The following is a 72,089-nucleotide window of genomic DNA, read 5'->3' on the forward strand; positions in this document are numbered from 1 at the left end:
GCAACTGCACATTCCCACTTGCTGTGAAGTAAACCCAACCTTCCTGCCAGGCTCTGTTGATTCAGCTTTGCCTTCTGGAGCAATCTAGCATTAACAGCCTGAATGAAATAATGCTGCTTCAGTCAGGGGCGCTGATGGTAGCAAGGTTTGTGGTATATGGTGTTAACTACATTCTTTCCATAAAATAGCAGCGCTCCAAGTACGGAGCTGGGTGGAAATGGACGAACATGTGTGGTAGCCAAGATTCAGGATAAAGGTAAATTCCCTTGGATTTCATCTGTTATCTCTCATGGGAGAGGAGAGAATCCGGATTCAGGTCAGGAGGTGAAAGGTTTGTGGGTGAGGGAGAACACCAGGCAGGCAAGGCCGTCAAGTCTGAGAAGTGACTGTCTCATTATTCATGAGGCTGCAGGTTCTGAGAACATTCTGTACCATGTGCACAGTTGGCTTAGTACAAATTCCAAAGCCATTTTTTATTATCGTTTCGAATCTCTTTTTTAGAGGAGGTAGATAAGTAAGCTGATAGTTAAACATTTGTAAACCAATACATTCCAAGGAAAGCCAGCCATGGACCACGTGGCCAAAGGCCTTACAGTACTTTCGAGTCGGTGCTGAAAGCAGCATTCTCCAGTCTCCTGGAAAAGAATATCCATTCACTTATTCATTCATTTCTTCATTTGTTCAAGAAATGACTCATTGTGTTCCTCCTACGTGCCAAGCACTGTGCCTGGAATATGGACTGATGAAAACACATGGAGAACCCCTGCTCTTGTAGAGTTTACATTCTGGAGGAGTTGACAGATAATGAACAAACAAAACAGAAATAATTACGGATTATGGCAATGCTATGAAGGGCATGACCAGGGTGACATGACAGAGAGTTGGGGGAGTGGAAGTGAGGGGCATATCCTCACATAGTTCGGGGTGCCAGCCAGGCCTCTCTGGGGAGGCATTGTTGGATCTTATTGCTGAAGGGGGACAGGCAGCAGTGGGAGCTGAGGGAAGAACCCTTCCCCGAGGGGCAGGAGACCTGGGTCAGGTGCGCTCTGCCCTCTCTGGCCTGGAGCCTCTGTTTCTGGAAGCCTCCCACCCTCTCCGGTCAGTCTTTTCATTTGCAAAAAGAGCAACCTGTTCCTCAAGGAGGAAGCCTTTGGTCTGGAAATCCAAATAATTATGAATCTGTTAACTGAAGAATAATAACTTGTATGTCAAAGTACTTTGCAAACTGTAAAGAATTTTCGAGTATTACCTCCATTTGATCTTCGTAATAACTCTGCTAAGTAGGTCAGATAAGGATTAAAATTCGCTGGATACTGGTAAGTCTGGCTACATAATTTGCACTGCCTGGTGCAAATTGAAAAAAGCAGGGCCCCTTGTTCAGAAATGATTAAGAATTTTAAAAGGGTAACAGCAGAGGATTAAACCATTAAACCTCTGAGCGCAGGGCCCTGCGTGACTGGACGGGTTGTATGCTCATAAAGGCCCCAGATAAGACATTATCATCAGCTGTGGTGGCGGCAGGGTGGGGAGGACCTGGCATGTCATTTTTTTGTTGCTTTTATATCCAGGGTCACTGTTTATGCAAAATAGTAAATTGTCAAATTCTGGTTTTTCTTCATGTAACTATACCACTGAGCTTATTCCAAGGATTCTGGTCTGTTTCTTCATTCGGTGTTTTCGACCCTCTTTCAATAATTCAAAAATCTGGGAGACCACCTAAAGGGCCAGTATCTCCTCCAAAAATCTGTAGCAGTCGAGCTGTCTTGATGCAAGTTGTCTTGAGAAAAACGACTTATGTGCAGTCAGAAGATCATGGTTTGAAAATAAGAACGCCTACATGTGAGTCCTGACCCTGCCATTTAATATTTGTGTGACCTTGAGTAAGTGACTTAGTCTCTCTGAACTGTAGTTCCTCCTGCAAAATTGAAATATCCCTTTATAAATGTGTTCTGGTTGTTGGGAAGGATTCAGTGATCATGCCTGGTGGTCTGCAAGATGTGGCAAATGTAGAAAATGGTTCTTTGGGGGTTTTCTGTCTGAAGGCTGACAGGATTGACATCTCGCTGGCTGGCTCCAATTGTTAATGGGAGATGTCATTTTTGGCAGGAGGCATGTGTTCTTGCTAGTTATTAAATATTTTGAACATCACCGTTCACCCTTGAATGGTGGGAAGTGTACTATACTGGTTTGCAAAAGAATGGCAAGTTTGTAATTTTATTTAGTATATTGATAACATCTCAGTGGGAAGACATGATTTATTTCATTTCATTTCATTTCATTTCATTTCATTTCATTTCATTTCATGAGAACACAAGTGCAATCTCACGACCCTGAGACCATGACCTGAGCTGAAATCAAGAGCTGGATGCTTAACCCACTGAGCCATCCAGGTGTCCCCAACATGATTTTTTTTTTAGGTGAGATTCATGTAACATAAAATTAGCCATTTTAAAGTGAACACTTCAGTGGCATGTAGTACATTCACAGTGTCTGTACAACCTTTATCTGTTTTAAAATGTTTTCATTACTCGAAAAGGAAACCCACGCCCAGTAAGCAGTCACTTCTGCATTTCTCCTTCCCCTCAGCCTCTGGCTACCATTAATATGCTCTCTGTCTCTCTTTACCTATTCTAGTTATTTCATATAAATGGAACCTATAATATGTGACCTTTTATGTCTGGCTTTTCTCACAGCCTGATGTTCTCACGGTTCATTGTGTTACAAGCATATGGATCAGTATTCATTTCTTCTTGTGGCTGAATAATAGTGCACTCTATGTCCATGCCACAATTTGTTTATCCATTTATCTGTTGATGGCCATTTTTAAAAAATCTTTTGGCTATCATGAATAATGCCATGAATGTGCACATGCACGTATTTATTTCAATACCTGTTTCAAATCTTTTGGGTATATACCCAGGAGTAAAATTGCTGGCTCATTTAGTAATTTTATGTTTCACTTTTGAGGAAGAAGACATGCAATTTTAAGCCAAATATTTAATCACAAAGGCTATTTTTCTTAAATAAAATAAATAATAGCAAGAAAACACTTCCAGTCATTATTTTCACCCTTCTATTCCAACTGTTAGTTATTGAGCTGCTGTTACCTTTGGGTTGACTGATCAAAATTGAGGACTTGGACTCCAGAGCCCCTGCTTTTGATGGAGAACCTGCCTAGCAGAGAGCTTGAATAAAATAAGAAAATGTTAGCTGTCAATACCAGAATATATAAGCCAAATTGCCTGTTGTGCCTCCATCTTTGACTGTTATGTGAACTTACTGCTTTTAATAATCCCTCGGTCAGTCTAGAGAAGAGAACTATTAGCCAAGGTTGATTATCATCACTGAAATGGGAGTCAATGAAAGAAAGTGAGTCATGCACTAAGGTGATTTTATAATGCTTATGAGGAGGGGTAAATCAAATGTACAAATCTAAACTACAGGGAACATTTGAGTGGCTGAATCATACATCTAAGTGGAATATATTTTATAGCATGTGCCTGTAGATCCTTAACATAATTGTCCCACTGCTTTGGTCAGAGTGTTCTCTTCCTGGAGGCCCGGGAGTGACCTCTCCAAACACATCGAAGGAAACCCAGCGCACTTCAAATGGAGGCCACCCATGTTGGGAAAAAAGACAACAGGAAGGGAAGAGAGAGCAGTAAAGTCACATTTCTACTTGAGTTTCATCAAGAGCTAGCTCACATCCTGCAGTTGGTGATTTTTCCCTACAATTCATCCACATTAACAAACTTGAGCACAGAAGCCTCAGGGAAGCAGCATACAGAGAGTTCTTGGGAATGAAATGACCAAAGAGAAAGGACCGTGCTTCTCCTGCCCCATCGCCACCAACCTGTGTTTATCCTGCGTGGGTTTTCACTGTTGAATCCTAGATGTCCTTATGCCTTCTTCACTTATTTGTTTATTCATTGATTGAATTAATGATATGATTTGTAACTCTGCCCCAGGTACTATTTCTAATGTTATGTGGAATACAGACATGAATCAGAATGAACTCTGTTCTCAAGAAGCTTGCAGGATCGGGGGAGAGATTAGGCGTGGAGGATGCCTACAACCTTACTATGCTGAAGGAGGTGTAGGGTAGGGGTCAGAGTACAGACTGTGAGTCTAGACTGCCTTGGCTGGAAACCTGCTCCACCTTGGCAGACTTACCTACTATTTGTATCTTAGGTCCTCATCTATAAAATGCGGAGAATAATAGTAGCTACCACATAGGACTGTTTTGAGGAAAGCCCCAGGATTAGTGTTGGTGCTACGGAAGTGCTACACAGGAGTTTCCTAAACAAATAAGAGACAAAGATCCTAACTGAGAAATAACCGAAGTGCTCTGGGAGTTCAGAGGCAGATGTGTGTACTGGGAGCCTCGAAGTCTCGTGGCAGAGATGACTGTGAGGTAGTCTTTGAAAGCTCGACTGAGCTCTCTGTAGCATGGTCTTTGTTCATCTGTTCATCTGAATCAGTGCTCCGGCAGTAGATAAGCAGGACTTCGCCCAGATTCCTCTGTCCATAGCTATTAGAATTTAATATACAACCGACTCCTAAAACACGCTTTCTCTGAGCATTTGTTTCAGAGTGGAGGAGGGACAGAGGGAGAGGGAAAGAGAATCTCAAGCAGACTCCCTGCTGAGCGCAGAGCCTGATGCAGTGCTCGATCTTATGACCCTAAGATCATGACCTGAGCCAAAACCAAGAGTTGGAGGCTTAACCGACTAAGTGAAATAAGTCAGTCGATGAAAGACAATCATCATATGGTTTCACTCATATGTGGAATGTAAGAAATGGTGCAGAGGACCATAAGGGAAGGGAGGGAAAACTGAACGGGAAGAAATCAGAGAGGGAGACAAACCATGAGAGACTTTTAACTATGGGAAAGAAAGTGGAAAAGAGTTGCTGGAGGGGATGTGCGTGGAGGGATGGGGTAACTGGGTGATGGGCATTAAGGAGGGAGCGTGATGCGATGAGCACTGGGTGTTATATGCAACTGATGAATTGTTGAACACTATATCTGAAACTAATGATGTACTTTGTGTTGGCTAATTTAATTTAAATTAAAAAATGCTTTCTGAGGACACTGAGAAAAAGAATTATTTCTTACATAAGGGTTAGTTACTTGTCTTTCAAATAATCAAGCCACTGTTTGCTTGACTTTGAGTAAGTCACTTGACCTCTTTGAGATTTGGTTTATCCATTTGGAGTAGAAAAGATCTAGACTCAGTAAGTGTTATGACTTTTTCAAAACTAACTCTAAATTATTGTGATTATTAGCGGTATTGTTATGAGTTTTAGACTTGTAAACATCATTCACAGTATTTATAAAGAGTTGACTACAAGTCATATAGGACTTGGGCCTGAGTTTTAGCGATTGATTTCTCTCTGAAGTTTTATGTTATAGAGTCTTTTTTTCTTTTTTAAAGATTTTATTTATTTATTTGACAGAGAGAGATATAGCAAGAGAGGGAACACAAGCAGGGGGAGTGGGAGAGGGAGAAGCAGGCTCCCTGCTGAGCAGGGAGCCCAATGCGGGGCTTGATCCCAGGACCCTGGGACCGTGACCTGAGTCGAAGGCAGATGCTTAACGACTGAGCCACCCAGGCGCCCCTATGTTATAGAGTCTTGAAAGGAGCTTTTCAAAACCATAAGACTGCCAAAAATTCTATTTGACCGACCGTGTTTATAGTATCTATGCCCATATTTATAAATTCCCTCCTTATCCACCCACCCACCCTTTTGCCTATCTGCTTTTCCCCATTTTACTAGTTCTGGAAAAACAGCTAGCTGACTGCTGCAGAAAAGCCACATTTCTTTCTACAAATACCCAAATCTCTAAAGGGATTAGACTTTTATTCACTGTACTTTGATCTTCCATACTTCTTATGGATCCATATGCTATATGGCTCAAGGAAAATAATAGAACTTTTGTTGGTTTTCATAGGCTTAGAAACCATCATTGCATTTTGTAGTATCAGTGTGTCCTTTAGTCACGATACAAGACACATGTTGTAGTTAACAATCCACTGGACCTAGTTTAAGAGAAAGGGACTTAATTCAAGGAATGAGAAGAGTGGAAGTAGATTCTAGATTGAGTTTTCAGGCACCACCGCTGAATTGGCCTCCCCAGGTAGTTTCTGCCTTTAAGAGAATAAGGAAGCTAGGACACAACAAACAAACAAACAGACATCCTGAAACTATAACTGCCAGCTCAAGGAATATGCCACTATGCTGTAATGGGCATTGTCAAAATGGATGCTGCCCTCTCCCTACTCCCTGCCTCTCAACACCTACAGAGGGACCAGACATTGGGACCTGTACTTATTTGCCAGGGTGCTCTAACAAGGTGCCAAGAACTGGGTGGCTTACACAAGAGAAATTTATTGTCTCACAGTTCTCGGGGCTAGAAGTCTGAGAGCAAGGTGTTGGCAGGGTTAGTTCCTCCTGAGTGTTGGGAAGGAGAATCTGTTTTCTGTCTCTCTCCTAACTTCTGTGGTTCATCAGCAATCTTTGCCTTCCTTGGCTTGTAGATGCAGTCCTCTGATCTCTACTTTCATGTTTACCTGGTCTTCTTCCTGTATGTGCATCTGTCTCTGTGCCAAATTTTCCCCTTATAATCATATTGGATTGGACCCACCTTAATGACCTCATCTTAACTTGATGCTCTGCAAAGATCCTATCTCCAAATAAAGTCATCCACAAGTACTGGGGGTTAGGATTTCAACATTTTTGGGGGGGGCACAATTCAGCCCATAACAAGACCTCTGCAACAGTTGCTGTAGAAAAGACCTCAAATCCAAATGCCACCACTGCAAGGATGCTACTAGAAATAGCAGAGGTGGCGAATGGCCTCAAAGTGGTGAGGCTCACCTCTGCCTTCCAACTCTTGCATGTTTAGGTCTGATTGGTGGAAGCTAGGCTTTGGAAAGAACTAGAGCTGTAAAAAAAAAAAAAAATCTGGCAAATGACAAGTGTCTTTAGCTTTTCGGTTTCTGGGATGTTAAGGGTAGTGGAAAGGAGATGGATAGGCTAAAATGGGGCTGGATGAGTCATTCTGTATTATCTTTCAGTCAGTGAAGTGGAGACTGTAAGAGATGTTATGAAGACTGATGGAATCACGAGCAATGGAGTTAAACAACAGAATCATTAGTTGGTAGTGAATTACTACTTTCTGTCCCAGGATGGGATTTATGAAACTTCCTTTTCAACTACCATGAGCAATTTATTTGTGGACTAGGAATTGTAGGTATTTAAAAAGGCAAGTGGTTTATTCTCTTCTTTCTAGCAAGATTATATTTAGACCCAATATCTTTGAAATCTTTCAGAGCCCAGGGGGGAATCTCGTATTTAAGTATAAAGGGAAGAAAAAGGAATAAAGGGAAACCTGACATATGCTGGGCTGGTTCATCGTGTCTACCCACCTGGTCTTCTCAGTGACAAATCTTAGGAACATCTTCATGCTTCCCTTTTCCTCACTTTCTAGCCCAATTTTTTTCATCACTAAATCCTAGAAATTTTGCCCTAAAATGAATCTCAAATTTGGCCACCCTGCTTCATCCCATGGCCACTCTCTGAATTTAGTCCCTCGCCACCTCTGGACGCTGTTTGTAATCACCTGGCATTCCCCACTCTGGATTCTCTCCCATTCTTTCTTTCATGCTGTTGCCAGAGTTCTTCTTCCTACAAATTGGATTTGGCTATGTCCTACCCACTTCCTATGCCGCTGCTATCCTAATTGTTGTTATTAACCATTGTAGAAGCAAACCCTTGTTCTTTTGATTTTATAATTTTCTTGAACTTTTCCCTCAGGTCCTGTTATATTTTTAAATGTTTGCTGTATATCCTTTTGTATCTCAAGTCCTGAAGTGACCTGCTTCAAATTGAATTGTCATCTACTAATCTCCTCTCTGAAGATCAGCGAGGCAGCCTGGTCAAGCCCTGCTGAAGGTCCTCTTCTGGATTGCAGACTGCTGGCTTCTCTCTGTGTCCTTACATGGTGGAAGGGGCTAGGGAGCTCTGTGGAGTCTCTTTGGTAAGACCCATAATCCCATTCATGATGCTCTATCCTCATGACGTAATCACCTCCCAAAGGCCCCAAATACCATCACACTGGGCATAGGATGTCAACATGTGACTCTTGGGGGGGTGGATACAAACATTCTGACCATAGCAATGGCACTATCAATCTATTCCAGTGACAGGAGTCTTCAGGAGACCACAGGAGAACTCCACTTCACCTTAGGCTGGCATCTTGTGGTCCACAGCTCTTCTACACTCTGTATTCTTGTGTGAATCTCAGTATAACTTGGCCAAGTACACATTCCCTTATACTATCGGGTCTAAATCTTCACTTTTCCTGTCTTCCAAAGCCCATACCATCCTTCCCTCTTCCAGGCATCATTGTGAGCATTATTCTTTCAGTCTAGACCAGCCTCTTTGCATTCTGCAGGTTTCACTTTAGAATAACGGATGACATTGGCCTTGTGTTGATTCTAAAAAGATACAGGCAGCAGATGTAGAGCCTTCAACTTCAATCTTACTTAGCCCTAAAGACCAAGAGGAGGATTCAAAATCTGCTTGTGCGTGTGTCCATGAGTATGCACATAACCTTGAGAGAGCTTGAAAAACAAGCCTAATTGCTACATGTTGCCCCTGGTTCAGTTTTTAGGTTTGTTTGGACGAGGCTCTATGTAATCATTCATAACGAAAATATATAAATTATATTTTATTTCCTGATTGCATAGCATGCAGTAAATTAAGAAAAAATAATTACAGGCTAGTACTTCTTTTCTTTACTTGAAAGTCTTTGTTTTAGGTTCAAGGACTGAGTCCTAGAAAGGTCTTTATTCTGATCTGCTCACAGACAGCATAGGTTTAAAAAGAAACAGCTGAATGAAATTCTCCAGTTACTGAAATTCCTCCTTTTTTTTTTTTTTGGTTTGCTCGTGGCAGTGTCCAAACCATTCTTAAATTATAAGGCATATGATAGGAACTTAAAACCTTCCTTGCAATTCTAGTTCATTTTATTTCTATGGTTATCAGTTAAGATGAAAAGGCTTTCCAGACTCTTCTAGGATAACACCTCATCAGCCTGAGGAATACTACTAATTTTTATCTACCTAAAGTTAGAGGGAAGAATGTAATTGATGGCCCAAAGTGCATTTGAGGCCATGGTTTAGAGGGTTTTTATCATGCTTACCCATCTCTACTTGCTGACATTCTACTTTTTCAGCCTCTTTCAAATGTCTCATTCTTCACAAGGGCTTTCCTGGTCCCAAAAAGCCAACCAGTGGGTTTCTTTCTCCTCCTCCCCTTTTTAGGTCTTCATTCCTACTTTTATCATACGTTCGTGTTTTAGTCTGTACTGTAGTTACTGGGCGCACACAGGGCGTAGAAAGGAAAGCATGGACTCTGAAGGTTGGCAGGTGGGAGCTCAATTGGGATCATGTCACTTGGATTGTATGGCTTAGATATATTGCCTCCTCCACTAAACCTTAGTCTCCGCATCTTTAAAGTGGGGATAATAGTACCTGTTTTGCAGGGCCGCCGTGAGAATGAAAAAGAATATTGTGTGTCTAGCACGTGGAGTCACTCCAGAGGTGCACCTGTTATCAGTGGTGGGAGGAGTCACAGCTTTACCTGCTTTAGTGTATTTTCATTTCTTGTAGGGCACACAATCTGTCCTCTGTTTCCCTGAAGGTTTCACAGAGGCTGGAAGCACCTTGAACACGGGTGCTGGAGAAACTTCTGTCGAATTGGAAGAAATTGGTCTTTCCTCCCAAACATTATTCCATATCTTCTATAGCTTCTTTTTTTTTTTTTTGTAACTACACATTTATTTGTGTTATGGCTGTGTATAGGGAGCAGCATCACTAATTATATCCTGAAATTTGAATATTTGGGATTGTGAATTTAGATTACTGTAAAATACTTAAAAGTAAATCATATCTGTAGATGGTTAGAAGCAGAATATGCGTGGTATGTATGCATAAGTGTGGGCATTTCTGTGGGTATGTAAGTTCCAAGCATTGGAAGTTTGCTGTCACTCAGTCTTCACGGCCTGTGTGGGCAGCCCCCGATCTCTGAAAACAGCCATACAGAGAAGTCTTGCAAGCAAACTGTGCAAACACTTGTCAGTTTTCATCCTTTATGAAGACGAAATCTCATCTACAAAAAATATGGGTTTCCCTGACTGTGTTTTCCCTGCAGATCTTTTGGTCAAATTTCTCTATTGGGGGAAAACACACAGTTGCCACTATAGATTGAAATAAAATATATTTGCCCTTTGTAAATGGAAGGTCATGAATTCCAAACATTTCTCATCCATGCGTTTACTTTCCTTGGGGAGTGGGGGGACTGGAGGCTCCCTCACACTTCGCTGCTGTGTGTATCACAGAACCAACATCAGCTTCCTTCCCACCCAGCCTGCCTGAGCCTCCCGCAGTAGCATCATTGCTCCATTGGCTGCCCTTTCCTCCCACAAATGTGTCAACAGAGAATACATACCAGCAGCAAAGACTTTTAGGAGGATACTGAATGCTATAGTTAGGAATTCTAATTTACATTGAATTTCTCAAAAACAGAGCAAGTAGCAATAAAAACAAAGACAATGGGTCAAGGTTCTGAGGCCCAGAGTGCCAAAGGGCAACAATCACAGAGTCCAGAAATGAGGGGACCAAACTTCTGAGTAAAATCTAGGTTTCTGGAAGAGGTCTGGTAATTACTAACACATCTTGGGAAAGGGGAAAAGGCTGGAAACCTGTATTTGGTCCTCAGCTGTTGATTCGTTCGTTTGTTCATGCATTCATTCATTCATTCATTCATTTAAAAAATCTTCCTCTTTCTCTGTTAGGAATGTGCCATATTCTCTAATAAAGGCCACAGACAATCATAAAAGGCTCATCATGTGACAAAGACCTATTCAACTCTCACAAGCTTCCTCCTTACATTTCACCATCAAATCCACATGCTGATTCTTTCCCTAATCCTCTGTTTTAGGAGTACACTATCTGATTTTGGCAATCCTCCATAGGAGGTGGAACCTGTAGCTCTCAGCACTGGTACCCTTTTATACATATGTATGCAATTATGTTTCATATAATCAAAGAATTTAAGACTGAAGGTCTTGAGGTTTTCACCACACAAGAACTTTTGAAATTTCTCAAAGCAACCTCAGCAGGTCCTCTCTAGATTCTTTTCCATAACCGAAATGCTTCTTTTCATTGATTCTTATTAACATTTAAGCCTATAGTTTTAGCATTTCAAGATCTTGTTAAATCTGGCCTGCCCCTTGACATGTAGGCTATTCTTCTCAGTTTTGAATCACGTGCAAATTTGCTCAATGGGTATTTATAGTTCTCTTTGAATTATCCAATTTATTATGAATCAACTAATTGTACTATAATGTAGCTGGTTCTGTGAAGATATTATGGAAAAAGTGGCCAAATTCCTTTAAAAATTTATGCCACATTTATAGCATTTTTAAACTGATACTCTAATAATTTTACCAACCATGAGACTGGTTGGCCATGACTTACTCTTGGTCAACCTGTGGGAGATCTCTTTGGTTGGCACTTCCTTTTCCAAGTTCTACACATCACCTGTTTAATCAACCTACATTTCTAGAACTTTGTTGAAGATTGATGTCAAAATCATTCATCTGTAATTCCTCGAAGCTGCCTTTTTAAAAAGTTAGGACATTTGTCCATCTCTAGGTTTCCAACATTTCTTTTATTTCTGTAAATGCAGAAATTACTAAAATTGGCCTTTCAATCAAAATGTGGATCCTCTCAGAAGCTTGAGGTAGTTCTTCTGAGCCTGGGAACTAGATCTTGGATAAATAGGGCAGATTTTAAAATGCATTCATTATTTCCTCCACTATTTTGATTCCAAATCCTTGCTATGTTTATTCTACACTTTCCAGTTTGAAAATACCCCCTAAGGCAGAAACGAAATAGGAGAGACATATTTCGCCATTGCTTGTCCGTTAATTTTACACCATCTGCCAAACAATGGGCCCATCTCTTTTGTTTTTAAAAAAGGTTTTCCTTGCCCTTGGCAATTTGCACAAAAGCTTCTGACCTTTAGACTTTTATCTCAAACTGTGCTGTATTTTCACCCCAACCCACCTTCCTTATGGGCACTTTTTTCTTCTATATTAGGTACTGGTACTTTTAATACTAAACTCTTCGGGAAGCTTCTTGCGAGAGGCCTGAGTGTTTGCGCAGTTCCATCACTAGCCACTCTTGTGCCTTTGGCTGACTTGCTTGATCTCTCGGAAATTTAGTTTCCTCATCTGTAAAATGGGGAAGGAATGTGTTACTTACAAAGTAGTTGTGAAGGTCAAATAGAATGGTAACTGCAAAAGCTTTTGGTAAGCTCTTAAAGCACTGTCAAAAATGTAAAGTGGGGAGCTGAATAGTACTTTATAGAAGCAATTGAGCATGACCTATTAATACTGGAAAGGAGCTGGGGGTTCATCTAGTCCAATCCTCTCCATTAATAGATAAACCAATACTGATTTGGTGAAGGAACTTACCAAAGCCCCCAGTCAGAGGCAGCATGGGAGAGTACTGTACAAATCTACGACCTTGGTTCTAGTCCTGGCTCTGCCACTAAATAATTATGACTTCCTTAGAGTGGAGCTTGGAATTATCCTACCTCATCCACCACTGCCCATTGCAGATGTAGCCATTCACTGTGACTTCCTCCTGTTACCTCACGTTCCTTCTTAACGAAGTGTCACAGATAGCATGACCAACCTTCCTGACATGGCTTTGCCTGCTTTTAGGTTCTTCTTTTATATTCTGTTGAGGCTCGTTTGTTGTTCTATGGTCCGAAGGTTTTGTTGTTGTTGTCATTGGTCTGCTGTCTGCCATGAAGTGGCAGACTAGTTCAAAAGCTTTCAGTGACATTAATAAACAAAGTACGGGAAATGTAAGCCGTAAGGGAAGGCTGGTAAAACTTATTTTGAACAAAAGTCAAATTCACAAATATTTATTTAGTGCCGACTAGACAGGAGGTCTGACAGCTTCTGTGAGGGGTACGCAAAGCTGTATAATAGGATCTAAGCTCAAGGAATTTCAAATATTCTAAGGGATATCTTATAAATCCATTGTATAAATTAGGCTGCTTTTCCCTATGACTCATAATAAAAGCTGCAACTTTTGGAGTGTCTACAGATTGTGGACTTGATGATATATTTCATCTTATTTAGCATTACAAAGAAGTACTATTGTTCCCATTTTATGGTTGAGGAGACCAGGGCTCAGAAAGTTGAAGTTCCTTGCCCTAGGGCACACAGACCAAGGGACATAACCAAAATTTGAACTTACATTGGCCTGACTAAAGTTTGCTCTTTTTTTGAAAGTTTAAGAGATGTACTTCCTGTTGTAAATTACATGTCTGACTATACCCGGTATTATGAAGTCTGAGATGACATGCTTGTTTCCCCCCAAATTTGATTCATCCAAATAATTAGGGATAGAAGCAAGAACACTTAATTTTAGAAAATCAGTTGATGGCCAGATGGAATTCTGCCAAGAACCGTTTCTAGCCTGGAAGTTTCCAGTTCCCTGCTCTGGGTCTTTCTGTCCTCAAAATATGCAGATCAGACACTTGTTTGAAATTTACCTTTTAAGGTTCTGAAGAGCAATAGAATAACTCACTAATCCAGAATCCATATATCTTTATTGAAAATTTATATATACAACTTATTACATTTTTTTTTTCTTGGCATGCAACAGATATAATTGATTTCATGGGGAATGCACTGAATTGGCCAGATTTTCTGAGCTGGGCACTCTTCATTCTGTCCTGCTTTAGCTATCCATTCTCTTTTGGAACAAAAGCTTCTTCCCTTAGGCCTTTTCCAAAAAATATTAAGATTGCAAGGCTATTGTAATTCTTTTAATGGGAACAGGGAGCAACAGCATGAGCATTCATCCCAAATCTTAGCCTTGAAGTTGTGTTGTCCTGACCTGTGTCCTAGAGATGAAACTCGGCTGGAAAACACTACAGAACATCCACTGTATTCCTGGGGACCAATAATGAAAGAAGATGTTAGCCTGTGTGGGTGACTTGGGTTTAGTCCGAAAGGTTTGTTTATTTACTTGTAGACAGTAGCACACCACGGATACTTTTTTACTGTTAGGAGAACTAGCGGATTTTTCTTCTTTAAAGAACTAATATCCGCTTGCTGTTTATAAAGATAAAATTATTTATGGAGCTGTTAAATCTAAACAGCTGTTATGTAGGATCTCCTCCAGGATCACTGCCGATTGAATCCAATATGTGTTCATTCATATACCTCTCTTCAAACAAGTCAGGGGTTTTGGTTGAATATGTCAAATTGGGCAAGTGGTGATAAAACAAGATTGGGCATCTATTAGCTTCATTCTGTTTGTGGTTCTTTCATAGGCTAACTATGAGAACTTGACCTTTGGGTCTATTTACCTGTCTGAAAAATAACAGTAATAGGCACTTTGGTACTACCTACTTATCTCCTTTTTTGGGGTACTGAGGATTTAAGAGTTAAGCTCTCTTAGTTATCCAAATGAACGGTTTGGCAAAAGCACCAACTATGATTAAGGACACGACTACAGTGACAGGCATTCTACCACCAGAATGTATTTCTGGAGTGAACTAATTTTACCTCTCGATTCTCTGTCATCAAATCCATACTAAAATATGGTTTAGTATTAAGTAAATTGCCTTTACTGTTCAGGCACTGAGGAGCTTTACTTAATTAGGATTTGGTTTCGGCAAAGGGGTAAAGAGGTATTATCAATGATTACTCCTGACACTTTTAAATAGTTTTTAAGTTCTTAAAATGCACCTAATCCTGAATTTCAAGGAATAGAAAGAATTACGGGGTGAGGATAAATCAGAAAGGATCATAAAAATTGCAGCATATGGTGTTTTAACAGACCTCTTTACTCTCTCACTGGCTCTCAGGTTCACTTTTGATCTTTTTACCAGAAAAAATTGTGCAAGTAAGATTTGTTTAACTTTTTCCTACTTGTCTATGGTTTGTCGGCAGAGGGGCAATCCTAGGACATTTGCACTAAAGTAAAACACTGTGGGAGGTAAGGGGAGAGGACCGGGAACGCGTGTTAAGTATGTGTTCCTTTGCAACTTTTCCTGTGGAAGAATTTTGTACAGGGATATACGTTAATGAGAAGAAGTGGTAATTGGTTCCTTGGCTTTAGTCCTCTGTGACTTTGATTCAAGAAACATCAAACACATGCGTAAACATTGGTCTTGGTACTCAGGAAACACTGAAATGAGTAAGCCATGGCCACTGCCTTCAATGTTCCTTCTGTCTAAGGGAGGAGACAACGGGATAAACACTAAACAGAAGATGGCTTTAAGAGTCTGAAAAGAAGTAGGACAGATAATGTGCATGGGGATAATAGAGGAAGAAAAGATTCCATGTGACCTGGGTGGTCAGGGAGAGATTTGGAGAAGACTTTGCACTTGGTCCGAGCTTTGGGCGGATTTGGGGAGAGAACATTTCATGTTGACATCGACGGAGAAATGGGGGCACAGGTGGACCTGTTTGGGAAGTGATGAAGAGACTGACAGGGCTAGAAGGGAGAGGCAGTGAGAGAGGAAGTCAGAATGGAAATTTGGGGTCATATTATGGAGGAAGATTAAGCTCTTCTCTGGCTACGAATTCTTTTTGGAGCAAAACCTCAGACGAAACTGCAGAAAATCTTCAGTTGCACTTGCCCTTTAGAGCAAGCGATTTTTTTTTGAACTGTCTTATCAAACAACGTTCCTTTAACAAGATCCATTAAGACCCCCATGTATTGCAAAGTCTGGGCCATTTAAGAGCAGGTTATAGCTGAGAAGCAGCCACAGAAGTCACCTAGTACAACTTCATATTAGTTTCTTCTTGCTGTTGCAACAAATTGCCACAAACTTAGCTTAAAACAACACACGTGTATTCTCTTATAGTTCTATAGGTTAGAAATCTGAAATCAGTGTCACTGGGCTAATGTCAAGATGCCATAGGGTTCGTTCCCTCTGGGGATGTGAGAGGAGACCCGGTCTCTTTGCCTTTTCCAACTTCTAGTGGAGGCCTCTATTCATGAGCTTATGGACACTTCTTCCATCTTCAGATGACCTCACTCCAACATGTGCTTCCTTTGTCACCTGGCCTTCTCCTCTGACTGACTCCTGGGTCCTTTTCATAAAGACGGTTGGGATTACCTCAGGTGTACCAAGATCATCAAGATAATCTCCCCATCACAAATTCATTAACCTAATCACATCTGTAAAGTCCCTTTTGCCATATAAGGTAACAGTCATCTGTTTCAGAGATTAGGGTGTGGACAATTGGAGGGGCATCATTTAGTCTGCCACAAATCTCCACATTTTACAGATAGGAGAGTTCAGGCCCAGCTTGGTCGAAGACCACACAAATAGCTAGTGACAGAGTCCTGTTTCTGCCTCCCAGTTTTCTGCACCCTGATGCCAATCTTTCCTACTTTCCATGAGGAATCAGGGGTGCTTTCTGAAGGCAGAGAGCCCAGCCAGCTAAGACCAGGACTGACTGGAGTAACGTTTAGGAGCGGATGAGGCTCTTCCTCCTTGGCGTCACTGGGCAAGGACCAGTTTGAGAGAAGAAGAAATGCTCTTTTTAGGACCAAAAAAGGCTGAGGAACTGCTCTCTCATTCGGTGGAGAAGAGACAGGGGAAGAGGAAAGGAGAAGTGTTCAAGAAAGGAGAAGAAAAGAGAGGGTAGAATGAAGAGAAGGAGATGCTGTAGTTGAAGTGGAGTGGAAAAGAAAGAAGATAATCATGTATATCCCATAATGATGCCACTTTCTTCTAAGTACATGGTTTCTGAAACTAAGTCTCTCCTGCAACAGTTTCTCTTCATTAATGCCTAGAGTCTAACTTCTATAATAACTACATTATCCGTTTCTTTATGCATTTGTTGCTCACAATTTATATCCTTTACAGGTTCATCTTCCTCACGATTAGATTCCCCACTGAGTAGCAATAATTTCTATCTCTTTGTTATACCACAGAACACAAATAGCTGTGTTATAACAGTTTTAATCATTTTAATGATGATATACAGAGTGTATCACAGTAATATCATTAGCATTTTTCTTTGAAAAAGTTCTGGAAAAATTCCAACCTAATTTTGTCCTTTCACTGAAGGAAGAGCTTGAGGCTAATATAGAGGGCATATTGTTCTTGAAACTAATAAAGAAAGTGAAGATCACCAAGAAATAGCAAAGATGTATTGACATTAAGTTGGGAAAGCCATGCAAGAGATGAAATAAAACATTTGAGAGGAAAGAGAGAGTTTTAAAATTATTTTTAACTATAAACTGAATAGGGAAAGGAGAATATAAAATGTTTACATTATTACTGGAGGAGGCCTTGTTGACTGATGATACAAAAATAGAAGCTGAAAAGAAGTTTTCATCTTTACCCAAAAAGTGATCTATAAGAAAATTTAAACTAAATACTAATTAGAAGAGAGATAAACCAAGTTAAAAAAATGTGGGACATTATCAACATATTTATTGAGAAATACTGTTTTTTGTTTTGTTTTGTTTTGTTTTGAGAGAGAGACTGCGAGAGAGAGTATGAGAGGGCAGAGCAAGAGGAGAGAAAGAATCTTAGGCAGGCTCCACTCTCAGTGCAAAGCCTGACTCAGGGCTCGATCTCAGGACCCTGAGAGCATGACCTGAGCCGAAATCAAGAGTCAAATGTTTCATCGACTGTGCCACCCAGGCACCCCTTGGGTATTTTTAAAGCTAATGTTTCCATGTCTCATAATTTCCCAGCTTATCCAAGGTAGGCAAGTTTTATGCTATTGTTGTAATTTGCCCAATATCTGTTAACAGATTTCAGTGCACAATGGATACTTAATAAACATGAGATAATAATTATTGATATTAATTAAGGCTATTGAAAGTGTTTTGGTGTGCCCTTATCAAGGCACTGAGATATTTAACTTAGAGTATTTATTTTTACTCATCAACACAGAATATATCAAAATTGAAGTCAATGTAGGATAACCCAGTTTTTACTTTGAGTACTTTATTTCAGGAAAATGCCTGAAAAATCTACTCAAATGCTCTCCATTCCTGCCCATGCAAATCTTACCTATTCTTAAAGGCCCAACTTAGTGACTACCTCCTCACAAGACCTTCCCTGATCCTCTAAGTTATTTCTGACTCTTCCAAGTTTCTACAACATTTTAGGTAATTCACATTATCTCATAATTACACATAGACTTTAATTAAAATTATTTCTGTTAAGTCTATATCATCTAATATATAATAATTCTTCAAAGGCTAAGACTATTCATCTTTGCATCCCTGGATGCCTAGCATAGTCATTATCTACAAGTGAGCAATCGAGGTACAAACACATATAGACAGATATAGTTAAGTATGAATACAGCAATACAATGACTGTTCTGTAGTAGTAACTCTGAATTACCTTTATGAAATCCTACTTGCTTCACTTGTTGAGTAAATTCTTCTAGACATGGGGTGGGTCTACAAATCTGTTATTTTTAACAGACTTCCCAAGTTATTCACACATAGCCAGTCCGGCGCTGGCACCAGCAACACTGGGGAGTCACTCATCAATAAGTCAATCAGATATCAAGTTCATCTTATTGTGTGCCTGTGAGGAATGCTCAGCATAAATATAGGTAATTAGCAGAGAATGGGTAAACTGCTTTGGAAGGGAGGGAATACATGATTCCAAAAGCAAGAAATGGAGTGTATCAATGAAGGGTGAGATGGTTTGGTAATTCAGATAAAGTTAATCTTCTGAGGAAAACCTGGGTCAGTTCTGCCTAGCAAGCCTAGCCTGATTCCTACCCAATGGAGAGTTAATTAAGACCAACCACTAACTAGGCTCTAGAGTACTCTTTCCTCTTCTCCATGAATAATCAGAATAATTGAGTCATCCTCCTTCCCTTCTGTCAAGACTTGTTGTAATAACTTTATCTATATGTCCACTCATTTACTTCTAGAGTAAATATGAAGACTACCCTTGAAATTCTTTTTTTTAAGATTTTAAGATTTTATTTATTTAATTATTTATTTATTTATTTATTTATTTATTTATTTATTTATTTATCAGAGAGAGAGAGAGAAAGAGAGCACAAGCAGTGGAAGTGGCAGGCAGAGGGAGAAGCAGGAACCTGGAATCATGACCCGAGTTGAAGGCAGATCCTTAAGCAATGGAGCGACCCAGGCGTCCCTACCCTTGAAATTCTAAGTACCAAATCTTCTCCCTAGTTTTTCATGTTGTCAGTAGTTCCTAGAAGGAAGTTTCATTAAAGATGGATCCCTCTTAGGGCACCTTGGTGGCTTAGTCATTTAAGAGTCCAACTCTTGATTTCAGCTCAGGTCATGATCTCAGAGTCCTGGAATTGAGCCCCAACATCAGGCTCTATGCTCAGCATGGAGTTTGCTTGTCCCTCTCCCTCTGACCCTCCCCCCTTGCTCTCTCTCTCAAATAAACAAATAAAATCTTAAAAAAAAAAAAGCTGAATCCTTCTCAGCAACATAATAATATTCCAGTAAAGAAAAAACCGAAAGCCTCAAAGACAAAGAGAACAGAAGCAAAACCAAGAGATTAGAGATCTCAAACTTCCTGTGAGATCGAAAGAGGAGGAAGGGGTAAGTGACTCAAAAGAGAGGAGGAAGCTGTCAGTCATCGGCCTTCAAAGTAAAGTACGAATGAAATGCGAGCCCATCCCCATCACAAGATCCCTAAGAGACCTGAAACTAGACACGCCAGGTTCTGCTGAGGATGGGAATTTAAAACATAAAAATTGGTTGGAAGTCATGCTGTTGAATGACTGGACCCTTAGATTTCTTTCTGTACTACAGGTAGCCTGTAATTAAGGTTAGGGGATGAGGTGATTTCTTAGGCAGCATTGAATGCGGGTGGTTTCGGACATGGCGGCAAGATGATGGGTGACACATGGGCTGATCGTAGAGGCACTGAAAGAGTCTGCATATTGAAGATAGAAGCCTCCCTTTCTACTCTGTAGTTATCTTCCAGATCTTTACTTCTCAGGCAGAAAACAGAGGACTCCTCCTTGAAGAAACTGAATGTCACCTGGGAAGAGATTGCCTCACCCTGATGTTTGGGGGTCTCACCCAAAATATGTGACTCCTATCCTGATTGTTCTATGAGTCTCATCAATCGATAAGCAATGTGCTTACACGTGTAGAGCTTTTCAGTGCCTTGCTCTTAAATGTTCATCAGTGGCCAAGAAACATCAAATGTTCCAGAAGAGCCTTTAACACAAAAAAGAGAGACCAGATATTAAAAAAGAAAGAAAGAAAAAAAACAGCCTTAGAAATTCAGATCATTTAGAGATCATTTGTATTTTCTGAATTCCTCTAATTGCTAGCCCTGTCTCAGTTCTAATAAATGGATTTTTGCCTTTTCTGCTCCTTTTTTTTTTTAAGGACCAAACTCCCATCTTGTACCTCTCTGGGGGCCCCTGTCTTGTTCTGCCCAAGACTGTGTTTTGATACCTTACCCAGAACTCACTCCTTCCCAGCCCTGAGCTCTTCCTTGCTCTTACTCCTAGCCACACACAGGTCACTTCTCAGTGTGCTCAACTTCCGCCCCCAGAATCTCAGCCCTGTAGCTTTAGCCTTGCTCCCTGCCCACAGTCTTCTCTGACCTACTCACCTGCCCACTTGGCCTGTGAGAGCTTCGACTTTCTATTGCGTTACTCCACCCACCTGCTATGGTAACTCAAGTTTCACTGGCCCTGCTGTTGTCTGCTGGCTGTCATGCTTTCCCCTCTTGCCAATATCCAACCTTTAGGACACCATCTAGTCTTATCCCATTGCCTACAGCTTTATCTGTGCCCTAACAACTTAACCCACATAGATGGACTCTTTTCAATTCTTCATCCCTCTATGGCTGAGCCATCCTCCTGAATCCTTAACTGAGTACTAAGTACCAAAATGGGTCAGGCACTTAAAAGTCTTCTACTATCCTGTAGCCCAGGGAGTAGGTTGGTTCAAAGTTGTCTATCAAAAGAACATTGTACTTCGTGTTGAAGGAAGGAGAAAAAACTTCTGCCATTCTTAATTCTCTTACTAGGAGCTAAAATCCTGATTGCCTGAGTCATTCTGTGACTTAAGTGAGCAGTAGTTAAGAGCTGACCTTACTATCTGCCTCTACCAGTAAACGATGCTCTGCTACCCCAGCTTCCACAGCTGTGAGGTTCTGATCACGTGGGCCTGAGTACCCAGTGCTGCCTTCTTCCAACCCACCTGGATGCTGAGCAAAATCTCTGATGATGTCTCTGTTCCCAGAATTCCATAGTTGAATTGCTGTGGCTCTGAATATCCTCTAAACAAAGAACTTTCTTTGGAGGTGAATTTTTGAACTTTTTGAATTCTTAAAATGAAGGCTGATGTATGAATATACACTCCCAAGAGACATCTTCAAGTAAGTCTTTAATTTTTTTTTTTTTTAGTTTCTGTAGGCAATAAAGGAGATAAAAAACATTATTTAATTTTTTCATACTTATCTTTCAGAAGTAAGCATTCTACTTGGTGAGCCATTAAGTACCCAATAATAAGTGAAATGCTCTTAAGGTGTAAAATGAAATGAGGAAAGCTTCTAAATCCACCTACGTTTTTTCATTGTTCTTTCTTCAAAAGTCTTATTTAAGTGTAACTTGTTTTCCCATAAAATCAACTTCATATTTTAGCTTCTGAATATTGCCTACTTAGTCAAATATTATAAATCCTTAAAAATGGTGAATCATTGTCTTTGGCAAGACACATTGTCACGATGCAAAACACATGATCATAAATGAGAATACTGATTTAAAAATCCATCAGTTTATTTTTAACCCACCAGTTTTGGTTATGGTTGTATTTCCCAAATGCAAGCTGGTGCCCCTCATGACATGGATGTGACTTTCAGAGGAACATAGTAACAAGGGTTAATATGAAATTATTTACATAGAGAGAAAGCTGTGTTCTTCTCAAATTCTTTTCAATTCCTTTTCTTATTGCTAACATTTTTTTCCAACTCTTTAACTTTTGTTAATTTCCCTTTTTTAATAAAGAAATCACAACTCTGGCACCGAGGTTTTCCTATATCCCAGCTAGAATTACAATCACATTGTTATGTTTTATTGTCTTTTTTTAAAAAATAATTGCCTCTTATTTATGAAAAATGATGTTGGTATTTGATTTATTATTGTCTTACTCCAAGAATTAAGTTAACTACAATGTAGGCAGTACATAGATATGATCATGTTGGGCATCTGGTATGTGAACCATAGAAACTTAGAAAACATTGGTTTGAGTGTTTCTCAAGCTTGACTTTTTTCACTGAATCAACCAAATCAATTGGTTATTTGATGTAAAATAGATATAATCACTGGTGATTACAAATGCCACATATTAATAAAATGCATCCAGTCTTGAGTCATTTAAATCTAATGGTGTTTTTTTAAAGGAGATAAAGTCTTTTAACCTCCTTGAAATAAACATTCACTGGCACTGGTAGATTCTATCTACTGTTAAACTTGTTGGAAGTCCCTGATAGTTGGTCTCTTGACATCAACAAAATTACAAACACAGTGCCATCGAGAGCAAGGAATCTTGTGATAGGACTTGGTAAAAAATAATCATAAACACCAAGACTTTTTGTATATTTAAAAAAATTATTTTTTTCATCTATTATTTGTCAAATTTTTGTCTTGATGAAAATATTAAACTAAAAAGATTCTTATAGAACTTCCAGAGCTCATCACGAAATACATACACCTGAAATGTTTGAGAAACATTTGGCTTCTCAAACATATTCTTTAAAACTAAGAATCCCCAAGTAGTACTGACCATAAAGCTGACCTGAAAGAGAAGCAACTGTTCTCTCCTGACTAGATCTACACATGACCTAACAAATCATCCTGTGAATTTGTACCACTCTGAGTGGTGCCTCTACCACTGGGCTCAGTGGGACAGAGCCACAGAATAGTGCAACACAGGCCTCACTGAGGGCGCTCCCAGGCTAGTGGGCCAGACAGAGCTGAGAGTAGGGCAATTATAAGACAAGACAGCATATGATTGAAAGCCTTCATGGCACAAATCAAAGTTGCTAGGATTTGAATGAGGAAAGCTTCTTATCAGTAGGGGAGTAACAAGTCCTAGAAGAGATGGCATTTGAAATGGAAGAATGAATAGAATTGAGATAGAGTGGGTGTTTGAGGGTCAGTCACGCTCAAACTTTTACTGAGAATATGCTCTATACCAGAGGCTGAGGGCACAAAGATTAATATAATAATAATAATAATAGTTTGTTATGGAAAACCACTTTCGTGGAAGACATGGATGCAAACTAATTGTTACTATACAACAATGTATTAACTGGTGTCATAGAACTCTGGAAGCAACAAGGGGGGAAGAAATTAGTCCTGCCTGGGGAATTGAGAAAGCATTTATGAAGGAAATGAACTTTGATCTGGGCTTTGAATGATGAGTGGAACTTTACCAGTTGGAAAAAGATGAGAAATATATTCCAGGCAGTGAACACAACATATGACAAGACATGAAGACATGAAAGAGCATACTGTGTTTGGGAAGGGTGAGAACCTTCCATGCGGTTGGAGTGTGGGGGAGGGAAGTGAGGATGGAAATGGGGATTGACAGAGAAACTGTCTGGAAAGACACACAGTGACTCATTTGTGAAAGGCCGTGTGTGCCATGCTATGGAATTCAGACTTCATCCTATAAGAAAGTGTTTTAAGTAAAACAGTACAGTTTAGGTCTTTGTTTTCAGGAGTAGCACTGTGGTGACAGGATAGAGGCAATGCATGAGATATGGTGCACGGGAGGTAAAGAGAAGTCACCCTGAACAGAAGGGCTTGCGCGGAAATATGGTCTAGGTCTAGGAAGTTTGGAGTGAATTGTAGAGAGCCCAGGAGGCTAGATTGACAAGTGGGTTGCGCACTGCTGGTCATCCACCCACCATCTGTTCTGTCCCCGCTTCTTCCTTCCAAACTGAGCCCTGGTTTTGTTCCATCTATCCTTCCTACCCCTCCCAACCATGACCATCAGAAGAGGAGGCCCATGCCCTGCCCAGAGGATGAATTTGCTCTAGGATGGGTCCATACGGTCCATTTCTAGCCAAGGAGATGTGAAGAAAATCCTATAGGGACCTTCTAGGAAATGTCTTCCTTTTTTGAAAAAGGGAAACACAGAAAGAGACAATCTCTTCTGCTGAAAACTGTCTCCACATGATACTTGGAACTGCCATGCCATTACTTGGTTATGATAAAAGGGGCAAGTCTGTGGACAAAGAAAATGTTTAAGTGACTTGATTTCTTGATGTTGTTATTGAGCCACTGATTTAAACAAACCTGGAAGTGACTTCCCTTCCGACATCCTGAAGATGAGCCCGTACGGGAAAGAAGTGAATAAACCAGACTTTATACATTCATATTGAGAATAGGGTGAAGATGGTTACAGATAAAGTGCAGGGTTGGTATGCCGAGAAATGAGACCAAAAGCCAAACACAGTTCAGTTCTTTGTTTCTTGCTTTGGGCCTGGAGGAATTCTTGCATTATAAATGCTTGCTCCTTACTACATTTTCTATTGTTAATTATTCATGTCTTCATAAATATAATTAATGCAATTTATATCAATAAGAATAATGACTAACACATAACCTAACAAACAAACAATTTCTTATTTGGGAAATTTCATTAATGCTTTCACAATATTAATGTTGGTGAAAGGATTCTGCTGCTACTTCAAGTCACAGAAATGCGTCCCTGTGCACAATGGCAGCAAAGCACAGACCTGGGCTCAAATACCTGCTCCTCCACTAGGCGACCACGTGGCCCTGGCACATAGCTTCATTACCACAAACCTCAATTTGATGAGATTTTAAATGAGTTTCATAAAACTTGCTCTGTAGGGTTTCTGCTTAGTTATAGTAATTACTACATGCATCCACATTTTCAGAGTTGTATTGACCTTTGTTCTTGAAGTTCACAAAATCGTCAGTTACACATTATGGCTACCAATCTTTGATTTCCAATTTAATCTTCCTTCTACCAAGGTCACTGCTATCTTGAGAACGCTTGGGTTCCAGGTGGAGGAGTTGCGAATCTGTTGAGTTCAAGGACGCGGACAAGGCCATTCAGTTGTCTGACAGGGTCACTGCTTCAAAAGTGCAGACCTAGCCATCTTACTTTCTCTCTCTCTTATTGCAGAATGAGCTTTCTGAGCACTGGACAATTCATTTTTTTCAGGCTCTGCAGCCAGCCTGTGGAAAGGCTGGGACAGAGAAGTGTAATTAGACCCATGGAAGACTTGAGCCTACAACAAGGGTTCCAGTTCATTCAGCCTGCCAGAGAGTCCACTATTGGGATACTGAAATGTCTGCAACTCATATTAGATATATATTTTTATTTCCACTTGCCATCGTTCCTTATTGCATAGCTTGCCCAAGAAGCGCACTAGAAGAAGCTGATCAGGCCGACATAGGATTTGGGCATTTCCTTGCTGTGGTATTAATTAGTCTCATATTAAGGTTCCCCAAAATCATAATTAACATTCATGCATTCTAACATTCAACAAATATTTATCAAGTACCTACTATGTGCCAAGCCCTGATATATGCTATAACAAATCTTTTCAGTTTTGTTTAAATAGAGGCTTTTATTTTAAGAGAGGTACATCAGTGATGCTCTCAGGATCCATTTAATCTGTCACCATTCAGAAGTTTTCACTTATTGGACCATCAACAAAGCTAAAACGAAGTTCTAGGTCTACAAATTTATGAAGGAAAAATCTCAGTAGTGAGTAGTAGACTGGGAAGAAGCACTGTGACCCTATCCATGCAATATGTCAGAGATTAAGAACTCTTAAATAAAAGGACCACACCTTGCTGACTCAGCTGGGCAGCTGTCTCTCCCACACACTGGTTTCCTTGACCAGGTACAAGAGCTCTGCTCTGCTTCTCATGAGCATGGCCCCAGTGACTGACAAGGTTCAGTGTGTTTTGACTAGACACCAGTCTTGTCCCTGGATAATCTGAACACTCGGGCTCATTCCTTTTTAATTTAGTGACCATGGATTTCTAGTTAGGGCATGTTCTGCTTTGCCTTTTATTGTCCGTGTGAGAGTAGCTTGATAATTATGGATGTTAGTTTCCATTTGACATTTGGGAACAAAAAATGTTTCTTCTTGTGAAACTCAACATTTTGCTTTTATGGCAATAAATTCAATATGTAAACTCTAAAATACATCAGAAATATTTGGTCATGAAGTGAGTCACTTTTTTTTTTTTTTTTAAATAACCCCTCCCCACCGGGGATGTAGCGGTTAGAATAGATTGTTTATTTTCCTCTTCCTGGGAGTAGCCCAGTTAAAAAGAGAGAGAGAGAGATACAGTGAATACACTCATGTGTGGAAAAATTCAATATTTATCTCTCAACCCACACTACGTACTTTCTGGGTGGACTTGGGTTTGCCTGCCTTCCACTATTATACACACACACAGAGAGTTTGAGCTTGGGATGAGTAAAGTAGAGAAAGATAAGACTGAGATATTTGATTTATTTCAGTACATTCTTTTTCCAGCTGTGCTCTTCTTCCTCATAAAAAAAAAGCACCTACATATGAACATTGTAACCCCTATATGAAAATAAATTTAATAAATGCATATCTCAAAGTAAACCTCCATTAGCATGGACATATTCTGAGCTAAGTGGGATTCTTTGCATTTTTTGGCCAGAGTTTCATACCGAATATCGGTATTTTGGAACAGTTCTTGGAAAATTGTACAGAAGCAAATCTGCTCTAGTAATTTATAGAAAATTTGTATCTCTATAAAATTTTAACTTCTTACTCTGGTTTCCCAGGCCCTGTATGAGCAAGCCGTGGTCTCAGGGGCCTGGTTCACCCCCACCACTCCCTCTCCCGGCTTTCTCTGTAGGCACCCTGGCTTTCTAAATTTCTAACTCACCAAGCTGGCCCCCACCCCACGTTCTCTGCAACCACTGTCCCCCTTGTCTGCACCTCTTTGCCCTCAGACCTTCACATGGCCAGTCCCTCCTCCGTGTGTCATCACCTCCTCGGCAGCCTTCCCTGCACACACTTTCTAAGACGGTGCTGCCCAGCAGACATACTAAGGGAGACAAATGTGAGCCATACATATAACTGTAAATACTCTTTTTTTAAAAAAAATTTATTTATTGAGAGAGAGAGGGCGAGCGAGGAGGGGCCGGGTAGAGGCAGAGGGAGAATCTTAAGCAAGCTGCATGCTCAGCGCCGAGGCTGACGCAGGGCTCGATCCCATGACCCTGAGATCATGACCTGAGCCGAAATCAAGAGTCAGTCGTTAACTGACTGAGCCACCCAGGTGCCCCAATAACTGTAAACATTCTCATAGCCACATAAAATTTTTAAAAGGGAAATTAATTGTAATATTTTGATTTAATCCAATATATCTAAAATATCATTTCAACATACAATTAGTATACAAAATTTAGTGAGATATTTTACATTTTTTTCTTATACTAAGTCTTTGAAATTGCCATCTCTCTCATCTCATGGCATTTTAATTTGGACTAGCTGAATTCTCAGGAGCCCCATGTGACTAGTGGCTGCTATACTGGACAGCATAGACCCAAAGTAAACCCCCACCTCCACTCGCGGTGCTCATATTACCCCTGGTGGATCATCATCATAACACTTATTGGTGTTTGAAATTATCTTGTTTATTTACTTGCGTATCATCTTTCCTCCCATCCTCTATCTGCCCCCTGTCCTGAAATGAAAAGCCTAAAGACCAGGAGCTTCAATTTGTTTTTGTTGTATCCACAGAGCTTGATGTATGGCCAGTTTTCAATAAACGTTTACTGAAAAATGAATAAGAAACCAATGTTTTGTTAAAACAATGCATCTACATGTGGCTTTTGCCCCTAAAAAGTCTTCCCTCTCTCTTGCTGTGTTTCAGATAGATGGATTCCTGTCCTTCCACGTCTTCATCCACGTCCTGCTATAACTGTCCTGCGTGGTCTGTATCCCACTATTTTTCTAATATAGGGCTTCATCATAAAGAGAAAGCACTTCCACTCCACTTTTAAAGCTACTTTCAAGTTAGCATTCAATTCACAGTAAGCAGAGAAAAGAAGGCCAACATCTGGACTTTGTCTTCTTTCCCTTACTAACCATTACAGGATTATTTCAGAAGGTAGTCAGGCTGTAACTTGTATTTATTATACTTATAGCCGATGGAAGGGAAACAGGATCTGCGATCAGTTGCAGGCCTTGGAAGCTGCCTGGAGGCCTGGGATTTCCCTCCAGGTGCTCTAGAGGTGACCCAGTCTTGCCTGCTCCTGGACCTCTGTGTGACAGTGGTCACAGGTTCCAGATTTACCTGTGCTCATTTCCTCTACCCGTAAACGGAAACTGACAACTATTACTTATTTCCAGAAGAAGACACAGAGGAAATAACCACAGAGTATCTTATGCCCAGTGAGAAGCATTGCTGCTGGTCATACAAAGCAATGGGCATTGACTCAGTACGTAACATTCTGTCCTAAATGCAGGTGTCACAATAGACAAATGTTAGTCTTGGAGGGTGGGTCAGTATTACTGGCAAACTGTAAAAAGTAGGCGGGGCTTGAAAAGAGCTCCCACTCTTTCTACAGTTAGGGAAGTTTGTAGAAAGAGAAACGTTTCTGCAGGCTTGCTTTGGCATTTAATTACATTAGCATACAGCTGCTCCTGGATGAAGCAGAGTGAAGAGAAAGCTGACCTGATTTGGCCATCCCTTCCCTGCATTCTCTGCTTTCCCTCCCCGGGGTATCTTTGGAATTAAACTCCATAATAAACCTGGTTCTGGTTTAGCTGCAAAAACAGCAGAAGGGTTGTAAAATTAAAGAATGCTGAGTTTTCAATTCAGGGTTCGTCCATTCATTAAAAAAAATAAAAATGTATTGTGCACCTGCCATGTATACAAAAAATTGAAATGCAAACGTAAATTAGGCCCCTCAGGGGTGGGGGACTACCATTTTAGCGATGACACACTCATTAAGCAACAATTTCTGTGATTAAATTTTCAATTACAATTGTAATAAGAGCCTTGAAGGAGAAGAACCAGGTGGTGTGAGAAGATTGGAGTCCTGACTTAGTCTGTCCCATCAAGGTGACCTTTCAGCTCAGTTCTGAAAGACAGGCCTGCCTGTCTTTTAGTGCGTGAGGGGGGTTGGGGAGCATTTTAGGCAGAAGGAGCAGCAGGGTGTCCCTGTGCTGAGGCAGGAGGAACCTGGTGTAGTCAAGACAAAGAGCAATGGCCGGGGTGCCCCAGAAGCCACCCCAGTGAGCAACAAGACCCATGGTCCAGGGTGTCCTCTGTTTTCCCCAGCAGGGCTGACTATTACTGACTGAGTGTTCCTCTCCATTCATTTACCGGATCCTTCCATACTTAGTGCCAACCTGATATGTGAGTCCCACAAAATCTGTGGCTTTCTCAGGGGCCATTAGCAGATACACCCATTTCTCTATTCCTGTCTGGAAGGTCCCTGTGCTGAGTCATCTGCTGCAGTAGCAGGCAAGGAGCAGCAGGGGACAGAAAGCATTCCCTTGTGTTTGCTTTGGGAGATTGCAAGCATCACGGTGAAAACCTACCCTCATTGTGACCTAAAGTGTTGAAAGAGGGATTAGCAAATGTGGCTACTACCTGGGTCGGAGGCCACTGCCTCTCTCATCTTCACTGAGCATTACAAAAGCAAACAACACTTAGTTTATTAGGTGTGATTTAATTCACTCTGAATTAAACCAGGAAGCATTACTAATCTGTCTTAATGAAGCTGTGACAGTCACATGATGATGTTTGACAAAAAGAAAAAGGCCATTTGAGGGGACACTTCTCTAAACCTGGTACCAGGAAGCAAGAAAGGTCATTTTCCACTCTCCTTCAGAATGGTTTAAACTGGAATGACAGTTGAGAGGAGACCCTAAGAGAGATGTAGAAGGCTTTAAACATGCAGTTGTATGGACCATTGCAGTTTGAGAGTTGTTATGCTATTAATAGGAAGACAAGGCACCTTCCTCCTGAGTGAAGTTAGACGCAGTCTCGTCAGGTTTATGCTAAACTTCTGACAGCTAGGTTTCCAACACATGATAAATAATGATACCTCTGGGGAACACAGGAAACTAGAAAAGGCTACTCATTACTACAAATTGGTCACGGACTGGGTAGTATTAACCTCACACTGCTCATGTCTTTCTGATTGCTGCCAGTGGAAGTCTCATGCTTGCCACGAGTCAGACCAAATAATTAGCAGATGTCACCAATGCCAATCTGCTGATGTTTAAAAATGGAATGAGTGAATCAGCAAATGCTTTAGGAAGGCAAGGCTGTGCCAATCATTCTGTCATCAAAAGCCTTGTATGGACAATGTGGTCTATGTGTCATCAGAGTTCCTCAGCATGACCGCGGGAAAGAAAATGGAAGCCTACAGCTCAAGCATAACTATGACCATTCACTACGTTTATAAATACCATATTATGGAGGTATAAACAAATTTCAAAAAACAATATTTGAAATTAATCACCTGGGCAATGCCTCCCTCTTACTATCATCGTCAGTTATTCAGCAAATGGCACTGTTGAAAGTGAGGCATGATCTCTTTTCTCTGGAAGCACACACTTAAAATAGAATATGAATATGCATGAGTGTATGAAACATGCAACAAATAAATACACATGAAACTAAGAGAGAAAAGGCAAACAATTAAAACAAGAAAGGACGGTGTGATTTAGGGGAAGCTAATGGACATACTCTTTATGTGACAGGTGCCGTGCTGGGTACTTTGAAGCACTACTACACTTATTCCTCAAAGCAACCTTGGAGAGCTGTCCGATCACCTCCATCTTAGGACAGACTTGGGGGAGTGGAGCAGTTTGTGTAGCAAGCAGCAGGCTTGGATGTGGAGACAGGTCTGTCTGACTCTGCAGTGGACCCTTGTTGATGTTGATCCCCCAGCATCCCTCTTTCCTTTGGGGGATTTGCTTCTCCCCCATTGTGGGTAGTTCCAGAAGTAGCTTTTGGCCAGAATCTTCCTGTGGCAAGGATCTGAAGGGAAGGCCTTCTAGGATCTAAGCCTGGGCAACTGGCCTTTCTTTCTTCAATACCGATGTAAGGAGGGAAGAAACTGCCTCAGCCAGGAGTCCCTGTCCTGGTTCCTGTCCCACCTCTAAACCTGTTTCTCCAGTCTTCCATCAGTTTGATGTGTTGTGCTCACCAGTATCCTTAAAATAAGTTGAACCAGAGTTGTATTTGTGGCTCCTCACCAAAGAACCTAATGCCTCAAAATAAGTGTGCTTTTAATTCCTCTGACCCCCAACTGTGTCAAGAAAATACCATCGTTGTATTTTTATTTCAAAAACTGAAATAACTTCACAAATAAAAGATTAGGTAGAAGTCCTTTTCATAAACAGAACAACATGCAAATCAAAACAACGTTGACGTTTACTTTCATTGGGGTCCTTATTAATACGTAAATTCAACATAATGGACTTTGTAACATCTATGTAACAGTAGCTCATCTTCTAGGGAGATTAGAATTGCTTTCTTACACTACCATTTGCACTGTTTTCTTACAAACCCCTTCCATTTGTAACTCGAGCTACTGTGTCCAGATTAGGCCAATTCAGAATTTGTGGTTAATGCACAGTAATTGCTCTTACCAAGTCCTTACCAAGTGCCATGAACTATGCTACACTCTTAACAAACAGTAATTGTGTGTATTAAATGTTATTATTCCCATCCCACACAGGAAGAAGCCAAGGCTTGGAGAAACGAAGTGACTTTCAAACAGGAGCATATCTAAGAAACCATGAAACAAACCCTTGAACCTGGCCTGTCGAAGCCCAATGCTTCACATACTCCTACTAGGTTAGTCTGCTCCACTGCTCTGTGGAAAGCTGGGGTTCCTGCTCCTTACCCTAACCCTTCAACGTGGCCTTCATTGTCTCCTAGTTACAGACAAGAAAATTAGGAGTAAGAGTAGTTAAGTGCCTCGCCACAGTTCACAAAGGTAAGAACTGATTCAGTTTGCATTGGAGAGGTCTCTGTCCTTCTAAGGCCACCACTACACTGAGCTGCCCCCCTGGGACGTTTCATGGTATGTAGATTAAGTAAAAAGCACAGTAATAGCATGTTTATAAAATGATTCCAATTCTCCATGTGCATTGCATGCTTCCAAGAACCAACGCACTTTTACTAACCAGCCGGATTCTTTTAAACCAGTAGGGCTCAATAGTGGATAGCTTAATACATTTGTGCTGAATCAGTGGAGCCAACCCATTAAAACATTAATCTTCGTCTAGTGATGTTTGCCAAAATACAGAATTCTGGAGTGAAAAAGGTATTGAGAGATGACTTAGTCTGTTTTTTTTTTAAATCCCAATAGGGAATTAAAGGACCAAACAAGTTGGGAGACTTGCCCCAGGGCCCAGAGTTTCTGACTTGCAAACTGGGAAAAGGAGGGTGCCTGTCCCTAGATTCTCAGGTGAGTGCTCTTTCCACAACAATAGATTTCCTCCTCTGGGTACTATTTAAAGGTACAGCACAAACTAATTTAAGAACAAGTCAGTAGTCTGATCGGATGATCAAGTTTCCTCAAGTTTTAATTCTTTAAAAACCATTTTTTATGCAAGGGCAGTTGTCTCCGGAGCAGATCCCAAGTCTACAGATCAGATGCTTTTTAGGGATGCCTCATTTGGAACGTGACTGCCTCACAGTTAATGGGGGTTTAGCAGATGATAAGCTAGCATCATGGGGGTGGTGGTGACAGAAGACATGCAGCTGCCCACTCATGCTTCTACCTCTCAGCATTCTCTCATTTACAAGGTATTCCCCTGGTGCTCAACTCACGAAATGATCCATCGCCCCCTCTTCTCTCCCTCCTCCTGCTAAATAACCTTGAGGAGATTTTGATTGGCAGCTTGCTTCAGTCTTCCCACACAGTACATGGAGCTCCCATCTCCACCCCTAAAATACACGTCCTCAGCCGCTGTGTTCCACAGATCTTACTTCCCATTGCTTGCTTGCATTGAGATGGGAGTTTTGTCAGTCCCTAAAGGACCTCATCTTTGTTCTTTTCCTTGTATAACAGCTGGCACTGTGACGATCAAAAGCTGAGGATGAAGGGAAAGTACCATGACACAAGGCCAGAAGACAGTGTCAGCGTCAAAAGTCAGTCTTTATATTTAAAAAGAAAAATGCAGTACTGTTAAATATATCGGGTGAAAGGAAAGACCGCACACCATTTTCTTTCTCCCGAGCATTTCTTCCAAAGTGGGAGCCCTGTGAAGTGCAGCATGAATGGGGATGGATAGATGGGGACTTGGACTGAGCAGTAAGGTTGTGTGTGCTCCTTAGACCGGTGACACAGGTACAGCAGCTGGGTGGGGAGCTCCCTGGGTGAGGGCCCGCTGGCGAGATTTTGCTGATGCCGTAACGTAGATAATTGCAAGTGCCTCGCCTGGTATTCTCCCTTCTTCCCTGCCCAGTTCCGATGAACATCCAGTCCTTTGACTGTTCCGGCTCTTGCTCCCCACTTTTCTCAGCCACCACACAGGAAATACTGTGGTCTGATGGCACTGGCCTGCCACCTGGGTAGAACTGGCCCAGGCTTTAAGCCCAGCCGGAGAGAAGCTTAGAATTGGAATTTGGGGATGATGACTTTTGTCCTGAGGCTTTCCACTAGCACTCACTAGGGACTGGACACCAATGATTTGCAACTTAGCGCCCTGAGCAAAGGTTACCTGGTTTTGCATATTGACCATTGGATCCCAGGGCCTGTGTTGAGCCAAGGATTCTGAAACTGGGTGTGGGGGCTGATTTGGTTCCCAGAGATCTTCTAATGACCTTGGAGCTAGGGGCTCAACTTCAAAGAGTAGCCCCTGGAGGAGCCCAAGTTCAGTGGTGAGAGAGGGGGCCATGCTTGTCAGGCCAGTCGATGCAGCGCTAATTGCTTTGCATCCAGATGCTTTCTTCCTCAACGCCAGTAGTGAAGTGCCTAAGAGATCGTGTTACAGATGAGATGTGAAGGAACTCGTCCAAGTTCATATAGCAAGTGAGTGGCAGAGGTGAAGATGATGCCACATCCAAACTTCACTCATTACAGCACTTTCGTTCCACTCGTTTCCAAAAATAAGTATAAATAAGCCAACTCTGTTCTCAACATGAAAATATGAACCTTTTCATATGAATAGGCCTTATATCCCCAATTAGATTACTGTCAGGTAGTAAATCTAATATTGTGTTCTATTGTTGCAAACAAGAAGTACTTTCTGAATAAATGCTGATTATTATAACAGCAAAGTGGTTTCAAGGATATGTTTTCAGTGCTGGCCACCTTCTAACTTTTTCTCCATTTTTCTACTTGAAAAAAATTACGATGCCAGTACGTGCTCATTGTAACAGGACACGGTCTGTGAAATAATTGTCTCCCTGTCTCAGCTCTGCTCCATTTATTCAAAATAATCAGTATTGTTAGTTAAGTAGTCTTCCACACCTATTTCCATGTTTACCCAAGCATATTCAATTGTATGGACAGATGCACCATCTTCTGCTTTCTTATTTTTAAAGCAAGAAAAATAGCATTGTTATCCCATATGCAGTACTTTGTGGCTTTGTTTACTCCCTGGGGTGTGTATCACACATATCTTCCCAAGTCAGTAAATACGAGCTTATCCGTTTATGCTAATAGAATTCTATTAGCTACTGGCTGCATAATAGTTTCCCTAATGAGTGAATCATAATTTACTCAATTATTCCCATATTCATAGGTGTTCCAATTCCCACTGTCTTCTCAGTAGCTTCCACATGATCAGCATGATGCGTGGCCTCTTCACACCTCCACGCCTGCTTTTACACCTGGGGTCAATTCGTGTCTAAAATGTTGCCATTTACCCTTTGGGCAAATGCCTCCTGAGCTCTAGGGAATTTGTTTTCTATGAATTAAAATAACTATATTAAGGTATCTCTTCTATTCCATAACTAAGGTTAGAGAATGTCTTTTCTGTACACTCTGATCTTTTAGGTAATGTTTAGTATACAGAGTATGTGATCTTTAGAAAATGGAAAATTTTGAGTTTACAAAGGAATCTTACGTCCTGTGTGATCGTTTCATGTATTTGTAGTGTGTGATTTCCATCCCACTTGACTTGCAACAACAACAAGGATTTGAGGCTGCCTTTTGCTTTTCTTGGCTTTTCAAAATTGTTAAACTGTCAAAAAATGTAAGCTCCGTGAGAAAGAGACTAAGCTCAAGTTCGTCTAGTTCTCTAATGTATCCCTAGCATGGAGCATGATGCCTCGTGTACATAGTGGACTGTACCAATATTAGTTGAGTGAGTGAAAATCCACTCAGAAACTTCACATACTATGAAACTCACTGTATTGGGTCAGTAACAAGTCATGCCCTAATTCATGTTGTAGTTCTCCTCTTCCGAATGACAACAGGGGACTTGCTTAGTTGCCTGAGCTCAATTAACCGCTGACTCAACTGAAGTCTCCTCCTGGGGACTGACCACGAGTGAGTTGGGAGTGGAGGCACACATTCAGATACCAGCTGAGAATACAACTTCCAGAATAAACTAGAGGGACAGGTGGTTTAAAAGCTGAAGCTCTCAAGGCATCATTTATCTCAAGGCCACAAACTTATGCTTCTATTGGTTAAATTAAGCATAATATAGTGAAATACTATGCCACCATTAAAAATGATGATGCGGGAGAACATTGAGTGGCATGGGCAAACGGGATATGTAACATCATGGAGACTGTGATCCCGTTTTGGTTACAGGAAATAAGTAGGTGTCTAGTGTATATGTATAAAACCAGAGGATAGACACTGAAATGTTAACGGTATTTCCAGGTGGAAGTGATTGTAAGTTTTAAAAAGTTTTGCTTCTCTTTGCTTCTCTTTCTGTCAAAAAATTTCTGAAAGAAAAGCAAGCTCTGGAAAAAATTGTTTCTGTGAATACTACATCACTCTTATTTGCCGTCTTATGAAATCATAGCAGTTTTTTCTTTTACCTAAAACTCTTTCAACAAAATAATGCTTTGAAAAGAAAGAGGGAGGGGTGATATATGTCCCCAAAGCCGGAGAACTAGCGAGCAAGATTCTAATTACTAAAGGAACTGGTAAACAGGCCAGGTAAAAGTTCCCTCCACAAAAGTGTTGATAACTGTGATCTACCTGGTTATTATGCTGACAAGTTCTAGTTGCAGAAAAATAGGTGCAATTATAATAATTTTTGACAATTGTAAAGTAGTTTCCTTCACAAATCTGACAAGTCTTGGGGAGAAATATCTTACTTGCTTAGAAGTCCCCCACTGGCACAAAGGAGCTGCCGTGCACTGTAGGAGTGTTCAGATCAGGGCTCAGCAGCCTGGAAACGTACTTTGCAGTGATTTGAGATTACACATGTCTCAAATGGGACGAGTATACTTGATGCCAAGTGGCTTTCCCGGGACCAGCCTCCAGGTCGTTGTGTTGCTGCAGGAGCCACAGTCCTCACCGTTTGCACAAGTAACCAAACCTTGAGTTGTTCCTTCCTTCGTGATCCTTACAAGCTGGGAAACGTTATATTCTGGAACGTCTGGTTTGGCGTCAAGTGTCAGATTAGCCCCAGATGGTGACACTTCATTGGAGAGGGCAGGAAAGCAGCTGGGAAAATGGCTTTGTGCTTTTACAGCTCTTGCTTAGGAGACCAGCTGCCGTTAATGGCTTGGTGATGATCCACGCCTCTGGTCTAGTCCTGGCACACAGGCATAGCTCAGTTCCGGCATGGGAAAGCTGCCCAATCAATATTTGTTAAATGAATAAATTCGCTGTATAGATGTCCACATATAAGTCACACTGCGAATTCAGACTTTCAATCTCCCTGAGCCCATTTGCTTTGTGCAAATGCACTAAAATTGAGCCACCTGTTTGGGTGGTTCCTATAGAGTTCTGCCTAGAAGGTCTCAAGTTGTTCTTGATCTCTAGAAAAATGCCCATGGATTTTGTCTCTGGGTTTTATTTCCTTAATTCTATTAACAAAATAAAAATGAATTAACACAACTCAACACAACACACATGCGCACAAACTCGTGCAGTTAAACAACCTGCCAACATTATAATCCTCGTAGAAAGGCACACACATACACATTAACTGGCAACTAGACATAAATAGCAAACCTCTAGAGTCTGTAATAATCTGTCAGTTCATTGGGAGATTTTTATAATGTCTGAACTCACTAAAATAATTCTCTTTGTTCTCTTCCTCCTTCTCCTCTACTTTCTCACTCTTTCAAAGCAACTAATAAATAGAACTAAGAGAAGGTGGTAAAAGAAGACAAGTGGAAAGGTTCTATTATTAAGCAACTATTGTATGCCAGGCATCATGCCAGGCATTTTACATATAATGTTTCTTTTAATCCTCACCAACCCCTTACCAAGTAGATATTATTAACACTATTTTATGCCTCAGGAAACAGAATCAGAGAGGAGAGGAGACTTGCATAAACTCAGACAACTAATAAATGAGCTGGACAGGGACCCAAGTCTTTTTGTCTTAAAAGCATGAAGTCTTCGCTGCCCACTGCCAACAATGTAGAAATCTTCCTGCTCCCTAAGTGTGGTCTCCTTGGAAGATTATTGGAGACTCAAAAGGCTCAGTGTAAGAGTCATTTAACCAGTGCTGTCTTTCCTTAGCCTCCTCCTCTCTGACCGTGGCATCTAATTTTGAGCAAGTGGCCCCGGAGCTTGAGCACTAAAATCCTGTGGTATGGGAGGCCCACACGGGTTGACTCAACCCTCGTCTGGGTCCGTGTCTCACTCAGTTCCCTTCCTCTTTTCACTTTCAGGCCCCAGCCCGTGTCTGTGTCCTTTGCATAAGGAACAGGTGGCCTTCCATGCTTCCACGGGATGACAGCGCACGGTGTTTACGGTGATTTGGCTCACGATGTACAGTACATTTTTTATGGCACCAAAGATTAGCAGGAACTTGAGTTTTGTACATAGAGGTGAAAGATTGCTCCCACAAGAACTGGCACACTCTGGGCATTTCCTTTAGCCTGGTTGCATTTTTATGTGTGTTCCTAACAGATGTCCTAGATTTAAATAACTGGTTTATTTTTCAGTTAGACTTCGTAATTGTTCTTCTGGTACAAATTAATTTGGATGAGGTGATGATGTCAGGAGTACATTGGGCTATTCTTTTATGTCCCCCTTTTTGCAAATATTTTATGAACTTTTACTCATCTATGTACTTGGGAGCTAAGAAGGTGGTACTTACTGATATATTCATTTGGTATCTGCAAAAATATATAGTCTTTCAAGTCTTTTTTTTTTTTTTATGTTTTGTATGTTTTTTTATTTGCTCCAGGTGGGGTTTTAACGGTCACTTGCCCACACTCTGGATTATTTCTGATCCCACCACAAGGAGCCCTTGAATCGGCTAATGTGAGAAATTGGGAAGGAAGACCCCCTTATCCTGTCATCTGGCCGAGGGAGTCTCCTTTTTGAAAAAAAAATCAAAAGGTTATTGCGTGAGCCTGGATGAATCCCACTCTCAGCTCTCCACGGTCCGACCCACCTCCCCTCACCCCTGTTTTTGGCAGGGAGAAGCAGGAGAATGCGGGTCCCGGATTTTCCCCTTCACCTTGTTCAATACCGGGGGAGAAAGCCTACCATGGCAACGATTCACCTTCAAGCTGCCTCCCTTCTCCATCCTCGGTTTAACCCTTTGCACATAAGGCAACGTGGAAGCTGGTGTTTTTACTCATCTCGCTGTTTAAAGCACCAGTATGAAGTCGGGTTGTACAGTAGTTAAAAGTACCTTTTACATATAGATCTCATATCTATCATATATATATATAAACTGTAAACAAGAGGTAACAGCGGCTTCTAGAAACTGATTTTCTTCAAGGTTTCCTGTGTGGTAGGCCCCTGAAATACTGTATAAAAGGGTCTTGTTCCTGGTGTTCAGGGACCCCACAGTATGAAAAGGGAAATGGGACCTCTTTAATGGCTCATGACCATCCTCAGCTTCATCTTGTTTTAGTCGAACAAACTGTGGACCTCAGGGCCCATCTTTCAGGGGTATGGAGGGTGTAGTCCTAATTTTTCTATCATATCCATATTTACATGTGGATGTTACAAAATTAATATCATACAGCATATGCTCTTCTGCATCTTACATTATTCCCTTAAATACATTTCATAGCTATTTCCCCCAACTCATTGAATATTTTCCGAAAGCATAATTTTTCTGGGTTGTTTACTATTCCTTTTCAGGGTATGACAATTTGTTTAACGAATCCCCTATCCTTAGAAATTCTGTTTGTCTCCAATTTCTCCTCATTATAAAAAATGTTTCCAATTTCTCCTCATTATAAAAAATGCTAGAACTATATTTTTGTGTGTGGATTGGTTTACATAGCCATTCTGATTATAAATTTTTATAAGTATGGAATTGCTGAGTAAGGGGTCCACACTTTTAAGATTCTGAGATATTGGGAAAAACTGTGATCTTTGTCAGTTTTTACTCTCCCCACCAGTTTTATTTCCCCTCCATCTATGTTGACCTCATATCCTAGCACATGATTTGGGCTCATTTCGAAGCTGGGAACATTTTGTGTTCATTTTCTCCATTCTGCTGAACACCTACTTCTGTATCTTCCCCAAAATAAGCATTTGTGGAGTTGTAATGACTATGTGTCTTTCATTTAACTTACTAAAATCTGTACTGAAAGTTAGATGATCCCACATGTGTCAAATTAATTGTTTACAGCTCTTTGCGAAGCCCAGTAACATGCCAGAGAGATTCTGTGGTTGACCGTAGATAAGTTTTCTCCTCCAGGGAATTTCTTATTCTTCTGTAGCATGGATGCTGCACTTTTCTTCAGATAAAATGGATTAAATAAGGCATATAGAATTATGTTTTTGGGTATATATATTCAGGATTCATCAGTAATGGTTTTAGACTTATTTTTTTTTTACCTGGAAATATATCATATCGTTCTTACACCCATCTATCAGTCGGGATGCCTCTGCATTTAAGTATAATATCAATTCATTTCTTTGTACTGGAATTCTTGTGTCTTCTTTATTTCTTGGCCAGGTTAAAGAAATTCCAATAATGTTGGTGTTGGGAATACAGTGAGACAAGTTTGGCATCCCACTAAGAAAATAAGTCTTCTCATTTGGTGCATACACAATGTTCTGAATGGCTATTATGATTAATTAACTTTTCCGTGTTGATGTAGGAAGTTTTACTAGCTCTGAGAAAACTAGCTCCAACTAGCTTTTAGTCTGATCACATACAGAGAACAAGTCAAGTGAAAATGGAAAAAGCCAAGCAACTAATCTTTTAAGGAGCAATAGTGATTTTTTTTTTAAAGTCGTCTCAGTCTAGTTAATAAATTGTTACCTCTCTTCCTGAACAGGATGTTATTCTATATGGGAATCACAAATATACATTTGAATATTAACTTTTCGCCTGCCAGATTTGCTACTGTTTGTTCATCTGGTTCAATCTCTGCTACAAATAATCCTTTTTTGAGCTCTTTCTGGAGGTGTGGGAGCTCTTGGGAGTTGTTCACTTTTAGCTATGCCATTGTGTTAGGACAGAATGTAACCACACAGAACTTGATTTTTTACTCAGTTAAAATCTCAGTTCTATCTGTGCAAGGCGGCTTAATGCTAGTGGACGGAGGTGGAGTTTCACAACGATAAACACTTCAATTTTGCAAGCATCTACTATGTACCAATACTTCACGTTTGTTATCCAATTCTCACGACGCTGCTGCAGCTATTTGACAGATGGTAAAATAGGCTTAACAAGGCTAAGTCTCTAACTCAAGGTCACACAGCTAGTAAGTGGCAGTTGGGATATTCCAACCCAGCTCCTTTTAATTCCAAAGCTATGTCCTTTCCTCAGTAGGACACTTCTGAATCTTTTCTTACATCTGTTTATGCTGTTGTTCTGTGAGATGCAATGGAAGAAATCTCAGGTAAAAAGAGAATGGAGAGCTCATGTAGCATAGTCATTTCACACCGTGCTTCTGGAAACACTCCCTTGCCAACAAGTGGCAGCCTTGGGTAGCACACCTGATTCTCCCCCTTTCAAACCAAATCTGAAGAAGGAGCAGAGCCCGAATGTGGGGTAATTTTGCTTTTCATTCCACACAGGTAGCTTTTTCAGTATTCCTGAGGTACAAGGCATAGAAAACTGGGAAACTACAGGGAAATTAAAAATAGCACAAACATTAGTACTCACATATATGTGCCTCAGCAGCACACATGGAAAATACATTTGTCTTGTGTGGCACAGTTAATGGTAGCAAGGACGATGAATAAAAATGGTCTGTTTTAAAATTCAGACACTCTAAAATCTACCCGTGGTTTGTTAAGAATGTTGGAAATGTGATGTGTCCTTGTAGGATGAACAATGGCAAAAACATATGGGCATTCAAAAGAACATTTCTTAGCCACTGACTCTTTAAAATTCTGGGCAAATTGCTCATTTTTCTGTATTTTAGAATAGTTTGGCGAAGCACTACAAAGACTATTTTTAAGTTAAATATTTACTATCAGTAATAACATTTCTTGTAACTGCTGGTTCTCGGTTGCCTGTCCCTAGCAAGAGATATTTCAGATACAGTATTTCCTAAGGGAATCATGATGGGCTAAAATACTCCAAGTTTCCCTGAGATAATAGTGCTCACTCTGTGCTAAGCAGAGGGCAAAACACTTTCATTTTCACACAACACCCCTTTGAGGCAGTTAATATTATTGCACTCGAGTTTCAGATGAGGCAACTGAGACCCAAAGGAGATTAAGTAACTTGCCCAATAATGTGGTAGGGAAATAGTGGAATCAGGATTCAAACTCTGGTGGTTGGTTGTCAGCATCCGGGGACTTAAACGTCAGGCTATACAACTCAGAGAGAGCCAGGCTACTGGTTAGGAAGTTGATTTTTCAGTGAATACTGCTTTGTGTTCAAAGTGACAGGAAGGGTTCTAACCAGGGCTTTATAGATCACCTTCAGCAATACGCTGAGAGCATAATGACCAAAGGGAAAAAGGGAAGGATCCTGCTTAGGATCCAGGCCTGAGGACGGCCAAACTCTTGAAGACCTACTGGACTGAGAGGCCCTCTTAGGGATCATTTCTTGCACAGAGTCAAGGGAGAAGAAGGGGAAAAAAAAGGTCCCTAGCTGGAAAATTACTTTAGGCTTCCTGAAAGGTTCACATTGTGAGAAGGATGACTATTGAACACCATTCTGTCTTTGGAGTTCACACCTAGGGTTTCAAAGATTTTTTTTTTTTTTAATTTATCTGACAGAGAGAGACACAGTGAGAGAGGGAACACAAGCAGGGGCAGCGGGAGAGGGAGAAGCAGGCTTCCCGCGGAGCAGGGAGCCTGATGTGGGGCTCGATCCCAGGACCCTGGGACCATGACCTGAGCTGCAGGCAGACGCTTAACGACTGAGCCACCCAGGCACCCTATGCCTAGGGTTTCAAATGATTCTTGACTTTGGCTTCTGGCAGAGGCAGAGCCAAGCAGCAAACTCTCTTTACCCCCAGCAGGGATCTTTCCCACACACTGTACTGCCATATGGGGCCACACCCACATGGTGCTCCAGTGCTTTTCCCTTTAAAAACATGTAGGGGTTCACAGTTCCTTGGTCTTGCTTGGCCTATCCCCTGGGTGGGGCTGTTTGCTTCTCAAAGCAAAATGGCTTCTATCTTTAGGAAGCTCATCTAATGCAGGCAAAGCTGCTTTATTTAGAGGCTGATCATTAAGGCCATAATTGGATCAGGTCTATGTGCCAGTCACCCTGACATATTTATGGCATGTACTTTCTCCAGATCTGTCCCCTTCCATTGTTCAGGTCACAGGGAAAGTAAGAGAAAAGGAGATTAAGTTTCAGGGTATTGCGTAGAGGTGATTTGCCCACAGGTACATTTTAGCATTGGCTAGGATACAAAGAGTCTTTATAAGAATAAAAAAAAAGAAAAGAAAAAAAGTAGAATTTGTGCTGGGAATCAAGTACAATCCATCCTTTCTGGTTTGCTATTGCTTCTGATCTAATTTAAGGATTTTCTGGATTATGTATGTGCTTTTTTTTCCTTTTCATTTTGTCTTAATTCAGCATTTATTTGTTTCAGTTTATGGTTATTTTTTGTTTTATCGTTTTTTTCATAGGATTATTTTTACTAAGGGGAACCACCTTGGACAAAGATTCTTTAGAAAGCTTGACCTAGATCCTAGTCTTTGCTGTCGAGCAGAGTGACCCTGGATGAGTCACATAACTTTTGCATTTGTAAAATGTATTGTGTCATGTCAGTGATTCCCAAGCATGGTTCTCTATCACAATTACCTGGGGAGTGTTTTAAAATGAGATGCCTGGGGTCGCCTGGGTGATTCAGTCAGTGAAGTGTCTGCCTCCAACTCAGGTCATGATCCCAGGGTCCTGGGATCGAGCCCCACATCGGCTCCCTGCTCGGTGGGAAGCCTGCTTTTCCCTCTCCCACTCCCCCTGCGTGTGCTCCCTCTCTCGCTGTGTCTCTGTCTGTCAAATAAATAAAATCTTAAAAAAAAAAATAAAATGAGATGCCTGGTATAAAGCGGGGGGTGGGGGCACAGATTTTGGGAGATGATGGAATTTTTCTATATCTCAATTATGATGATTGTTGCATGGCTACATATGTTTATCAAATTCTGAGAATGGCACACTAAGAAGGGTGAATTTTACACTCTGCGGGTTATTTTCATTTTTAAGTTTAAAAATGATTTTTAAGTCCCCTGAGTATTGACATATTTGAAAACAATGCTTAGGCCCCACCCTGAACCAATTGCTTACTGAAGGTTATCTCTTCTTCTAAGCAGCTCTGTACTTGTGAGTCTAATGGGAACCAACCCAAATGTACTGTTGTAATGATCCCAGGTTCAGGTGTTTGTCAGCTGTAGACGTGACGTCAAGAGTAACCTGGGTGACCGAGCAACGTGGGTGCCTACAGTCATAGCATGTCTGGACAGGCCACTTAAATCACATGGGTAATGGAGGAAAAACATGTGGTTAAGCTCTGTGTTTAATACTCAATTAGAGCATCCTTTATGATCACTGATAACGTGAGAGCAGCCAACTTCCGATCCCATATTAGAAATCAGTGAAAAAAAAAATCAGTGTAAAGATAGAGGATCTCAAACTTAGAACTGTGTATTAATGAAAACTATTGATTTTTTTCTTAGCATTAAAAGAAACAATGCTCTGGAATGAATCTGACACCAATCATGTAACTGTAGGTAAGTGTCCAGCAGAAAAAGGCTCACTGAGTTGAACTATGTGGATTTTAAGAGAGAAGAGAACGTATCATTAGGGCCAACCGATATTTTAAGCTCAGTGTCAACCTCTGAGAGGCTTCCGCCCTAATATTAAGAAAATAGATATATGAAACCCTCAGAATTAAAAGTGTTTACTGACAGCATTGGGAATACGTATGCTAGACTCCTAATAGGAAAACGAAATGTTGAACATATTTTGCCTTGTTTAAAAGTCATGGAAGAATGCAGTAGGTTATGTTTTAGGATGTGTCTCATCCAAAATACACTTCCTTAGGACCATACCTCACCAACAGGCCCTTCTGAAGCTGAGGGCTTAGGTGACTATATTTCTGTAGTGTAGCCTGTAGGCTATTGCTAATGGAAATGTGGCAGGCACCTAGGTCAGCTTGGTGGGGGATACTGACTACGGTAAGACCCAGATGGCTCTTTGGGGGGAAACTGGATCTCAAGGTGGCAGAGGAAAGGGGCTGCAGCTGTGTATGGCAAGTTAAAGCCATGGGCAAATCCGGAATCAGAGGGAAGCAGTAACCACAAGTAGTAATAACAGCAACAGCAACAATAATAATCATGGCTAATGCTTAGGAAATGCTTCTGTGCCAAGCACCAGACTCGTCCTAGCAGCTGGGAAATATCACTGTCTTGATGATAAAAGAGGAAACCAAGACTTGAATGTGATCACTTTCCTAGGGTCACGCAGCTGGTGAGTGGCACAGCCAGGATGTAACTCAGGTAAGGCAATTCTCAAGCTAGTTCATGAAGTCTCCAGGAGTGCTCTTCTGCCTCTTGGGAAGTCCAGGGAGCAGCTGCAGTGAGGAGAGTGGGAGGGATGTGCAGAAGCTGACCAATGAGGCACAGGGGAGCAAGGAGAAAGGGCAGAGCAATGGTCCCATTCTTGAGAACTTGTGGGCTTCCAGCTGCAGTCTGCATATGACTTTTCTGTGTTTGGTGGAAGATCTAAATTTTACATAATCCTGTCCTCCCTGCCTTTATGAAGAACTAGTTTCACAGGGATCCTCTGTTCCTTGAAATCAAAGAATGCTAAACTAGAATGAAGAAGTATCTTAAGGGAGGATGAGGTCGGGAGGACATCTCTTATATAGAGGTTAGGGCAGAGAGAATTTTCATGACTCTCTGGTTGTGATACTATTTTTCAGGCATCTCAGGTTTAGGAAGATGAGTACCTACAGTTCATTAAGGAAATATCTTATCAAGGAAAACTCCACAAGAGGATACTAGGCTGCTGAGCAAGCTTAGACATTCTCAGCAATATACTCAGTGTCTTGAATTACAGCTGTTGAATCTAGTTCCTTAAAATGTTTTCTTTTAGGACCTTTGCCCCAATTACTTTAATGGAATTATTTGTCCGTTTTTCAAAGGTTTTACCCGCCACGAGGTCCCTCATGCCACTCATCTCCTTTCTTTGATGTGAAACACGATTTATAAGGGCTGGGTGATATTGTGACTCAGAGTAAGAAATATATATTTGATCTTTGTCCTAAGTGATGAGAGCAAAAAAGATGTCTTTTGTTATGTTAAATAGGTGACTTTTTTGGCAAGCACCTAAGGATAGAGACTGGTTGCTCGGGAAACAACCTTGTGATTCTGAGGGTTGGAATATTCAGTCCCCGCCCCCCCCCCCCCCCCCCGCAATCCCAACCTCAAGGGAGAGGAGGGGCTGGTGATCAATTTCAATCTCCAATGGTCAACAATTTAATCAATCATGCCTGTATAATTAGATCTGCATAAAGAAAATCAAAAGGTTGGGGTTCTGAGCATTTCTGGGTTGCTGAACACATGGAGATGTGAGGAGAGTGACCTATTAGGAGAAGATATGGAAGCTCCACACCCTTTCCCCATAACCTGCCCTGTGCATCTCTCCATCTGGTTGTTTTTGAATTATATCCTTTTATAATAAACCAGTGATCTAGTAAGTAAAATATTTCTCTGAGTGCTATGAGCCACTCTAGCAAATCAATAGAACCCAAGGAGGGGGTTATCTGAACCCCCAATCTACAACCAGTTGGTTAGAAGCACAGGTGACAACCCGGACTTGTGATTGGTGTCGAAGTCTGTGTGTGTGTGTGTGTGTGTGTGTGTGAGAGAGAGAGAGAGAGAGAGAGAGAGAGAGCAGTCTTGTGGACCGAGCCCTTAACCTGTGGGATCTAATGCTATCTCCAGGTGGATAGTGTCAGAATTGAGTGGAATTATAAAAATCCACACATTGTAATTGGACCAGACTGCCACTCTCCTTAAGAATAAAAAGTTGGACTCCTAAACAACGTGCTTGGAATCCTAAACTTTTATGAGGCAGCTGTCCTATTGTGGAAACAAAATGAGCTGGCAACCTCGGTTAGTCATTTCTGTTTTCCGGGAAGGAGCAGACTAGGGGATCATCCAGGAGCCCAAGAGCAGACACACTAGGAGTGAGCTTTTCTCTCTGATGCTACGATGGAGGTCAGCCCGACAGACACAGAAGCACCCAGGAGGGGAGGTGCTCAAACGAGATGGGAAGCCGGCCACTGTGCAAATTTCAGAGTTGTGGGCACATGGGGGTCAGTCTTTAGTTTTCAGGGACTTGAGAGATGGCTCCGTTTTTGTTTTTTCAATTATACTGAAACACACCAGCAAGGGAAAAATCCACTCTGGCTCACCTATTTGTTTATTCTGCTCTCTTGTGATTTCCCAACGGGCTTTATTATTACTGTATGATTTTAGCTCTTTGATCCCCTGAAGAAGGTTCCGGAACTGACAACCTTTCCTTCTAATCTTACCTTAGCATTCTTTCTGAGTTGAGCCACTAAAGACTTTCTGTGTGAGGCTGAAAAATATTTAAGCAAGCAAAATATTTAAGTTCCAGCCAGTTTAACATGGCATCAGATCTGTTGCTAGGCAGGGCATTTTAATACACGAGTATCAGCCTGGGTTGCCAGGTTGGCACCAAGTCATAGGTTATCTCACCTGTCCTCCTAGTTAGTCTTGTTATGTTAATGGGCGCGATTTCCCCACCGTAGAGACTCAATGTTCTTGGCACCTGGACAGCGCCCTATGGCTTGACTCAGAGGTGTATAAGAACTTGTCAAGAACTTGGTTGTTGCCAGTCGAGGCTGCAGGCACTCCCTGACCAGTGAGTGGTCCCAGATCCACTGGAATGTGCACACAAGTGGACTGTGAAAGACTCACTCCAGGAAAGCAGCCTTGGAAGAAAGGGAGGGACTTCGGGAATTCCGCTGGTCCTCAGAACATACCTCACAGCTTTTATGGCATCTTTATGGTTCTTTTCCTTTCCCAGGGGAAGCATGCGTTTTCACATTTGCCTGGTGCCCTGGATGTGACATCCCAGCTTAAGCACTACTACATTCCTGCCCATCTGAAGAAGCTTGCTTCTGTAACGGGAACTTGATTCATAGGACCCTTCCGAAACACCTAGTCTAACCAGTACATTCGTTATGTGAGAGGGCTGGAGAGCCAGATTTACGGCCCCCCATAATTATGTGGATGGAGCAGCTCCCAATTACGCTAACGTGTATTTACGAATTTTCTTGTTGCCTTGATGGGTAATCTTTACCTTTGGAGGGTGGTGGGCCTCACCTAGCAATTCCACACTGCTGGAAAGCCTGGGGATTTGCTGTTACCTCTTCTAGAGGTGGTCTGCCAGTGTTGGAAAAATCCATTATTATTATTCTTGGCCTCATTTATAATCCACAACGTGCCTCGCAGAAAACTCACCTGTTAATAAAGTTTTATTTTTTGATTTAGGGTAAAAAAAGAATATAGAAAGTTTGAAGCCTGTTTTTGAATTGTGTTGAAAAGTCAGATCATTGCTAAAACTTTGAAAAGAGTTTTTATCAGATGGGGGGGCGGATAGAAACTGGAAACTGACCAGCCCAGCCTGGCACACAGTAGGCCAAGAGAGTGGTCCTGCCCAGTCTTTTCTGTTGGAAGTTTTTAGCCATTCTTTTAAAGGAGGCATTGCAGAATCAGAATTAGTTTCTAGATCTTTCCATAGAAACCACTAAAAGTAAGACCTTTCAACGCTTTACATTAGGAGTACTTAAAATAAACCTAACATAATAAAACTCCTCTTTTTTTTCTTTTTTACATATTTTGCCTATTATGGGCTCTCCTGTCAAAGTTATGGGAACTGTATCAGGATAAAGGCACACACTCAAAGACCCGGAATTTGTTGTTTCTCAAAATATCTTCGAGGAGGGAGTTTATGGGAAGCCTGCACATGGTCACAGACTCATGACGTCACAGAACAAGAATCATGGTCATTCTGGGCCACTCCCCAGTTGGGAAAGGCATCACTCCTGTCACATTTGAGTGACAGCTATTTGACTAGAGCACAGATGATCAATATATTCATACCTATGGAAATGTGCATGTCCATTAAAATCTTTGGGTGTACTTATTTTTGTTTAAAAACTTTTTTAGTTTACTTTTATAAAAAACAAAAGGTGTTTTTCTCTGTGTCCCCTAGGCTAACTATACGTCCCCTTCAAGTACCGTGATTGACTCAGGACTAACCCCAATTCTAATGTATCTCCCACTAGGCTCTGCACTGATCAAGAGCACTGGGTTTAACTCTTCAGTTACTTCTTTTATTAGATGTGCAAGCTTGAGCATTATTCAGCCACCTTAGCCTTTGTTTCTTTTCTTCATCTATAAAATGGTGACAATATTTGTATTCATTCTCTGTTGTAGGTTTTTTGGTGAAGATTTAAATGACAGTAGAGAGCTTAGTATGGTGCCTGGCATATAGAGAGAGTCCTAAAATTATTACTGTTATTATTATTGTAATGCCAGTATCTAGCGTGGTTGTTGACTCACATGAGACTCAAAATGCTTTTAAAAATTGATTTATTGTGGTTACACTGAGTCGTGCTTATCTAGCTCTCTGCTCACTCTGTGCTTTGATCTACAGGGCTGAATGTGGCTGGAGAAGAGTAACAACTGTGTTGACTGGCTTCACTTTACATTCCTGACCCTTAATCTCAAGTGGGCACTTCACACTGCCCGGCACTCATACTGGGACTCTAACTCAGTCATCCTCTTACTCACGGAGGTGAGTAGTTCATACTTTCTTCTCCAGCGTCAAACGTCCCCCATTACCACTCTTAGCTAATAATCATGCTTCTATTTCAATGGGAAAGATGATGCTCCCATCAACCCCACACCTTCTCCCCTTCTAGAAGCCTATATGTTCTATATTCTGCCCTATAACCATGGAGGGTGCTGTGTCCTTGGCTGAAACCACCCCCTTCACTAAGCACTATAATCTGCCCCCCTTGCTCACTCGAGCACATTGCTCTAGCATTCTCCTCTCTCGGCATCATTGATTTTTCTCTTTCTACTGATTATTGTCATTATAGTACAGATATTTTATTTTTTCTCCCACCCTTAAATATCTTATTTTGACTTTCTTCTGACCTTCTTTTCTCTTTCAATTATAACCCCATCTCTCTCATTCCCTTTAGTGCGAAGCTCCATGAAAGAGTTGACCATATAAGCTGTCTTCAGTTTCTCTTCTCAGTCTCCTCTTGCTGATTCCCCAACCTCTAGATGTTAGAGAACCTCAGGATTCAGACTATACATCTCTTTTCTTCGCTATCTACACTCACCTCTTATGTCCTTCCTAGTCAACCCTGGGAACCAGCAAAGTCAACTTCACCTGGTAAGTTGTTAGAAATGTCCCACCCCAGACTTGCTGAATCAGAGTCTGAATTTAACAAGATCCAAAAGTGATCTGTTGCACTTTATTTAATATCTAGGATCACCCCAAGTGAGCCTGTCTAATGGCTTTAAATGGCAGGTATTTGATAAGTTGACTCCCCAATTTGTATCTCGAGCAAAGAATCTCCAGTGAAATTCAAACTCATTCACCCAACTGCCTATCAACTTTTCCTCATGGGTGTTTTATAGTCATTACCAACTTAACCTGTCCAAAACTGAGCTCTGATCTTCCCACTAAAACTGCTTCTCCAGTCTATTCCCTCTCTTCATTAATCATGACTCCATTCTTTTCATTGCTCAGGTCAAAATCCTTGCAACTGTTCTTGCCTCTTTCCCATATCTGGTCTGTCAGCAATCCCATCAACTCTACATTTTCAATGTAGTCAGAATGTAATCATTCTCATCGCCCCGCTATCTTGGACCAACACTGCTTATACTCCTTCCACTAGGCTATGCTGAATAGGACAGCCAGAGCACATTTTAATAGATTATGCCCCTTCCAACATTCCCACCTTACCTTAAGGTATGACCCATGAGACCCCACGTGGTCTGTTTCCCCCACTACCTCTACTATATTCTTCTGCTATTTTTCTCTTTATTTGACTAAGCTCCAACCTCATGGCCTTTTCCCTGTTCCTCAAACTCAGCGGGCACACTCATGCCTCAGGGCCTTTTTGTACTTTCAGTTCTCTCTGCCTGAATGCTCTTCCTCCAGATATCAGTGTAGCTCCCACCCTCCCTCCCTCCCTCCCTTCAAGCCTCTACTCAAAAGTCACCTTCTCCTGAAGCTTTTCCTGGCCTTGCTACCTACAGTCTTAGCCTCAACCCCCTCTCTCCACTAGACCCCCTTTCCCTTACTTATGTACTCATTTATCTATTAGCAAATCTAACATTCTTTCCTCTCTCTCTTTCTCTCTGTATTAAAGTTCTCCAGAGGAACAGTACCAGTAGGATTTGTATGGATATAGAGGAAAAGATTTATTATGAGTGGTTGGCTCACGATTATGGAGCTTAAGTAGTTCCTTGGTCTGCCATCTGCAAGCTGGAGGCCCAGGGAAGCTGGTGGTGTAAGCCCAGTCTAAGCCCAAAGGTCTGAGAACCAGAGGAATCAATGGTGTAAACCCCAGTCTGAGTCTGAAGGTCCAGGAACCAGGAGCTCTGATTCCTGAGACAAGAGAAGATGGATGGCCCAGCTCAAGCAAAGAGAAAGCAGATTTACCCTTCCTCTGCCATTTTGTTTTATTCAGGCCCTCATTGGATTGGATGATGCCCACTCACACTGATGTGGGTGATCTTTACTCAGTCTATGGATTCAAATGCTAATAATCTCTTCTGGAGACATCCTCACAGACACACCCAAAATTAACCTTTTATCATCTATCTGGATATCCCTTAACCCAGTCAAATTAACACATAAAATTAACCATCTCTCTCTTTCTCTCTAGATACAGATACAGATACACATATAAAGTTTCTGGGCTTTTATCATGTTCCACTGGTTTTGTCAGTATTTGTGAAAATATGTTGTTTTTATTACTACAGGTTTATGGTAACTCTGTTCTTCTTTGACATTGGAATTAGCTTTTCTTTCTTTCTTTCTTTTCTTTTTTTTTAATTTATGTCAGAGAGAGAGAGAGAGCACAAGCAGGGGGAGCAGCAGGCAGAGAGAGAAGCAGGATCCCCGCTCCGCAGGGAGCCCGATGCGGGATTCCTAATCCCAGGACCCTGGGATCATGACCTAAGTGGAAGGCAGATGCTTAACCAACTGAGGCACCCAAGCGCCTTGGAATTAGCTTTTCTTCTCCCTTTGCTGTTTCATACACATTTTAGAATCTGTTTCTTGAGGTCCATGAAAAATTTTGCCAGCATTTGGGTTGAAATTACATTGAACGGATTTATTAACTTAGGGAGAATTAACATCCTTATTACATTCAAATTTCGTGTGCGTGAAATGGAATTTCTGTTTATTTAGGTCTCCTTTAATATTGTTTAATAAAAGCTTTATATTCTCTCTTAATGGTCATGCAGTTTTGTTATGTTTATTTCTATGTAGTATATTTTTTAATGTAGACGTTACATATGAATTCTTTAATGATATTTTTTCTTTGGGGGTGATTTTTAGATTTACAGAAAAGTTGTAAAGATAGTACAGAAAATTCTCATATACTCCTTACTCAGTTTCAGTTTCTACTAAGTGTTATCACCTCTCATTATTGTGGAATGTTTGTCCAAGCTAATAAATCAACATTGGTAAAATATTATTAACTATACTCCAAACTTTATTTGAATTTCCCCGGTTCTTCTACTCATGTCCTTTTTCTGTTCCAGAGTCATCCAGGATTCCACAACACATTCACTTGTCATGTTCCCTTAGTCTCCTTTGAGCTGAGACAATTTCTCAGTCTTTCCTTATTTTTCATGACATTGACAGTTTTAAGGAATATTAGATATTTTGTAGAGCATCTTTCAGTGTGGGTGTGGCTATTTTTCTCATAATGAAACTGGGGTTATGGATTTAGGGAAGACTAGCACAGAGGTTACATGAGCTTTCTCATTGCATCATAGCACGGCATGCCTGCTAACCGCGTGACATTGCTGGTGCTTTTCACCTGATCTCTTGGTTAACATATACATTTTATTCAGTTTTTTAAAGATTTATTTATTTGACAGAGAGAGAGAGAACAAGCAGGGGGATCATCAGGCGGAGGGAGAGGGAAAAGCAGGCTCCTCTCTGAGCAGAGAGCCCGAAATGGGGCTCGAGGATCATGACCCAAGTGGAAGGCAGACACTTAACTGACTGAGCCACCAAGGCACTTCCATTTTATTAATTTTATCTTGGCTTTTTGTTTGTGTGTTTTGTTTTTTGTCTTTTTTTTATCTTTTTAGAAAGTGAAGTCCATAATTTCAGTCTTTTTTGTTCACTGATGATTCTCTGGTACTAGAACAGAGTCTGATGGATAGTAGGCATTCAGTAAATATTTGCTGGATTTTTTCTTTTCCTGTTTTGTATTTATGATTCGTAATATTCAATAAAATGTCAAACATTTCACATGAATATAAGACATAGGAAGTCATCATAACTGATAGTTGATCAATTGTTCCAATATGTTAATAGAAGTGGGTTAAATTAAACAAAAACAAACCAAAATGCCAATGGACAGCACACCAAAATCTCAAGACACAAATTAGAATATTATTAAGATAAACTAGGTATGTTTTAAATATCTTATTTTCATAGAAGTACAATGAAGCTATTCTCATTCTGGACATCTTGAGATTAAAAAAAAATAATAAAAAAGAAAGTCTATTGAATGACTCAGACAATACCCTAAGTGTGTTATTCAAAAGCCAAGCATGACTATATAGTTTAAATTGGATACCACTAGTTTCATTTCTCAGCCTTCTCTCCCCTCCGGCTGCGCTCCTGGCCTATGTACACAAGTGTTCTTCCCTTAGTGTGCCTTTCCTTATCTTCTCCCTTTTGTTTGCAATCCTCCAACCCTCTTCTTGAACACGCCTCTTCCCATCCTCATTTCTTCACATGACTGATACCTACTCAGACGAATGGCACTTCCTCCAAGATGACTTCCCTAAAACCCCTAGACAAGGTCAGGCGCCTCCTGAATTCACTTGCTTAGGGTCATCACTAGATTGGAATCTTGTTCACTGTTTAACTGTTGAACAAATGATTTGCTTATTATCTTGAGTAAGGATCTTGTATGTTGTGCCAAATACCAAATGTCAAGTAAATTGCCAGGACCCCAAAGATTTATTTATAATAAGTAAGCTTATGCGTTATTTGGATTAAAACCAATTGTCTCACCATGCCACCTGATAGCAGCTTTGATATTATGTATAATTTTTTATTTTTTAAAAGATTTTATTTATTTATTTGACAGAGAGAGACACAGCAAGAGAGGGAACACAAGCAGGGGTAGTGAGGGAAGGAGAAGCAGTCTTCCCACCAAGCAGAGCCCGATGTGGGGCTTGATCCCAGGACACTGGGATCATGACCTGAGCTGAAGGCAGACGCTTAACGACTGAGCCACCCAGGCACCCCATGTATAATTTTTTAAAGCAGCATCTAATTTTGTAATGAAAAAAGACTTCAGGGATCAAGATGTGTATGTGGTCAAATTGTATCTTCATACTTAGCTCATTGGATCTAGTCTCTTGGTGTCTGGAAACATTCTTATCCGGATCCTTTTTCATTATCCAGTACATTTATGGCTATAATGTAAAATTGGTCAATATTTTCTATCTTAAACAATCTAACAATTTAGGCAAAAAGATTTTTATCCAGGATCAAATATTTTTTACCTCAGTATCTGCATAATGCATATGTTACACTATGACTGTTCAAAAGAGTGTTATAATATATTGTTATGAACTGAATGTCTGTGGCCCCCCAAAATGCATATATTGAAGACCTAACCATCAGTGCGATGGTTTGGAGGCAAGGGCTTTGGGAGGTAATTCGGTTAAGATGAGGTCATGGGGATGGGCCCTTCGTGTTGGGATTGGTACCCTTATAAGAAGAGGAAGGCAGAGATCTCTCTGCACATGCACAGAAAGCTATGTGAACACACAGCTGGATAGCAGCTCTCTCCAAGCCAGATAGCTCTTGCCAGAACCTAGTCCTGACAGCACCTTAATCTTGGACTTCCCAGCCTGCAGAACTGTGAGAAATAAACGTCTCTTGTTTAAGCCAACCAGTCTATGGTATTTTTTATAGTAGCCTGAGATGACTAAGACACATATTATATGTTCTTCAAGGTGCTGAAGAATGTCCTTCAATATTTCTAGAAAAATGTAGCTGATGTAATTATTTGAAGAATAATATGGGCATACTGAAGATTCTGTCAGTAACTGGGGAAAGTTTTATTTACTTGAGTGTTCCATGATTTGTCATTTTTGCCCACATACATAATTCCCTTAGATGGCAATAGGTCAGAAGGTGAAGTGTTGAAAGGATGGCCTCACCATGCCACCTGATAGCAGCTTTTATTTATTTATTTTTTATTTTTAGATTTATTTATTTATTTGACAGAGAGAGAGAGACAGCGAGAGAGGGAACACAAGCAGGGGGAGTGGGAGAGGGAGAAGCAGGCTCCCCGCTGAACAGGGAGCCCAATGCGGGGTTCGATCCCAGTACCGTGGGATCATGACCTGAGCCAAAGGCAGCCACTTAACCAACTGAGCCACCCAGGCACCCCAGCAGCTTTTATTTTTAAAAATTCCTATGCATGTAGTATTATATGGAAACTCTTGGGAAAATTTATTTTAATGTAAATTACTAGTCAATATTTTTCAGGGTCAGTATTGCCCAAAGTTACCCAGATTAGTAAGAAATTGACAACAACAACTTACTATAAAAGGGTAATGTTTAATAAATAATAGAGATGAAAAAGAATTACATTAAAGTTATTTTCTTATAACTTTTCCCATACCTCGGCCCTACCACCACCAAGGAACCAAATGTTTCACTATGTCCTTCAAGCAATCTTGCACATTTAGATGGTATCTTGAAGATTTTATTTCCTCTTGATAGCTCAAAAGATGTTCAAAAGTGGTTTCAAGTGTCCTGTGTATTTGGCATATGTTTTAAAATTGAAACGGAAAGAAATAATTTTAAACCAACTATTGATCTCCCTTTTGTTGAGGAAGAAGTCTCCAGCTTCTACCTGAGATTAGTATGTGAGACTTGGAGAGTATATTCATCCACAGTGCTTAGTTAACTTAGGTATTCGAGATCAACGTTCAGATATTACTCAGTTCACACAAGGGGAGACATACTCTTGAGGAGACTTACTCTTATATTACCTGGATTTTTTTTTTTTTTTTTTTTTGCAGTTGTATCAGTTAGGATGGGCTGGGTAATGTTATGATAGCAGCAAAAAAGATTCAATGACTTTACATAACAAAAATTCATTCTTCCCCATATTCATTCTTAATGTATGTCTGCACCCTATGGTTATTCAGGGACCAAGAATCATGGTAAAGGGAAAGAACTTGGTAAATGATGCAATTGCTCCTAATGCTTTCATGCAAAATTTATATGTGCCACTTCTCTTCACATTTTATTGACCAAAGCAAGAAAAATGACCCTCTTTTAGGTTAAAGGATACAGAAGCATGGAAGTTCAATTGTATCATGTATCCAGAAGGGCAACGGGAATGTTTGCAAAAGTTCATATATGGCATTACAACAATGTCTGAGAAAAACTCTCTTGTGTTCCTTCTCTACACTCACAGCTATATATATAGGTGTTCTCTCTTCCAAATGTACGGGGATTTTCCTCACACCAAGCAATTCTTAAATTTTCCAGACAGAAACCCTGGGTGTCTTATAACTCAATTCTGACACTGTCTACATGAAGATAGGGTCAGATCCCACAGGGTAAGGGCTCAGTCCCACAGGACTGCCATCTCTTGTACCCACTTCAGATGCCAATTGCAAATCCAGGTTGTTACTTGTGTTTCTGACCAATCAGCTCTCAGTTGGAGGTTCGACAACCCACTCCTGGGATTCCATTAATTTGCTATAGAGGCTCACAGCACTCAGGAAAACATTTTACTTACTAGATTAGCAGTTTATTATGAAAGAATATAACTTCAGAGCAGCCAGATGGAAGAGATTCACAGGGTAATGTATGGAGAAAAGAAGTGGAGCTTTCGTGCCTTTTCCAGGCATGTTACTCTCCCAGCAACTCCATGTGTTCACCAGCCTGGACACTCTCTGAACCTGTAGTTCAGGGATTTTTATGAAGGCTTCATCATGTAGGCAGGATTTATTGAATTGTTGCCCCTTCCTGATCAAGTCGATCTCCAGCCCCTCTCCCCTTCCCGAAGGTTGGGAGGTGGGGCTGAAAATTTCAACCTCATCATAGGGCTGGTTTCCCTTGACAACAAACTCCAATCCTTAGGGGCTTTTCTAAAGTCACCTCATTAACATAAACGCAGGTGTGGTTGAAAGGAACTTGTTATGAATAACAAAATGACACCTGTCTCACTGTTATTGCTCAGGAGCTATTTCAGGAATAGAGGACAAAAACTAAATATAACAAAAGGTGCCCCTGTTGCTCTAATTACTTAGGAGATTCCAAGGGTTTGGGGAGCTGTGAGTCAGGAATAGGAATGAAAACCAAATATATATTTCTTATAAATTATAATATCACAAACAATAACAGAAAATTAGAACTGGTATAGGGGAAAGAGACAATGTATCAGGTTGTTTTTTTTGAAAAACCTCTTTCTGTTGAATCCCAGGAGATAAAGCTTAGATAAATCTTAGACCCACTGCAGAGCATCTGCAGTTAAGGAAAGCTGAGTAGTGGATTGAGGTAGAATTCTGTGGGACACCAATGTTTGGATGAGCAAAGGAAGCAATGAGGGAGACTGAAGAGAACATATATGAAAACTGGAAAACCAGAAGAGTTTGAGCCAATATAATAGAAAATTTGCAGAAATAAGGAGTAGTTGGTGTCAAATGCAACAGAACACTTCAGGAAACTAAGGTCTGAAAGAAACCATTGGCGTAGGCACCATGGAGGTCTTTGGTGGAATAACCACATAGGACCTCAGTGGACCTCAAATTCTGCCAAAATTCTGAGTTAATTGTTCTTCTCTCCAATCATACTCTTCCTCTTGCATTTTCTATTTTAATTTTTGGCATCTGGCCACCAAAGCTAGAAAGCCAAGAATAATTATATGCTTCTAGAACACCCACATCCACTCAATTTCATGCACATTTATATTCCTGAATATTTCTCAGATCCTGCTCTTCTATCCATCTGCACCCCACAGCCCAAATTAAGGCCCTCATTAGCATTTGCCTGGACTATTTTATGATCTCCTATGCAGTCTCTTTGCCTCTGGTCCTGTTCCTGTACATCCATCTGTATTGGTTATCTATAGCTGCATATCAAATTATCCTAAAGTTTGTGACTTAAAACAACAGTAAACATTTATCTCTCACAGCTCCTGTGGGTCAGGAATTCAGGAGAAGCTTAGCTGTGTAGTTCTGTCAGGGGGGTCTCTTACGAAGTTGTAGTCAGGGTGTTGTCTGGGGTTGCAGTTTTCTGAAAGCTTGACTGGGGCTGGAGGATCCACTTGCAAGGTGGATCTTGCACATGGTTTACTGGTATGGGTTGCTGGTGGGAGACCTCTCTGGTAGTCCTCCCCATAGAGTGGCTTGAATCACCTCATGGCCTAGCAATTCACCTTCCACCAGGGCAAGTAATACAGGCAGAGGCTGTAATTATTTTTATGATCTGGCCTCAAAAGTCACATGTTTTCGTGTGCACCGTACTCTGTTGATTACGCAAAATCTGTTGGAGAGAGGAGACCACACAGGCCATGACAATCAGAAGGTGTGGAGAGTTTAGGTAACTACTCCATGTTATTGCTGCCTTGGTATCCATTTTGTGGCCAAGAGACCTGCAGGGATCTTAAACTGACACCAGCAACTCCCATGAGCACATGTCCTAGACAGCAACCCCAGAGTCACAAGCAAATCTAAGTTCCTGATAGGACTTCCCCAACAGCCCTCATGATCAGCAGTCTCCCCTTCCTTTCAGTGTTTGTATATCTTATGTACCACTTAGATAAGACCCTCATGGGACTTAACAAAACTCCATTCTTTTGGTTTAAATTAAACAATCTGGTCCTAGCCTGGAAACCCCAAGAACTCCACCCATGGATCCTAATAAAGCCATCTGCCCCAGGTCCTGCTTTTCTCTCTGTCTGCACTCTGCCTTGACCTCCCCATGTGGTTCCTTAAGGCATGCAGTGTACTTTCTCCAGCACCTGAGATGAATAAACTTCTCTATTTCAATTTCTCTTGTGGTCTGTTGTTGAATTTTGGCTCACCATCCTCCACCCTGTGCTTTACTTAACAAATGTTAACTTAACAGCATCCTAACAGAAGGCCAGGATCATCCAGATCATCTTGGAGGCTGCCTACCTCCCCACATCCTCCTCATTGCTATCAGAGTGTGATTACTTAAATCTGTACATGACAACTGAAAGTGGAAGTGGTACAGGTGCAGTGGGGGTAGGGACACTACTCAGAATGGTGGAGGTTTGGCCCAGTTGCAGGGAATGGGCAAAGAGGCACTCAGATTACTGTGAACAAGCAAGAAGTTTATTGAATGGCATTGAGAGTTCAGCTGAAGACCATTGAGATTCTAGCTGTAGTAGCTACAATCTGATTATTCAGACATTTTCTTTAGCAATGCTAAACATTCTAGCTGTGGAAGTATGGAACACAGATTTTGGGTGTGTTGTGATATTGGAACTTTAGCAGGCACGTGCTGTATAAGAAGGGTAGGTAGCTGGGAGTTGGATTGTTGATGTAGAATTCAAGTCATCTGCTCTGGTGCCAAGACTAGGTATGGAAATAAGTGAATTGAAGAAGAAACTGAGAAGTTGAGAGAAAATGGAGTTATCAGGAAGAACTGGGGTAATTGGGGGACCTAAAAGAGACACAGAGAACTAAAAGTAGATTTAAAGGCATCAGTGAATGTGAAATACTTCAAAAGATAGGGGAGAAATCAGAGTCGGCATTGGAGTTTAAGGTGCCACATTAGGATGATCTGGCTTATATAACATGTCCATGATATGGCCATGGATGTAGGATGTAGAAGGTAGAATGTTGGAAAAGTCATCTCTGTGGACATTGATGGATGTCAGTGTTATTCAGTATGATAGAAGAACATGGAATAGAGAAGTAAGCTATAAATAGGGTACCAGGGTATAAGTTAAACATCAAGTGGCTGGTAGGGGCCAGCAATTAGGAACATAGAAGGCAGAGTAGTCAGATGCCATGGAGGTTTGTATGCAAAGTTGGAGGAACAAGAGTTTAGAAGAAGCACTGAGCAGCTGTGAGAATCCCAATACCATCTTGTGGCCACATGGTTGACTGATGGCATTGATATTTGGCCAGGCTCTGTTAATGTAGAGCAAGGAAAAATTAACATCTTTCACTTCAGGTTTTCTGGGGAGAGAGATTGTAACTTTGTGAAGTCTACCCTTACTTAAGAAAAGAAGTCATTCTGAGCAGGTTGTGTTTAGGTTGTGTGTGTGCTTGTAGGAGAATTTAATTACCATGAAACAGGAATTTCAGAAAGTGTAGTTGAAAAATGTTGAAGAAAGAAAAGGGGTGGGAAGGTGGGCTGGTGAAAAGGATATAGCACTGAGATACCTGAAGGTGAGAGCATGGGAAGAGGAGAAAAAGCTTGCATTTCAGACAGTGACATGCAGGGGCAGGATTTCACACAAGGTGGAAATAACTGTCCTTGTGGTTTCAAATGAAATCTGGCATGACATTTTGGCAGAGACACAGCAGAACTGACTTTGAGATTGTGAATTTGTGACAACAGCATTTAAGTGGAAAATCTCTGATGGGTGGGGTGGGGAGAGGAGGGTCTGAAAATTTCCAGGTGAGTCCTAGAGGACTCAACTTCAGGTTTCCAAGAGAGGAGAAACTCTCTCCTATCTAGAAAGGTACTGGAAGGTCAGGGAGCTGAGGAAAATTTCAATCAATGGGCAAGGAGTGTGGGTTTAAATCTGAATATGGCCTGCAGTCCAGTTAACTAGATTGTACAATGTTAATTTCCTGGTTTTGATATTGTGCTATAGTTACATAAGATTTTTACCATTGGAGGAAGCTGAGTGAAGGGTACACAGGACTCTCTGTATTATTTTTTATAACTGTGAATTGATAATTATTTCAAAATAAAAAAGTTAACAAAAAAGGAGGAGGTAAGGCATAGTCTGAGGAGATCTAAGCCCCACAAGGGAGGAAATGTAGAGCAATAGACATTGTGGGACCCAGTGGAAGGCTATGGGTGATTGAGGGAGATGTCGTCGTGATTTTTTCCCAAATGACTGGAGACTAGAGGAATCTCATTCAAATGTCTGAAGATAGGACACATAGGAAGCTGATTCTAAATTCATTAAATGTAGAACCGAAGGTCCCTGTGGACAGTGACTTTTTGCCTACTTGGGCAACTGCTGAATTTCCAACACTTAAGACAGTGGGTATTTGGTGCATATAGGTGCTCTTTGGTTGAATGACTGAATTATATCTCAGGAACTAAGATACTGTGGTCTAGGTTCTGGAGGGTTATTTATGTATTTACTCATGTTTTCCAAAAACTTAAATTTACCTAACATGACCATTATTCTTTTAAGAGAGATGAATAAATGACTTTTGGAACCCATCCTCAATGTTTTAGAGAAATAACTGAAAAGAATTCATGTGGGCAATAAGATTTTTCTTAAAAAGTAAAGGAGATGCCCTCTCTTTATGGGGCTTTAGTGTTTTTAACAAGGTCATTAATAAAACTTCAACTTCTCATTTAAAAGAGAAAACCCACACAATTCTATCTAGAAACCTATGCCCTAACAACCTCTTAGCTCTTTAATGGGAGGATAAAAATAACAGCTGCTATTTATTGAGCACTTGTACGGCCTGGCATTGTGATAAACAATTACATACATCATTTTATTTAATTTTCTCAACAACCCTCTGCAGTTATTAGCTTTGTTTTAAAGTTAAGAAAACGAGACACAGAAAGGTTATATAGCCTTTACATAGCTGAAATGTGGAGGAGCTGGGGTTTAGATACAGTCTGATTCCAAAGCCAGGGCTTTGAAAAAAAATTTTTCCTATTAAGGTATAATTTACATACAGAATAACTCATCACTTTAAGTGTCCAGTTCTGTGAGTTTTGACTAATGCATACAGTAGGGTAATTACCATCGCAATCAAGATGTAGATATTTCCATCACTCCAAAAAGTTTTCTCAAGCCCCTTTGTAGGCAACCTCTCCTTCCACATCCAACCCCTAGAAACCACTGATCTATTCTGTCTCTATAGTTTTGCTTTTTTGGGGGTGTCGCATAAATGGAGTCATAGAGTACATAGCTTTTTCAGTCTGGCTTCTTTCACTTAACATAAAGCATATGTAAGCTTTCTCCATGTTGAGTCAATAATTGTTTCTTTCCATTGCTGAATTTCCATTGCTGAATCCACTGTATGAATGTATCATGGTTTACACATCTGTTCACTAGTTGAAGGACAGTTGAGTTACTTCTAGTTTTTAGCCCTTACAAACAAAGCTGTAATAAACACTCATGTTTAGGATTTGTGTGAACATAGTTTTCATTTCTCTAAGGTAGGATTGGGAGTGGATTGCTGGCTCATATGGTCAGTGTGTGTTTAATTTCATAAGAAAGCCTGCACTTATGACCACCACAGTGATTCAAGTCATTCTTCTATAACTGTTCTGGAAAGAGCTAATCAGATCAGTATTAGACAGGTTGGAGGCAGAAGGATTAAATACTGAACTCCAGAAACCTGGTATAAATCTTGTATCTTATTATATTGTGCCTCATTCTAAGGAGTAATATTAGAAGAATCAATACCCCATGGGTGTTTCATAAAATTAAATAGAAAATATATTGATGAAACTTCCTGAATGATGCATCTCTGCTGACCCCAGTTCCCCTGCTTGAAGGGTGGTCTGCTTAGTGAATAAATTTACATGATGTAACTGCTCATGAAGGGGTTGTCTGGCACAGGACATGAGGAAAAAGTGTCATTCCTGCAGAACATTTCTTTTCATGACATGCTACAAGACTATGTTTATAGTTGTTCTCTTTTCAATGATATTTCCTTTCTGCCCTTTAACAAATTAAATAAAAATAATAAATTAGATGTGCTTATATAAAACAAAAAATCCAAAGAAAATTAAAATGAAAATGATTATGAAAGAAATGATTATGAAGAGTGATTATGGAAAAAGGAAAGGGGAAATAATATAAAGTGATAGAAAACTAGAAAAAATAAAACAAGAAAGAAAACAAACAATTCAAGAGTACAATGAATATATGTTATTGTTTTAAGCAGAAAAAGATTGATAGGTTATTTTTAGGGACTCTAGGAGGTTCAGGAACAAGGCCAGATTTTATTTTTATTGCAATAAGGAAACAGAGCAAGCTGAAAGTTTACTATGTCTGTATTATCTTGACCTTTTGCCATACTTACCTTCTTCAAGACTTGAGAATTCTTGCAGGTACTCTCAGGGTAGAGCTCCTCCAGTCTGAGCACCAGGCAAAGAAAAGACTCCTGACTTCTTCTAGAATATTCTATTCACCTTTACTATTTCTCCCATTTTAAGGTGTCTGTGTTGCAGACATAATGTGTCCACTTAGAATTTGTTAAACTAGGCCTCATATCCTACCTACTTTGGCCTCTTGGCATTTTCACATTCACCTGAGAATATAATCACAAGGTATCAGAATAGACATACTGCTTCTTGATCTGAATGGAAGGTTGTGGCAGTCCACAGATTTTTGAGTCAGATAAATGTGGATTTAATGTCTAGCTCCTCCAGTTAAATACACTGTAGTTTTGATTTAGGCCTTGGTAATATGGAGTAGAGATCCACCCAGGCTAGCTCAAATCCAGAGAGTTTATAGTAGAGATTTGCAGGGAGTCAAATCTCAGGAGAAAGCCAGAGGCAAACTCCACATGGTGCTGGGTCTTGTTGAGGCTGGCACTGAAGCTGTGTTGGATTTGGACCAGCTCAAGAGACCCTCTGGTTTGTGAACCTACCATTTTGTGATTAATGTGGCTCTGGTCCATTCCCCAGGTCTACTCTAATTACTGCTCTGATTTCTCATTGATTAAAATTGTCTTTGTTCCCATTTCAATTTTTCTAAAAGGGATGATCAGGTTGGCCCAAGTCATTTCGTTTTTAATACCAGTCCCTAAGTCAGGTTGCTTTCCTTTTATCCATCCTTGGTCTAATCATCTATGGCCAGACAAAAAGGGCCAGGGAGGAAACGGATCATGTGACACAAAATATGGCCGTATAGACTGCAGTGGCTCTAAGGGTGTTTGATAGAAAAGTTGTGGCGAATATATCTGTTACCCTGAGTCTCAGTTTTCTCATCTGTAAAATAAACATATTGACTTCTGGTTTCTGTTATGGCTTATAATCAACTTGAAAGTTACCACGTGGTCATAACAAATAGAAAGCTGAACAAACTGAAAAATTAACAACTCCTTTCAGTTCTGTAAAAAAAAGGGGGGGGTCACATGGCAAACTGCTGCCCCTAAAATTGGACAGGCAGATACAGAGAATCACACCTAATCAGAGCAGACAAGTCACAGACTGGCAGAAAACATTTGCAGAAAATATATCAAAAACATACAAAGAACTCTTAAAACTCAACAAAAAGAAAACAATCTGGTTAAAAATTAGGGGAAAACTTTAATACGTACTCCACTGAAGAAGATATACAGATGGCAAATAAGCATATGAAAAATGTTCCATGTCATATGTCATGAAAAAGAAAAGCAATTAAAACAGCAATGAGAAACCACCACACACTTATTAGAATGGCCAGAATCCAGAACTCTGACGGCACCAAATGTTGATGAGGATATGGAGTAACAGGAACTCTCATTCGTTGCTCTGAGAATGCAAAATGGTACAGACAGTTTGAAAGACGGTTTGATACTTTTTTACAAAACTGAACATACTCTTACCATATGATCCAGAAATCACTCTCCTTGGTATTTACCAAAAGGAGTTGAAAACCAATGTCCACACAGAAACCTGCACATGGGTATTTATCGCAGCTTTATTTATAATTGCTAAAACTTGGAAGCAACCAGGATATCCTTTGATAGGTGAATGGGTAAATAAACTGTGGCACATCCAGACAATGGACTATTACTCTGTTTTACAGAGAGAAAGAAAGAGAGAAAGAGAGAAAACAAGCTATCAAGCCATGAAAAGACTGGAGGAAACTTAAATACACACTACTAAGTGAAAGAGGCCAGTCTGAAAAAGCTACATACTGTATGATTCCAACTATATGACATTCTGGAAAAGGCAAAATTATGGGGACAGTACAAAGATCAGTGGTTGCCAGGGGTTAAGGAGGAGGGAGGGATGAATAGGTAGAGCATGAAGATTTTTAGAGCAATAAAACCACTCTGTTTGATACCATAAGGACACGTACATACATGTCCTTATACATTTGTACAAACCCATAGAATGTACACACCAAAAGTAAACACTAATGTAAACTATGGACTTAGGTAATAATGATCTGTCAATGTAAGTTCATCAGTTGTAACAAATGTACCACTCTGGTGGGGGATGTTGATAATGGGAGAGGCTGTGCATGTGTGGGCGCAAGGGGTAGATGGGGAATTTCTGTCTTCTCTTCAATTTTGCTGTGAACTAAAACTGCTCTAAAAAATAAAGTCTATTAAAAAAATTCCTAAGCAAATCGAAAACAAACAAACATACTATCCCACTATGTATGGCTGCAAAATGACGAGCACTTTCCTAACTTCTCTGTTCCTCAACTTCTTCATTTATAAACATTACTTAAAGTATTGATGATGGTTACTATTGAGTAAATATCTGTCAACAACTTGGAGTTGTGCCATTTAAAGTTTACCTGTTATTGTTATTTCCTTTCAGGATTGTTGTGAAAATTAAATGAGATAAATTAAGCAAAAGCACTGAGTATACAGTACATGCACCATTGATGTATGCTTCCAAATGCACTGCCTGCCTGCAAACCTGGGTCTTACACTCTGCTTTCAAGGGAACTCAGGCACCTAGTATGTGCCATCACTGTGCCTTCATGGAAGAGAAATTGAAGAAATGAAAACCCAAGAGAAATGCATAGTGCTCTACTCCAGACGGAGACACTGGTGACAGAATGAAATGTTGTAGTCTTAGTTATAGCTTTGTTTCTTTTTCAAATACAAGACTTCTTCATCTTCAAGGCTTGACCTTAGGATTAATAGCTCATAACTCTAGGTGCCAACAAGTATAATGCCTTCTACTATTAACAGAGTACAGTCTCCTTTGGTGCAAATATTGGAAGAGTCCCCAATAGAGCTTATATGAATAGATTTCAATATACTGGCAAAGAGAAGAAATGTCCACACATGAAAGGTATATGGTGGGCAAAGTGGGGCTGGGAGAATGAGAAAATTCTAACTTCTCTCCTAATAAGTTAAAGTTAAAAAAAAATCTTAGAATTTTGCCAAGTCCCCAAATCAGTGATACTCACTTAGTAAACTCTGTTGATTTGAAATTGATCTGAGAGTGTTCCTGTTTCTGCACAGCCAGTGGTGAATCCATGTGTTACTCTAAACAGTCAATAGAAGTATCTGTCAAAGACCCCTATATCAAATGACTCAGAAATAGCCAAGGGCTTAGGACAAGCTCTAAATACAGAGGCCTATGTTAGAATGTCAGGCTCTGGCAGGCAGTACATCACAGAGTCATCGGGTTCCTTCTCACTTAGTGCCACAGTCACAGTTTGGAGAAGTCCTTGGGGGCTTGAGTTGGGTGCTGCAAGATGAATTATCATCAGAGGCCCTCTGGCTTCCCAAACAAACTGACCTGTGCGTAAGGCTTAAGGCATGCATCAGAATCTAAGCAGGACGTTTCACTGCTAGAATACATCCCTCCTTGAGGGCCATACTGGAAGCTGCCCTTCCAATGTTAGCAATCTCACTGCCTTCTTATTTAATGTGGGATGTTCCCACTCCCAAGGAGGTCAATCATGCCTGTTCTTGGGCTCCCAACCAGAAGAAGACAGCAATGAAAACTGGAAAACCAGCCCTTCAGTAAAAGAAAGCTCACGTCTTATACTGCCCCCACTGACATCTCTTCTTCCTGACCCACACGGGTTGAGGCCTCTGTGTCCCAGTAGAACTAAGAGTCTCATGTATTTGCCTCCAATTCTGATCTTGGGACCATTTGGTAATTTATTTATTTTTCTTAAAGATTTTATTTATTTATTTGACAGAGAGAACACAAGTAGGCAGAGCGGCAGGCAGAGGGAGAGGGAGAAGCAGGTTCCCTGCTGAGCAGAGAGCCTGACATGGGGCTCCATCCCAGGACCCCAGGATCATGACCTGAGTCAAAGGCAGATGCTTAACTGACTGAGCCACCCAGGTCCTCCACCATTTGGTAATTTAGAAGTCAGAGTCCTCGTTCAGCAGACTCGGGAGTATCTCCCTCTGATAGCTCCTTTTGGGTGGACTCATCCATTAAATGAAACTCAAAGTACCTGAGTAAGCTGAGCAGGGTCCCCAGTCTGAGAAGCTGGTGTCTGCCATCACTGTCTCACTGTCCCCTACCTGGCCTTCTCCTCCTTCATCAGCTGGAGCAATGTCCCCTTACTGCTTACATGACATTCTACCCACAGGCCTGGCAGGTCTTTGGATGCGTGTTGTTGAACTCTATGGGAAGAGGTCTTGCAGAGAGGACACATGGGGCCATAAACCAGCCGCTGCTTTCCCAGCCAAGACTGTTTCCACTTGGCAAGGTCATCACCTTCCAAAAGCTTTACAGCCAGAGCATTGTTTATGATTTCAGATAACACCTATACCTCTGCTTTGCCTGGCCTGCCAAGCCCTGCCCTTCCCACCCCAGCCCCTAATCCCAGCCCAGGCAGCCAGAGAGTCAGGTCTGTGGTAGGAGCACCAGACTCCTCCATAACTACCCCAGCATGGGAGAAAAGGGTGTCATGAGAACCCACCTTCAAGAAACTTGTTTTGAATTTCTATTTTTAGCCAAATTCGTATTTTAACTGTGTCCCATTTTCTTCTCTTTCTTTCTTCTTTTTTTTTTAAACCTTAATCAACACTGTATTTATTCACTACTACTGAATTCCTGTTATAGACAAAGATCTCAGCTAGGCCCTATGGATAATATAAATATGGACAAGGTAGATATAGTGCCCTAGGAACTCGTTAACTGATGTTTCTGAAAAATTAAATAAAAATGCAACTTTTTCCACATTGATAAACCTGATTTGGAGGCTGATTTATTAGGCTGGACTAGAGTTTGAGGTTGACTATGAATCAAGCATGTTCTTGAACACCAAAATTAATCTTCTATGAGGAAAGAGAAGTTTTGGCACTACGAGGCCAGCTGAATTATACAAAATAAATTATAAGTTGTCTGATTTTTATTCATTTAAACAGAAAAATATTACCAGAATTTTGGAAAGGGAGAAATAATGCATAAACAGGAAAATATTAAGAGGACAAAAAAATTATAGAGGGGAAAAGGGATGCATGGAATTTTCAAGACTTTGAACTCTCCGGTGATAGATTAAGGTCTCTTGACATAAAAAGGAATCTTACCTAGAGCAAACTAAGCCAACTTAACAATGAAAAAGATAATTACAATGTCTAAGTAGAAAAGGCTTCTTTGTACTGTCCAGTCCCCTCACGTTTTCCCAGCGTGTGCAGGCCTGACCCAGTGCATTCAGACCCAAGGTAGGGGTCTGTCCTTCCACACTTACCCCCACCTGCATCTTGGCTCACAGTCACCAAGGTGGGTCAGAACTGACTGATGTGGCATTCTCCTTGTCAGATTCCCCCTACTCTTCTGTGTTTTTCTAGATTCTTCCATTCCCTCTTGGGATGAGCCGTGGGCTCTATGTATTGATTCCTATTCACAAAGAAAGGAACCGCCTGTGTCTCCCTGCTGAGACTGACCTCACAAATGTTTACTCATGAGGCTGCATGGGCAGGACTCCAGCAACCTTCTATTGCTTGTTTGTATGGGATAGTCCAGAATGTCCTTTTTTGACAAGAACATTACTCATGCTTTTCATCTCCCTGACGTAAATTCTGCCAATTTAACGATCACTTGTATGAGTTGGTACTGAGCACTCCTACACATTTTGGTCCCAGCCCCTAGTCTCTTGTGCCTTTTGCCATAGAACATTTTTTTAAAGTAGTGGTAAGTGTACTTCTCCTCCTGTCTCTATCTGTAGCAAAACTGAACTTGAGCTTGACTTGTGAAGTTGGAAAGAATATCAAGTCTCATTTAATCACTTGTGATTTAAACACACACACACACACACACACACACACACACACACACACACACACACACACAGAAAAGAAGCCAAATGTATCGTGCATTTATCTCTCTGGGGTTGACAGGTTGCAGTGATGATCTCAGCATGATGACATTTTACAAATAACACATGACCTCCATTTCCTGAGACACTGCAGCTTTGTGATTTATTATCCAGCACGGTCTCTCTCACCTGTTATTACTCTCTCTTTCGAGAAGAAATTTCATTTTTGAGACATGTGATGCATAAAATTAAGAGCAGCAACTTTCATTTTTTCTTTTATGTGTCAGTTAGAGGTCTTTAGATGCCTGAGGCATCATGATTTCAGAGTGTGGCATCAGGAGAGCCGGAAGGGGAAGGATGAAGCCCAGCATGGTGCCTGGAGCTCCACTTTCCACTCCTCAGTGTGAAAACTGCTGAGCAGGGCTCTGTACACCTCCTCCCCAGGCCCTAGCAGGAGCTGCAGGTCAAGAGTTCAGATGCCAGGAGCGCCTGGGTGGCTCAGTCGGTTGAGCGTCAGACTCTTGGTCTCAGCTCAGGTCATGATCTCAGGGTCATGAGATTTGCGCTCAAGGTCATGAGATTGAGCCCAGGAGTCGGGAGTTGGGCTCCATGCTCAGCAGGGAGTCTGCTTGGGATTCTCTTGTCTCCTCCTCTCTCTACCCCCCTCCCCCTGCTCTTTCTCTCAATAAATAAAATCTTAAAAAAAAAAAAGGGTTCAGGCACTGAATGTTTTTCCAAGGAATAAACACACTACTGTTAACACCTCAACTTTCGGCTGGGTAACACAGAAGAGTAGAGGGAATCTGACTCTTCTGTGGAGGAAATGGTAATTGGAAATCTTAGCAACAGGGGATTGTTCAACTAGATGTGGTATCTTTGCTTGGTGGACTATTATGCAAGCTTTTAAAGGGAAAATTTGAAGACTATGAAGTAACCTGGGAAATATTAGTAATAAAATTTTAGTATAAAAGTCAGAATGCCCAATTTTATCAAACTATGATTGTAGCAAGTGGGAAGGCATATGGGGTAAAAAAGGAAAAATGGGCAATTTGTTATATATCTGGAACTGGGCATTTTGTTTCTTTTCATATACTTGTAATATTTGGTATAGTACAATTGCATTGCTTTTTAAAATGGAGCCTAGGCATGAATGAGTGTATCATTACATACTTGATTTTTTTTAAAGCAGTGTTTTTGATAGAAGGGCAAAATCCCTGAACAATGTAATCCCTTTCCACTTCTTATTTCCCTCTTTTTTTTTTTTAATCTCCAGAACCTGTGAGCAAGTGAGTTTATGATGCATTGTAACTCCACATAATTTATAAGAGAATCTTTAAGTGCAACCATAACAGATCAAAACTACTATATTAAATTTTTTCATTAAAACAAACAAAAAGAATGTTTCATGTTCCCTTAAATAGTATTGATTTTTTAAAAATAGATTTTACTTTTTTAGAGCAGCTTCAGATTTATAGAATAATTGTGAAGATAGTATAGAGAGTTCTGATGTATCCTATAACCAGTTTTCCCTATTATTAACATCGTACATTAACATGGTTACAATTATAACAATGTTACAATTATCAAACTAATATTGATACATTATTATTAACTGTAGTTCATATTTCCTTAGTTCATACTCCTTTAGTTTTATTCATATTTCCTTCGTTTTATTCTTACTTCCTTTGTTTTTACCTAGTATCCTTTTTCTGTTCCAGGATCCCATCCAGGATATCACATTATATTTAGTTAGCTCGTCTCCTTAGGCTGTCATGGCTGTGACAGTGACCTTGATTTTTTTTTTTTTTTTTTAGGATATTGTCCAGGTATTTTTTAGAGTGTTCCTCAAAGGTGATTTGTCTGATGTCTGTCTAGTGATTACTCCGGGATTATGCGTTTTCTGGGGAAAGACCACAAAGGTAAAGTGTCATTTTTACCACCTCATATCAAGGGTATGTACTATCAACATGACTTATACTGTTGTTGGTAACCTTGATCACCTGGCTGAGACAGTGAAAGATCTTTTTAAAGCACTGAGTGTCTGCCAAGAAAAAAGAGTTAAAATAAACTTGGCAAAAAAATACATAAATAAACAAATATGGCAAGACTCTACTCTGTGACTCCCCGACATTATTAAATAAGAAAACATCGTTCTTCACGTGGGTCTCCCTTCTTACCTTCCCCATATACATTGCCTCCATCACCTCAGCTCTCCCTGCTTTGGCACCTTTCTTTTCTTTTATTTATGCCTCAGTGAGATACTTATACTTATATCCTTTCAGAGAGTACGATACCATACTCCTCCAGAACGATTTGGAGGCTCCAATCTTGAACTTTGTGCTGTGAGGACACAAACCCAGTTTTTATGTAAAGGTGGAGATTATGCATACAAAGTCATCTTTCCTTCACCCTGACAGAATAAATAAATTTCATAGACTTGTCAAATCAAAACCGTGCTTTCAGTGATGAGTGCCAACCATGGGCGCCTCCACAGGTCTACAGGGGATGAGGCGTATGGTGAAAGGGGTCACTGGGAACAGGTGCTTTTAAGCAGCCTCAAACTGTCACTTCTCCCCATATCTGTCTGACCCACTGAGAATACTTAATAAAATGTTGAATAAATAACTGCATATTTTCACAATGAGTCAAGATGATATGAGAAATGAAGTGTCCCAGAGTTATTGGTCACTGTCAGTCCTGCTGCAGGCCTTTCTGAGGAAGGTGCTCCCTTTTATAGTCCTTGCTCTGTGAAGTCTTAAGTCATTCTAGGAGCTGCACGCCACACACGCTCGGAGATTGGATGAGCTTGACCCAAAGAGAGCTCGTTCATAGATTTACCATCAGGGGCTGGCATGCAGAGATGAGCTGGACCAACTGGAGTCTTCCCCTTGGAAATATGGAGTAAGAAACGAGGAACGAATTCCTAGGAAGCAATTTTACTGGGGTTGTCGAGTCGCCACAGGCCTGAGTAAGTCAAAGGCGCGTGCAAGATGAAGTTATGAAGCGTCATAGAGAA

Source organism: Eumetopias jubatus, unplaced genomic scaffold (genome assembly GCF_037043125.1).
Source record: "Eumetopias jubatus isolate StellerSeaLion01/CBP00866 unplaced genomic scaffold, mEumJub1_p1.0 scaffold_6, whole genome shotgun sequence".
Lineage (NCBI taxonomy): Eukaryota > Metazoa > Chordata > Mammalia > Carnivora > Otariidae > Eumetopias > Eumetopias jubatus.